Here is a 72089-nt window from a genome sequence, read left to right as displayed (position 1 = left end):
GGTGTTGAATTTTGTCCAAAGCTTTTTCTGCATCTATTGAGATGATTATATGTTTTTATCCTTCAGTTTGTTAATATGGTGTATCACATTGATTGTTTGCATATATTGAAGAATCCTTGCATTCCTGGGATAAACCCCACTTGATTATGGTGTATGATCCTTTTAATGTGCTGTTGGATTCGTTTGCTAGTATTTTGTTGAGGATTTTTGCATCTATGTTCATGAGTGATAATGGCCTGTAGTTTTCTTTCCTTTTGACACCTTTGTCTGGTTTTGGTATCAGGGTGATGGTGGCCTCGTAGAATGAGTGTGGGAGTGTTCCTGCCTCTTCTATATTTTGGAAGAATTTGAGCAGGATAGGTGTTAGCTCTTCTCTGAATGTTTGATAGAATTCGCCTGTGAAGCCATCTGGTCCTGGGCTTTTGTTTGTTGGAAGATTTTTAATAACAGTTTCAATTTCAATGCTTGTGGTTGGTCTGTTTATATTTTCTATTTCTTCCTGGTTCAGCCACGGAAGTTTGTGCTTTTCTAAGAGTTTGTCCATTTCTTCCAGGTTGTCCATTTTATTTGCATATAGTTGCTTGTGGTAGTCTCTCATGATCCTTTGTATTTCTGCAGTGTTAGTTGTTACTTCTCCTTTTTTATTTCTACTTCTATTGATTTGAGTCTTCTCCCTTTTTTTCTTGGTGAGTCTGGCTAATGGTTTATCAATTTTATTTATCTTCCCAAAGAACAAGCTTTTAGTTTTATTGATCTTTGCTATTGTTTCCTTCATTTCTTTTTCGTTTATTTCTGATCTGATCTTTATGATTTCTTTCCTTCTGCTAACTTTGGGGTTTTTTTGTTCTCCTTTCTCTAACTGCTTTAGGTGTAAGGTTAGGTTGTTTATTTGAGATGTTTCTTGCATCTTTAGGTAGGATTGTATTGCTATATACTTTCCTCTTAGAATTGCTTTTGCTGCATCTCATAGGTTTTGGGTTGTCATGTTTTCATTGTCATTCGTTTCTAGGTAGTTTTAATTTCCTCTTTAATTTCTTCAGTGATCTCTTGGTTATTTAGTAGAGTATTATTTAGACTCCATGCGTTTGTATTTTTTACAGATTTTTTTCCCTGTAATTGATATCTAGTCTCATAGTATTGTGCTTGGAAAAGATACTTGATACGATTTCAAGTTTCTTAAATTTAACAAGGCTTGATTTGTGACCCAAGGTATGGTCTATCCTGGAGAATATTCCATGAGCCCTTGAGAAGAAAGTGTATTCTGTTGTTTTTGGATAGAATGTCCTATAAATATCAATTAAGTCCATCTTGTTAATGTATCATTTAAAGCTTGTGTTTCCTTATTTATTTTCATTTTGGATGATCTGTCCATTGGTGAATGTGGGGTGTTTATGTCCCCTACTATGATTGTGTTACTGTCAATTTCCACTTTTGTGGCTGTTAGTATTTGCCTTATTTGTTGAGGTGCTCCTATATTGGGTGTATAAATATTTTCAGTTGATTTATCTTCTTCCTGGATTTATCCCTTGATCATTATGTAGTGTCCTTCTTTGTCTCTTGTAATAGTCTTTATTTTAAAGTCTGTTTTGTCTGATATGAGAATTGCTACTCCAGCTTTCTTTTGATTTCCATTTGCATGGAATATCTTTTTCCATCCCCTCACTTTCAGTCCTTATGTGTCCCTAGGTCTGAAGTGGGTGTCTTGTAGACAGAATATATATGGGTCTTGTTTTTGTACCCATTCAGCTAGTCTCTGTCTTTTGATTGGAGCATTTAATCCATTTACATTTAAGGTAGTTATCAATATGTATGTTCCTATTACCATTTTCTTAATTGTTTTGGGTTTATTATTTTAGGCCTTTTCCTTCTCTTGAGTTTCCTGCCTAGAGAAGTTCCTTTAGCATTTGTTGTTAAGCTGGTTTGGTGGTGCTGAATTCTCTTAACTTTTGCTTGTCTGTAAAGGTTTTAATTTCTCCATCGAATCTGAATGAGATTTTAGCTGAGTAGAGTAATCTTGGTTGTAGGTTTTTCCCTTTCATCACTTTAAATATGTCCTGCCACTCCCTTCTGGCTTGCAGAGTTTCTGCTGAAAGATCAGCTGTTAACCTTAGGGGTATTCTCTTGTATGTTATTTGTTGTTTTTCCTTGCTGCTTTTAATACTTTTTCTTTGTATTTAATTTTTGATAGTTTGATTAATATTTGTCTTGTTGTGTTTCTCCTTGGATTTGTCCTGTATGGGACTCTCTGCGCTTCCTGGACTTCATTGACTATTTCCTTTCCCATGTTAGGGAAGTTTTCAACTTAATCTCTTCAAATTTTTCTCAGTCCCTTTCTTTTTCTCTTCTTCTTCTGGGACCCCTATAATTAGCATGTTGGTGCATTTAGTGTTGTCCCAGAGGTCTCTGAGACTGTCCCCAATTCTTTTCATTCTTTTTTCTTTACTCTGCTCTGCAATAGTTATTTCCACTATTTTATCTTCCAGGTCACTTATCCTTTCTTCTGCCTCAGTTATTCTGCTATTGATTCCTTCTAGAGAATTTTCAATTTCATTTATTGTGTTGTTCATCATTGGTTGTTTTCTCTTTAGTTCTTCTAGGTCCTTGTGAATCATTTCTTGTATTTTCTCCATTCTATTTCCAAGGTTTTGGATCATATTTACTATCATTATTCTGACTTCTTTTTCAGGTAGACTGCCTATTTCCTCCTCACTTGTTTGGTCTAGTGGGTTTTTGTCTTGCTCCTTCATCTGCTGTGTGATTTTCTGTCTTCTCATTTTGCTTAACTTACTGTGTTTGGGTTCTCCTTTCCGCAGGCTGCAGGTTCATAGTTCCCATTGTGTTTGGTGTCTGCCCCCAGTGGCTAAGCTTGGTTCAGTGGGTTGTGTAGGCTTCCTGGTGGAGGGGACTGGTGCCTGTGTTCTGGTGGATGAGGCTGGATCTTGTCTTTCTGGTGGGCAGGACTGCATCCTGTGGTGTGTTTTGGGGTGTCTGTGACCTTATTATGATTTTAGGCAGCCTCTCTGCTAATGGGTGTGATTGTTTTCCTGTCATGCTAGTTGTTTGTCATAGGGTATCTAGCACTGTAGGTTGCTGGTCATTGAGTGGAGCTGGGTCCTAGCGTTGAGATGGAGATCTTTGAGAGAGCTTTCACCATTTGATATTACGTGGAGCCAGGACGTCTCTGGTGGACCAATGTCCTGAACTTGGCTTTCCCACCTCAGAGGCACCTGCCTGACACCTGGCCGGAGCACCAAGACTCAGTCAGCCACACAGCTCAGAAGAAAAAGGAGAAAAAAAGAAAGGAAGAAAAAAATAAAATAAAGTTATTAAATTTAAAAAATTACTAAAAATAAAAAAATTAAAGAGTAATAAAGAAAAAAGAAAGAAAGAAAGAAGAGAGCAACCAAACCAAAAAACAAATCCACTAATGATAACAAGTGCTAAAAACTATGTTAAAAAAAAGAAAACAAAAAACGGACAGGCAGGACCCTAGGACAAATTGTAAAAGCAAAGCTATACAGACAAAGTCACACAATGAAGCACACACATACACACTCACAAAAAGAGAGAAAGGAAAAAAAAATATATATATATATATATGTAAATAAAATAAAAGGAAGAGAGCAACCAAATCAATAAACAAATCTACCAATGCTAATAAACTCTAAATATTAAGATAAACATAAAACCAGAAACAAATTATTTGCAGAAAGCAAACCCCAAATCTACAGGTGCCCCCAAAGTCCACTGCCTCAATTTTGGGATGATTCGTTGTCTATTCAGGTATTCCAGAGATGCAGGGTACATCAAGTTGATTGTGGAGCTTTAATCCGCTGTTTCTGAGGCTGCTGGGAGAGATTTCCCTTTCTCTTCTTTGTTCTCACAGCTCCCAGGGGCTCAGCTTTGGATTTGGCCCCGCCTCTGCCTGTATGTCTCCTGAGGGCTTCTGTTCTTCGCTCAGACAGGACAGGGTTAAAGGAGCCGCTGATTCGGGGGCTCTGGCTCACTCAGGCCGGGGGGAGGGAGGGGTACGGAGTGCGGGGCGGGCCTGCGGCGGCAGAAGCCGGCGTGACGTTGCACCAATCCTGAGGCGCGCCGTGCGTTCTCCCGGGGAAGTTGTCCCTGGATCACGGGACCCTGGCAGTGGCGGGCTGCACAGTCTCCCGGGAGGGGAGATGTGGAGAGTGACCTGTGCTCGCACACAGGCTTCTTGGTGGCTGCAGCAGCAGCCTTAGCATCTAATGCCCATCTCTGGTGTCCGCGCTGAGAGCCGCGGCTCACGCCAGTCTTTGGAGCTCGTTTAGGCGGTGCTCTGAATCCCCTCTCCTCGCGCACTACGAAACAATAGTCTCTTGCCTCTTAGGCAGGTCCAGGCTTTTTCCCAGACGCCCTCCCGGCTAGCTGTGGTGCACTAGCCCCCTTCAGGCTGTGTTCATGCAGCCAACCCCTGTCCTCTCCCTGGGATCTGACCTCTGAAGCCCGAGCCTCAGCTCCTAGCCCACGCCCGCCGCAGTGCGTGAGCAGAGAAGCTTCTCAGGCTGGTCAGTGCTGGTCAGCACCGATCTTCTGTACAGGAATCTCTCCGCTTTGCTCTCTGCACCCCTGTTGCTGTGCTCTCCTCCATGGCTCAGAAGCTTCCTCCCGCCCACCCCCTATCTCCAGTGAAGGGGCTTCCTAGTGTGGAAACATTTCCTCCTTCACAGCTCCCTCTGGAGGTGCAGATCCTGTTCTTATTCTTTTGCCTCTGTTTTTTCATTTTTCTTTTGCCCTACCCCAGTACATGGGGAGTTTCTTGCCTTTTGGGGAGTCTGAGGTCTTCTGCCAGCGTTCGGTAGGTGTTCTGTAGGAGTTGTTCCACATGTAGATGTATTGCTGATGTATTCGTGGGGAGGAAGGTGATCTCCACGCCTTACTCCTCTGCCATCTTCAAGGTGTCTGTTCTTTTTAACTCATCTTCCACCCACCCATACGTCATTCAGTATTGGATTATTGTTGAGCTTTTGTCTTTTTCAGCTTTATGTCCTAATTGCAAAATTTAATCCACTGAGTAGAGCAGAAGGGCAATGGGCTGAACCCACATTGTTTTTCAGCTGAGATGATGCAGCTCTTCCTGTACAAAGAAAGGGGACATAGAGGTGCTGGTGGTACTGGTTCCCCCAGATCTCCCTGTGCTCTGTGTGGTCCCACTTGGAGCTCCACCCCCGAGAGACGCTATTCCAAAGCCTTTGTGGGTGTGTGCTCGGGAAATGGTCTGTTAAGCACTGCTACCATTGCTCGGTGCCTCCTTGGTTGCAGAAATTAAACAAAGAATGTTCTGTTTCCCAGGTTCAGGACAGTGCTGACAGGTAAATTCAGCACTTGAGTTTCTTATGGGAAAGCAAGTACCCCCAGGATGCCAGACCATCACCCGGACGACACATGCATGCCTCCCCGTGCTCTCTGATATGAAAGGGAAATTTAATTATTCTGTTAAAGTAATCACATTAGGCCCAAATGGAGTCAGCCAACCAAAACTTGGTACCTAAGTTTCTAGGCTCGGTTTTCCCAGGAAAGGAAGGCCTGTGTCCATCAGTCAGCACATCCCTGCCTGGCACACATTACCTGAACTGCTCCAAGCCTGCCCTTTGCTCCATAGAAGGAAAGAATACCACTTAACCAATCAGCAAAGGTCCAGGGTAACCTCCTTGTTCTCGCTCGTCTTGGTCTATAAAAATCTCCCACCTTGTACAGCGCTTCGTGGCCCCTTTCTATCTGCTGGATTGGATGCTCCCTGATTCATGAATCACTGAATGAAATCCTGCTAGATCAATAAATTCTCTGTGGAACATCTTCTTTTGAGAGTTTAGATCCCAGTTCAAATCTCTTTTATTCACAGAATGTTAATTTCCTATTCGTGAGGGGCAGTAATAATCCTCACTCACCAGGCAGTTGTGCAAATCCATGAACAAAGGGCAATTGTAGAGTCTTCGGCAGAGTCCAGCTTGAAATCAGTGCCCAGGAGAGAGATTTTCCTCCTTGAATATAAGCTTCCCTCTGCCTCCAGGAGTAGAGACGTTTATGCTGTGTGCAGGCGGATTTTCCATGGGATAATTTTTCTTCCCGCCTGGGTTATGAACTCCTTAAGGAAAGGGTGCACTTCCTGTGACTTGATGGGTTTCATACACTTAGAACCTTGCCTTTAGGCAAATATTTACTGATAGGCAGATGATAGCATAATTTCTGGCATCAAATGCGTCTTTATTGAGTAAGAAGGCTGGCGACAGTCTCAGCACCAGCGGGAGATGATTTATTTAGCTAATATTTAATTTGCATTGATTGCACAACGTCATGGGATTTATGGGAGGAGAGAGAGGGAGAAAGATAGCTTCATCCTTGTGGGTGGAAAGAAACGTTCTTCCTGAAAAAAGTCATTAATTCTGGTTTCTCAAGAATGAAATGTGATGAGATCTCACAGCATCCTTTTGTGGGATGGAGAACTTGCAGAAGGTCTGGGCCAGCAGTGAGTTTGGAGCCTGTTCCTGGACCGTGGTTTGGACGAGTGCTCTCTGTGGGATTTGCAGTGACTGTGCCATGGGTCACCTTGGCTCTGAGTTGCAGTTGATGAAAGGGCTGTTAGAATTACCTTGTGTTTTGTTTATCACATAGAGGAGAGGGGGGACGTTGGATCAGGGGTCAGCACGACTGTGTTCCAACCCAGATCTACCATTTAGATGTCAGACCCTAGCCAGTCATTTCTTCATTCTGGAAGTTGACATCCTAACCCCCTCCATCCCTTTCTCGGAGAAAAATGGGTATGGTAGGTGTGCGGGTTCAACATAAATGTTTACCTGCAGTTTTACCTTTGGACAAATAACAGAACTTCTTTCCATTTCTATGTGCCAAGTGAGAATGGTATTATTTACTCATTCCTAAACACCTATTTTTAAGAATATAAGTAATATTTTTAGGAGAAAAGGAAAGGGAACCAACTTGAGGCCAGTTAGTACGGAGAGGAGTCAGGTTTCTAACCTAGGTGTAGCCACCGCTAAAGTCCAATCTCTCCAGACAGAAGCACTGACATGGCCATTATCTGTCTTTTGCTGCCAAAATAACTGAGCCTGGAAAGTAGACCAAGATCACTGATCACTTAAAAAGAAAGACAATATTTAGTAGGTAGGAGTCCCAAATGATACTGTTCCTGACTTGAAATCCTGTGACATCATGGGAAAATTTAAGATTTGTTCCAGTTCAGAGCTTATTTTTCAAGATTCTGCAGTTGATAACTACATAATGCTGCGTCTTCTCCAAAAGGATACTCTGTGTGCTTTTTTTGTTTGTTAGTTAATTAAGTCTGGCTAGTCAATACATCTGAGAGAAAGGGGTTCAAGCTGTTCACATCAAATAAATGTAAACCAAAGCTATAAGCGTTTTCAGTGATCCGACTGGTAAAGGTTGCAAAGGTTAGTAAATCTACAGCTGACCTGGGTGAGGGGAAATGTGCACCTCCCATGGGGTTGATGGGAATAAAAATGACTATAACTTCTCTGGGGGCAAAGTGTGAAATGAGATCTCAGCCTCTTCCAAGTCCAGGGACGTCTCCTCAAGAGAGCATCAAATGAGTGCAGAGGTGCCTGCAGGGCTGTTCATCTGAGTAGGAAACAACATAAGTGTTGGCCGATTGAGAGACAGGTATTTAAACAAATTGTTTCACAGATAGGTCGTGGGTTACTGTGACACCCACGATGACGGGCACCTGTGTTTGGTGATGAGGAAAGATTTTGAGTTGAAAAATCAATGTGAAACATGGTAAAGGCCACATTTAATACACACCTTTTAGGTATGTGGACACATATGGGCACACACAGGTGAGTACACCTGGAGTACATCTGGAGAGATGTCTGTTCACCAGATTGTATGAAGGTTGTCTCTGGACCATGGGATCTCAAGTGACTTTCACTTTTCCCCTTCATGAGGTTATTTTTTGATAATTTATATAATCCATGAGAAGGAATTAAGGAATTAAGCTTCTTTCACTTAAAAAATATAAATATAGTTGGTATTTTGTAGCATAAGTTGACTGAAGGACAGTTTTTTCAGAAAGAAAGATTGTTTCACTGTCAGTGTGTATTAATGAGGGTGTGGACTTATCAGACATTCTCTAAAGATCTTTGAAAACATGCAGCTGCTGTGGACTGAACGTTTGTGTCTCCCCAAATCCGTATGTCAAAACGCTAATCCTCAGTGTGGTAGTATTTGGAGGTGAGGCATTTGGGGGGCAATTAGGTTCCAATAGTGCCATGAGGGTGGAACCCCCATGATGAGATTAGTGCCCTTATAAGAAGAGCAAGAAACCAGAGCTTGCTCCCCCTGTGCTGTGTGAGGACCCAGCAAGAAGGCAGCCTTCTGCAAACCCACAAGGGAGCCCTCACCAAGAACTCAACCATGTTGTCACCCTCATCTTGAGAAACTGATGCCTGTTGTTTAGGCCACCCAGTCCAGGGTATTTTGTTACAGAAGCTCAAACTGACTACAACAGTGGCCCAGACTTCCTGGCCCTCGCCCGAGCTCCTGGGTGATGGAGTCTGGTCTGGACCAGATGTGGCAGCAAGTCCTGTGCCTTCTTCACCTAGGATCTTGCAGGCACAACATTTCCTCTTAGCAGGAGGTCAGGGTTCAGAAACATTCTAACAGAAAAGACTTGTACCTTCCTCCAGCCTGGCCCTGACTCATATGCTGCACTGCTCCAGACTCTTCTCATCCTTGCTGAGAAAACCTGAGTAAGAATAAAATAAAATCGCTGGGTATCTTGTTCCAGATCGGAATATGTCACCAGGACCCAGCCAGGCTGCACTGCTCCAGTTTTATGACAAAGCTTAAGTGTTTCCTAAACCTAAGCAAAAGTACAAGACACCAGAAACGCTCATTTCATTTTCAAACTCAGTGCCTTAGAGAAATGCAGGCTGGAATTGGAAAAATGTCTTCTCTGAAAAACCAATTCCTTTAGTCATACATATGCATATGAATGCAGGACCCTCAAAGAATCTTTCTGGGCTGCTTTTTTAGTATGGTCTAAATGTAAACACACTATTAGATTTCTATCCTCTGCTTAAAACAACAAAAATATCCCTCCCTTCCCGGGGATTCCACGTGGGCATTCCAGCTGAGAGACACACAAACAAGAAGTTGTGACCTGCCTCCTCTCTTTGATTTCATTCAAAAATGAAAACTGAAGAAACAGTATATGCTGTAAAGGACAAGAGCTCTTCCTTGATGTGCTGTATCTCTTTTTATAAACTTTACATAGAAAATTTTCTTATAAGTCTAGTCTACACCACTGTGCTACACTACATGGATCCTCAAAGAATACTATTGCTGTGGAAACCCTCTCTGGGGCAGAGTTCCTAATTGAGGGAAATCTGTGACCTTGGGTGAAGAGCAAAACCTACGTCTTATTTCACTTGCCTTAGAAGCGTCACAGGTGCTTCCATTATGAACGTAGACAGCAAACCACAGCTGTGTTAGCAAAACCTGTGCTTTCTGTCACCCTAAAAAATCACAGGAATTTTGATATCATATTAAAGTTGTCACAGGTATCTGGACTCATCCTTTATACTCATCAATACTTTGAAATCATGGTCAGTATGAGATCCATGGCTAGATCTCTATTTCCCCAGTTTGTTAAAGAACATATTTATTACATAACATATATATGTGTGTATATATATTTTTCTATATATATATATATATATATATATATATGTTTTTTTTGATTGGCACATTCACTTATAATCCTGTGTATTCTGCAAACTGGAAAACATCTTTCTGAGATGAGGGCTCATGGCTTACCTACACTGCCAGAAGGTCCTTGTCAAAAAGAAGACACAGGGGTCGAGCTGGAGGCCACCGTGGGCTCCTGAATATCACGGGTGCTGGGCAAGTCCCTCCTGAGAGAGACATTCTGTTTATGGAGAGAGATGTGAGTGCAGAGTGGACCTTACTTTGTATCTGCTGCTGAATGACAGGTCCACATCCAGTGTTCTCCTTAACCTCCCTCCTTAATCAAGTACCCCCAGACTCCAATTTGCCCAGTTTTCCAAAGGAGAGACACTGTCTGTCTGACAGGTTTTCATGAAGAGTGGAGTGGTTAAGAGCAAGTGATTTGTCCTCAGACAGACGTAGTGTTGAATCTGGACGCTGCCACCTACCAGCTGCAGAGCTGGGGCTAATCAGCCTATCTGTTAGTGCCCTCATGTCCCTTCTCTAAGGGCAATGCTGGAACCTCTCACGGTGGGAGCAGGAGTGTTTGAAGAAGCAACATGCATGTAACACTCCTAGCCCAGCATCTGGCACATGGTGGCAGGTACCAACACACGGTGCACACGTGTGGGGTCCTCGTGTAGGAGGAGCCTCAGGGCTGGGGAGAGCTCGGGTCCACCTGGATAGCTTTTATTCCTGGGGCCACTCTCTGAAGACCACTCATCTCATGAAGCCATTGTCTTCATCTCCTCTCGACTAATCTCCGTCTTCGCCTCTGGTCCCGCTACCCAGTGGGTTAAGTCAAGGGGATCTTTAGGTCTGGAGTGTATAGTAGACATCATTTTGGAGTGCTTTTCCAGCCCCCATTCTCTTGTCTCCTACCAGCTATGTGGCTATTTCCCTCTGCCAAGCTCAGAATCAATTACTGATCACCTTGGAATTGGGTGGGTTTAGCCAATGATTGGTTTAGGGATGGGTATGTGACCTTGTCTGGACCAGTGAGAGTGATTCCATTACTCTTCTGGAGGTCCTAGAAGAAATATTTTTTTCCCCGTGTGGTTAGGGTGGGGTGAAGAGATTAGGGCTGGGGTAGCTGCAGTCATTTTACTACAATGAGGCAACAGCCTTACTCAAACCATGGAGAACAGAGCCAAGAGACAAAGAAAACCAGTCTCCTGGTGACAAGGTAAAAGCTGCTAGACAAAGCTTCTTCTAGAGCTCTGTACGCTGGGCTTCCAGTGAGTGGCATCTAACCACTAGCCAGCCAACTCTTCCCTCTATTGTTCAAGTCACTAATAAAATAATTTATTATAAAATGGGACACAGACACAATACATAGCTTAATGAGCACTGTAAGGCAAACACAGATGTGATCACCCAGGCCAGGAAATGGGACTTTGCCAGTCACCTCAGAAGCCCGCAGAATCTAATCACACATTCTCTCCCCTAAATGTAACCCCTCTCCCTAGCATGATAGTGATCATCTCTTGTATTTCTTCATAGTTTTAAAACAAAATGTCCACCTCTGGATACTATAGTTTATTATCATCCATGCTTTTAAATTTGCTTTGTTATTGTAGTCTCTTTTGGTGTGTCGATTGCCCTTCATTCCTTCCTTTGCCTTACAATTGTCATGAAACAAGCGAAGCCTTGCCATTTGGTCTGCAGCGTGCGTTGTGCTGGTGGCACTGTCCTGCACAGCTCAAGCTGCCCCTTGGTCCTGGGTATTTCCCGTAAATTGGACTGAAGTCAGGTTCCGTGCCTCTGGCAGGACTGTCGGTGATGTGGTTATCGCCCATCAGGAGGTCTCTTTTTGTGATGTTAGTGACCAACTCTGAGAGGCTGGGGCAGGGAGTACATCATCTACAGGGAATATGAAAATGATAGTATCAGTGACTAAAATCTGTCTGCTCTTAATCATCACTGTGTACAACAATCCTACACATGGTCAGTGATAGCCCATCCCACTGGGGGACCCTCTCCGCCAGTGCCCCTGTTGGGAACTCTGGGGTTCCACTATCAGATATCTTGTTGCTTCCTTTTCTGTACCCCGCCCACCATCCCATGCTGATAGCATCCAGGAGTTGTGCCTCTTGGCTGTGTGTCTTCATCTGCTTATGTGTGGGGCATAGGGGTCTTCCCTGCCTGTTTACCCAGAAACCCCTTTGTTCAAGGCAGTTGAGTTGGTCCCTGAGGCCTGGAGCTGAAAGATGCCTAACGTGAAGTAACAGTGTCCGGTCTGATCACTGCACTATGCAGATGAGAAATGATGCCAAGGACACTGGGGCTGAACAGGGCCCCACAGGGTGCTCTTCCCCAGCTGGGATGTCTGAATCCTGATTGCTGTTTCTCCTACCACGATCGCTGGAAGTCAGAGGCAATGATCTAGTGAGCTCTGGGGAGGAAGCTGCCCAACCCCCAGGCACAAGCTATGTCTCCAGGCTTAGATAAGCCATCTCTCACCCTTTAAATTTCACAATTTGCTGACATCTTCCTAGAGCTGCTGACACATATTTTATTGTTTCCATATGGTCTGAAATATGAGTTTTCTCTTGTGTGTGTGCATCTTCTAGAACAATTCCTCTTAATGTGTCGAGTATCAAAAATTAAAAATGGTCTAGAGGTTGTAGCACAGCTGAGAATCCTGGTTCCCAATAGTTCTACAGTCAAAAGAAGTGGTAAAGAGTTTGATTTAAGCAAAATGAGGGTATGAAATGCATGTTGCCTTCGGGGGTTAAGGAGAACAGGAGCATTCCCTTTTCAGAAGCATTTTCATCCCTGATTCTCTGGTGGAAAACTTGTCACACTGGGTTCCCCAGAACATCGAGAACCCAGCAAGACGTCAGAGGCTTCCCTGAGTAGAAGAGGAAGGGGATCTGGTACCTGTGAGGTGTCAGGCTGGGGTTAATTTTATATGAAGACAAGATGAATAGTCCCACTGTTCAAAGACAGAGCACGGAAAAAAGAACCACTGCCTAACGTAAATGAAAAGATTTATAAATTCTCAGGAAAGCATATATTAAGTAATGGATCTCCCTTTCTGGTTATCTTATTTTAGGGATTTAAATATGTCTTTAATGTAACATCTATTGGTATTTAATCATAAGCAGAAATTTATGAGAGAATTGAAGAACCCTGGAAATTCTCAAAATTTCTGGAAAGTGTTTTTATGAACAAAATAAGTTTTTATCATTTGAAATAATTTTAGACTTATGGAAAAGTTGCAAGGATAATATGAGGACTTCCTGTGTATCTTTCACCCAGATTCCCCCAAAGTTCACATTTTCCCACGTTTGCATTATCATTCTATGTATTTTAGTGTTTATTCTGGTCATTTGGCAGTAAGTAAGTAAGTATGTAAGTAAGATATGACATCTAACTCTTTTTATTGTTAGTTACTTCAGAGCATACAAGTACATTCTCTTACTTAACCCAGGACTAGTATTAAAATCAGGAAATTACAGTGGTGTAATATTGTTACTAATCTAAAGACCTAATTTAGATTTTGTCGGTTGACCCAATAATGTCCTCTATAGCAAAAGGAAGAGTGGCTCACAATCTTATCAATGAATTTCAGTGTTTTCAAGTCAGAAGCAGTTCCTCAGTTGTTGTGTTTACTTTTTTCTTTTCCTTTTGGAGTACAGGCCAGGTATCTTGCAGAACACCCTCGAATTTGGGGTTGTCTGATGTTACATTGTGGGCAAGGCTCCAAATGAAAGTTGTGTCCTCTAAGGTGCTTCGTACCATCCAGGCACACAATGTCGATCTGTCTCATGACTGGTGACGTCAACGCTGATCCCCTGGTGAATATGGCGTCTGCCAGGCTTTCCCTATTTTTGCAATTAATAAATCTCTTGTGAGAAGATACCTGAAGATTTTGTAAACATCCTGTCTCTCATCAAGTTTCACCACTGATTTTAGAATCCACTGATGATCCTCCTCTGAATCAGTGACTCCTAGGAAATATTCTGTTTTTTTCCCTATTGGCTCTATCTTCAAAATGTGCATGTAACCCATCCACCCTCACCCTCTTGTTGTTACCAGGTGGTCACATTCACCACCGTGTCCCTTGTGCAAGGCCTTCTACGGAATCCCCCTGCTTCTACCCCCAGCTCCTCCAGACATCCCACTAGGGGCAAAGTGGTCCTGTTAAAATGGAAGTCAGCTCGCATCACTATCTTGTTCAAACCATCAAGGGGTCACCAGTCTTTACATTGGCAACTCACAGTGACCCCCCTCCTCACGGTGACCTCCCCCTTCTCACGGTGACCCCTCTACGGTGGTTCCCCCCTTCTCACAGTGGCTCTTCCCTCCTCATGGTGCCCCCTCTCCTAAGAGTGGCTCCCCCTTTCTCACAGTGACACCCCTCCCAACAGTGACACCCCCTCTTCACGGTGATCCCCCTTTCCCCACGGTGGCTCCCCCTCCTCCCAGTGCCCCCACCAGGGCTCCCCTCTGTCGTCCGGTGTCTCTCCATGACTTCTGTCTCCTGTTACATCTCTGACATCATCTCTCCTCCTCTGTCCAGCTCACTCTCCACCTTGACCTTCTTGCAGGCCCTTGGCCACGCCAGGCTTGCTCCTCTCTTAGAGTCCCTGTCTTCCCTCTGCCTGGAGCAGTTTTCCATCCTGATATCAAGACCGGCCACCTGGTTTCCCTGGAGACTCCTTCTCCAAGGCCCGCCCCACACGCACTTTTTCCTTTGTATTGTCATCACCTTCTAAGCTACTATAACACTGACTCATTAGGGCTCGTTTTTACTTTCCGCCTCCCCTGCTAGAACGCAGCCCCATGAGGCAAGATGCTGGTGCCTTTCTTGACCACTGGTGGACCACATGCATCTAGAACAATGCCTGTCACATAGCAGTTGGTCAACAATATTTGTGGAATAAATCAAAAAGGGGAAAACGTTTGTATTATGAAAATGGTAACATATTCAGGTGTTCTTATAGATCTATTAGGTCTTTATTCTCCCTAAATGATTTCTCAAGTGTCTGCTTTTCTCACTCCACACCCTCTCCTTAGACAACCTCTTCCTCCCTCACATTTTTAAACACAAACTTCAAACCGATGCCTCCTGTACTGGGTCTCTAGTTCAGAACACCCTCTTGGTTACAAACTCCTATGTCCCATGTCTCATGCACATCGCTCTCTGCTCCATGTGACCCTCTGATTCTGCGCGTCTGATCCAAATCTTCATCATCTACTTGTTAAACCCACTCTTCCTCTGAACTTTTCCCCTGGGTGACGGGCACAGACATTCTCTGAAGGCCAAGCACAGACCAGGAAGCCATCTGAATTCTCTTCTCTTCCCATAAGATGCTAGGTCCTTGGAATAATACTCCACACATGCCTGTGCTCCACCATCTCCTCACTGTCCCCTTGCCTCACTTATGGACCTCAGCATCCCTCATCAGGAACACAGCAAGTCTAGGGTGAGCCTAACCCTAGCAGAAAACAGAGACCACAACCAAAGTGGATAATCTGAAGACATTTTAATAAAGGGAGCATTTGCAGAATTATGGGTAATGGGTAAGAAAGCCACAAGAAATGTGCCCCTAATCTAGAAACAGAGGAAGCTGTCATCACCCCCAGGCCTGAAAGAGGCGAGGGGAGGGGTAGTCACGGAATCTGGAGACACAGCCAGCGGTGAGGGTCTTACTCTTTGTCCAAGGATCCCACCAGGTCGAAGCAAAGCCATAGAGGGGTCCAGAGAACAGAAGCATCCCAATCTCTCTCTCCTCCTGCCCTCTCACCTCCTGGAACGTTTACCATTGTTTGAACCCAGTTGGAGCCAGGGGTCAGAACTGTGATGGTCAGCTTCCCAGGGCACAGAGCAGGGGACAGGGGTGGCGTGGATGCAGAGGGGGAGGTAGAAGGTACTTCGGTGAAATACAATGCCCTTCCTTGCCCACTTCTCCATCCCACCATGTGGCCTCCAGGATGAAAATACATGGTCTTGCCACTGCTTGCCCTTGTAAAGGACGCTTCTCTTCCCGGGACGCCCTTGGCTCTTGGTCCTCCTGGAAAATCCCTACATTTCTGGTCTCAGTTTAGCAGCTGCTCTCTGAAGAAGCTTCCTTGATATCCTTTACTAATTAATCTCATCTCTTTGAAGCAGACAATTTACGCCGTTTTATATTTAAAACACATTTGTGGCAGGAGACCCTAACATGTCCCCAATTATCTCCACCTCCTGGTGTTCAGACTTTTTAGGAATCTCCTCCTTTTGAGGCTGGGTGAGACCTGTGACTTGCTTCCAACCAATAAAATGTGACAACAGTGACGGAGGTCCCTTCTGTGAGTAGATCACTCGTAACTGTGGCTCATCTCTTGCTGGCAAACCCTCCTCATGGTCCCTTTGATGAAGCAGCTGCCATGCTGGGGAGACAACACGGCAAGGGATGAGGGTGGCCTCCAGCCAACAGCCAACGAGGAGCTGAGGCCCTTGCTCCAGCCCTCCAGGAACAACCCCACAAGACCTTTCCCCAGTTGAGTCTTTAGGTGGAACCCCAGCCCCAGCTGACACCTTGATTGAAGCCTGTGAGAGGTCCTGAAGTACAGGACACAGTTAAGCTGTGCCTGGACTTCTGACCCACAAACACTGAAAGATAATAAGCGCGTCTTGCTTTAAGCTTATAAATTTATGGTAATTTGTCCTGTGACAATTGATTATTAATCCAGTTCTTTTTCTGTACTAACAACAGCTGACATTTACTGTGCACTGAGTGACTGGCATTATGCTAAATTCCTTTAGTCTTCATGCCCCCATAACTTGTGGGTAGTGTTATTACCACATCAGAAATGAGCACAGCTGAAGATTAGGAGCTCCGTAATTGTCTCAGGACAAACAGGCAGTGAGGGTCAGAATCAGGGTTTGAGCTGAGACAGTCCGGCTCCAAGGGTCCACATTCACGACCATTCCTCTCTGTGACCTTCCTCTGCTGATCCATCTCCTCTCCTTGCCTTGCTCTTGCCTCCTAAGGTGTGGGATCCTTGGGGACAAGGCTTGTGGGCTTTTATCACTTATCTACTGTGCCAGGCACAGTATCTGGCCCACTTTAGGTCCTTGAAAAATAGTTCCTGAATAGATGTAGTCATGTTCTGTAAAAACATTTTTCTCCATGAGAATGTACTAAAGGTAGTCAGCTGAGTTCATCTCAAGGACATCTCAAATATACATTATATATATATATATATATATTTATTTATTTATTTTAAAAGCAGTCGGCAGAAAATAAACACTTTTGTTATAGGAAGACCCCTTCTCTGGTTGTTGCTTCTTCAGCATGCTTAGTTTATGCTGATTACATCATAGAGAATGCTAATATTCTGAGACTCTTATTTTATGTTAACAGCATTTGTATACAGAGCCACACCTTAAAGTCAGGGGAAAATGGACATTTCTATGTGAATAGTACTCTATTCTCTTGGAAATGCTTTCGGTTTACAGAAAAGGTCACATACTGGAAGATTTAACTGTCAAAATCATGATTTCCTTTTTTCCTAGGCCTTCTCAGAGCATATGTCTGGAGAATTGCTAAGGAAGGCTGGAATCTTGCTATTTTTTCCCACGAGTAGAAGGAAGTACAGAGGGAGTGTAGCAGATGTGGTTGGTACCCATGCATGTCCTCCCATCGTCATCCTCCTACATTGTGCAGACCGGATGCTAAGAATGCCAACTGCAGGTACTTGAGAGCCTTGGTCAGTGGGCCACTTCTAGTTGTCTAAGCCTGCTCTCCTCCCATGGAGGGGCCAGAAATGCTGGGGAGTTAGTATCCCTCAGGAGAAGCCCTCAGTTAGTGACTGAGAGAATTTGGTGGACAAACACCCCACCTTCCTTGTTTCCTGGATAGGACAACTCTGGGATGTGTCCTACCTGCTCTCTCAGATGGCCCTGGGGACTGAGTTCCAGCTGCTCTCTGAAGTGAACTGCTCAATAAGACACCTTTTGTTGACTTCCTCCCCTCCCCTGGTTCAATTTCCTACTCCCCCACTGGTGTTTCCTGGAGTCACCCCTTAACTTCTGGAGGAACCACTTAAAGACAGTGAACAAACACCCTACTTAGTGCTACGGCCCCAGCCAGTGTTTTATTAGGCAGAGAGATAAGCAGGTAGAGAGAGGCACACTCCATTCCTAATTCTTATCACAACTGTGTGAGGAGCTGCAGGAGGGAGAGAGCTGTGAAGCATTTACTGAGCAGAAGACAAAGCTAGTCACTCTCAGGCAGTCTGACTAGGACATGCCTGGCTTTTTCTTGGTGAGCTAATAAACTGGATCTCTTACAAAGTTCTATATAAGACTGAAGAGAGAGATAAAACCTCTGAAAGAGCTGTCTTCCAGAAATAAGAATGTAAAGGCTAAAACAGACCCACTGTAACATTGTAACACTGAAATAGATTTCTGTTGACATCCTCTGAGATATTACTAAAAGCAACAAGTTTTCTGAGAAACAGAAATCATTGGGAATTTTAAAGTACTCAGGAGTATTGAGAACACTATGTTTGCTGAAAAGTCTGTCCAGCTCAACAAAAGCTTATTCAAGGTCTAAGAGAAATATCTCCATCAATTATGTATCTGAACCAGACAACTCCTACACACTGGCCTCGATAAAAATAAGTGTTCTTGAGAATCTCGATTATTTTGTCCTTTGGGACGTCAGAATCTTGACTGTTGTAGTGAAGCAGGGTTCCCTCCAGGTTAGAAATCTTTGTGCTGCAATATTTGGAAAGAGTTTCTTCAGCTTAAAATTTTATGTAGGCCTCAACTATACCTGATAAGAGTAATGGTACAACTTATGAAATGTAGATTTTACATTTTCAAGAAATAATTATCTCAGATTGACATTAGCAGGATGGCAGATCAGAAAGCTCCAGGTCCTTGTAGGTTTGTGACAACCCTCCATTGTCAGATGATGGTTATAATTTTTTAGCAATAAAGTATTTTTAAATTAAGGCATGTATATTGTTTTTTAGACATAATGTTATTGCACACTTAACAGATTACAGTGTAGTGTAAACAAAACTTTTATATGCACTGGGAAACCCAAAAATTCCTGTGACTCCCTTTATATTGATATTCACTTTATTGCAGTGGTCTGGAATTGAACCTGCAATTTCTCCAAGTCTGCCTAAAGAGAAGTTGAGCAACACTCTAAGTCAATTGGACCTAACAGACATAAAGAACAGTCCCCCCCAACAACATCAAAATACACATTTTCCTCAAGTGCACATGGAACATTCTACAATATAGACCACATCTTAGGCCACAAAACAAGTCTCAATAAACTTAAAAAGACTGAAATCATATACCATATCCTTTCTGATCACAGTAGAATGGACCTAGAAAACAGAAAAATTCACAAATATGTGAAAATTAAACACCACAATCTTAAAAGGCCAAGGGTTCAAAAGGCAATTCACTAGAGAAATTAAAAATATATTGAGACAAATGCAAATGGAAACACAACATACCAAAGCTTATAGAATACAGTGAAAGCAGTCCTAAGAGGAAATGTTATAACTGCAAATGCTTACATTAAAAAAGAAGAAATGTCTCAAATAAACAACCAAACTTTATACCTTAAGAAACTAGAAAAGGAAGAGCAAAACTAAACCCAAAGATAGCAAAAGGAACTATTAGAGCAGAGATAAGCAAAACAGAGACTGGAAAATCAATTCAGAAAATCAATGAAACCAGGAATTGATTCTCTGAAAATATCAAAAAAGTTGACACATCTTTAGCTAGCCTGAGGGAAAAAAAAGAGAAAAGAATCAGAAATGAAAGAGGAGACATTACAACAGATTTTACAGAAACAAAAAGAAGTATAAGAGAACACTATGAACAATAGTCTGCTACAAAATTGGATAACCCAGTTGAAATGGATACATTTCCAGAATCACACACCTTTCACAACTGAGTCAGGATCCAGCTAAAGTCAAGGAAGGGAAAATAATGAAATAGTAGGAAATCAGAGTGAACAGAAAATGTAAAAGAAAGCAGAGGTATAAAACCCCCCCTGATGATGGTAGAAATTAACTTGGATGGATTTTAACTCACCCTGTTAAAATATATAGTCCTCAGATTGGATTTAAAGAACTAAATTCTCATGCTTCACTATTTATAAGATAAATGTTTTGCTATTTATAATAGAAAATAAAATGGTAGTAATAAAAATGACCCATAGATAAACATCCGTTGGGCTCTTACTACATGTCAGGCACTTTCAAACCCTTTAACATATGCTGTATCTCAACAAGGAGACAGACAGATAGTTAGATAAGTAACTGGCCGGGGTAGAGCCAGGGAATCGAATGAGGGGATTTTGCAGGCCACACTCATAAATGCTATACTATTTTTAAAAGAAAAAGATTGGAAATTTAATAAAGAAAATAAAATGATGGAACAAGAATGTACTATACTACAAAAAGAAAACAACAACATCAATACTGAAACCTCATGAGGCATCACTTAAAGTCAAAGGTAAAATCTACCAAGAAAATGGAATGTTCATGAATGTTTATGTATATGTATGTGCAAGAGTGTCAGTGAACATCTGTGACAATGACTGTTAGAAATATAAGGAGAATCTCATAAAAACACAATCAAGGCACGGTGTTTAACAAACTCCTTTCAGATGGACTCAGGCTGGAATTTTGTTACCTGCTTTCCTGGTCTGAAGGTCATGGGACTTCCCAGTCTCTTGTGAGCCAATTCCTTATACTGTATCATATCTAAATCATATTATATCTCCTATTGTTTACTGGAGAATAACCAGAGAAGCAGAATAACAGAGAAACAAAAGCAATAAATAGAAACCAGAAAAACAGAACCTTAACACAAGTGGAAACTAAAATAACACTTCCCCCATCCCCTTCTGCTACTACCAATCTAATCATCTGAAATTAAAAATAATAATTATTAATTCAAAAGTAGTCCTTAGATCAAACTGGAAAAAAAACAACAACTAAAATTATGGACTTTTTAGAAGTCCAGGACAAGGAGGACACTGTATATTGGTCCAAAATTATAGCAGAAGAAAACCCATGGTCATAAATGTTTTAATTAACAAGTAAAAATATTTGGAAATATATTCACTAGAAGTTACTCAAGGATTAAAGAATGTACAACCAAAGGAAATTAGAGAAAAGCATTTACAAACACCAAAGTAGTCACTAACAAATTTTAAATCAAACAAAGATGCTCAGATAAGCAATCTATAGAACTGATCAATAAAACCAAGTGTTGCTTCCAGGAAAAGACCAATAAGTAAATCAATCTCTTCAAGAAAAACACAAAGACCACAACCTGCAGCGCTGTGAAAGAGTCTTCAAGAGCATATTCTGCATAAATTTCATCTAAAACACTAAAAAATATAGATGCATTTGATGATTTTTCCATAAATTACCAGCATTTGCCAAGAAGAGGTGAAACAGTAGACCAGCCACCATAATAGAAACTAGAAAGTCTGTCAAATCCATCTTTTCAAAAGGCTTCATGCCCTGATGGTTTTATAGAAAAGTTTTACCTAAATTTAAGGCATAGATACTTTTTTGATATAATAAACTGCCTCAGAACAATACATATTAAGAGAATACAAATGAACAGGTAGTGAAACCTGAACAAGCTAACCCAAAAAAAAAAAAAAAAAAAGAAGGTAGAAGGCAATTTCACAGATCATAGAAAAGCAAAGATAATAAATCAAATTCTAGTACGTCTAACACTGTAATAAAAGAAAAATACTCTTATCAAATAGCATTTCTTTCAGGAAAGAGAGGGAGAATCAACATTTTTGAATCCATTCCTGTCTCAGAAGCCAGAGAGGAACACCCTCAGCCTGATCGTGGATATTGACCAGAGGTCACAGTCACACCAAAATCACCAGCAACGTTATGGGATGTTCCCAGCACCGCCAGGGCAGCGGCCACGGTCTCCACAAGCCCACACTTGTTCAACGCGGTATGTCTCACTTGAGCTATACGTAGTCTGTATTACAAATATACATAAATACAAGAAACACACCTTTTCAGGAAGTAACTCCGGAGGAAAATGAAATTCGTACTTGTATGTTTTAGAGGTTTGAGCTATTATTTTGTAAGTAGTAATTTTTAGTTTGTGATTATGTAAGCTTTTCCTATTACGTTATTAAATTCCATCAGTGGCCTCCACCACGGGGTGACCACCTTAGCACACCTAAACATCCCACCTCACGTGAAGACTCATGGGTGTGGCTAGTTTTGGAGTATCTGTGGGTCTCAGACTAGGAGAGTGTGTTCCCTGTTAATGACTGGAAGACCATTTTTGAACGAACAGAACATTTGAAAGTTTCGTGACTGCAGGGACCACAGCTTCTTAGTGTCTCTGATTTCATCAGAGTTTAGACAAAGTAGACATTTCTTAGTTTATAAGCAGGCGCATTCCTTTGTGGTCTAGTTTTTCAGCTTGATTTTGATATAAATGTAAAGCAAAACTGTCATCACTTTGGGCCCCTGAGGATTCTTTCTATCCTCTGCTGATATGGTTCTACTTCTCCTGGAGGCTCCTTGACGCTGTCTCCTGAGCTGACATCACTCAGATAGAGGGCAGAGAGCAGGAGGATGGGGTGTGTGTGTGAGACTAGCTGCGTGAGGCGCCGGAAGTTTGGGACTGAACAGTAACCGCCGAGGATCAAAGTGTTCTGGGAATTAATTTTCCTAAGTAAACAAGGATTCCAGAAACACATCTTGTCCCCAATTCCCTGGTGACTCTCTGTCCTTTCCACAACCATCCTGTGCATATAGGCACTCAAAAAATATTTATTGACTAGGTCTTAGAGTATTTGACTAGGTCAATGTGAATTTCTTGGTTTTGATTACTTGCACTATGGTTATGTAAGATTGCTGGCGAGAGGGAAGGCTGGGGAAATTGTTCAGGGACACTCCATACTATTTTTGCATCTTTCCTGTAAATCGAATTTTATTTAAAGCAACAAATTAAAAAAGAAAACTGGATAGAGGAGGTATTATTTAAGTGGATCTTTAAAGAACAGGGTTTTAAACAGAGCAGTGAGGGAAGAAGAGACCAGGAAGAGGAATGAAAGAGCAGGTTTTCAAAAAGGACAGAATAGCTCGCTGCTCAGCTGGGATGGGAGAAAGATCTTTAATGCAAAGTGCCCCTGAGTCCATAAGACTTGTAGGTGAGAGCGAGGCCAAAAGTTCATGGGGAGCGAGTAGTCTGAAGAGGGGCAAAAGTGGACTCGGGAAGACCACGCAGTTGGCTGCTCAGGTATTTAGGGGAGAAAAATTAATGTCCCTCACCCAGGATGGTGTTGGAGGCGAGGCAAGTCTGAGAGCCCCTTCTTAAGGGTGTGGTGGATGGGCCCAGGGGCCTTTCTTGACCCAACAACGCCCGTCCTACTCAAGGACAGTGTCTTCTCATTATCAGGGCTTTATTGCTGATAAGAAGGGGAAAGAGCCTTGCCAATGGGAGATGTGGAGTCAGGTGAGGAGTCTAGCGTTCACTTTCCTGTTTTCCCTTCTTGGGTAGTCAACCTGGAGCAAGGGAGGACGTCCTCAGGCCACTGAAAGGGGCCTCTTGACTATTAATTTGCTCCTTGCCAAGCTTTGTATTAGTTAAGCGTGAATGAATCAGATTCATATGGGGACGCTTTCTTTCAGTTTGACATGTGGATTTAATGCGAAATGGACTTTACACAATACGTTTGGGGTTTTGCTTAACTGAACACATTTTGGAAACAGTTGGAAATTAAGGAAGTGCCCTGAGGCTCTTCAGTCCTGTTTTGCTATCTCAACATTTGGAACATGACCATCTCCTTAAGGTCTAGAGTTTTCCAGACTTCAGGGTGGAATGCGGCACTGCATTCCCAGAGGGCATTGGTGAACTATCCAAAGGTCTAGCAAGGGAGGGCTCCTGGAGACCACCCCTGACGGTCTGCTCCCATGGTGCTGAAACTAGGGTCTGGGTCATATTTCTTGGTCTGATACACTCCTCCTGCAGTTGCCTTCTGATCCGCAGGAAAGGCAGACAAAGATGAGAGCAAGGCATCTTCAAAACTCTGGAAGTTAAGTTATCAAACCAACACGAAAGTTCAAAGGCACCTTAAAGGCGAATTTCTAAGCTACAGAATTAGGCAGAACTAGTGAGCCCTGTCTCTGGTCAAGGATATGCTGCCATTTTTGGAGACTTTCAAAGTTGAGAATCGCACTCAGCTTTGAGCACAGGCCGGTAGGCCATGTGAAGACAGACCAGCCTGTGGGCCTTTGGGGCTGCTAGCAGCTGGCTATTCTCTGATGACAGCCTCCACCTTCCATCCAGACCAAAACATCAAGAGGAAGGAGCAGTTTCAGCACAGGGAGGAAGGTGGCCATGGGAGGTGGCTTTGATTGAGATTCGTATAAACTTGACTACTACCTGGGGAAAAAGAAAAAAATAATAATAAATAAAACACTAACCACTAACCACTAGAAGTCCTACCCTTCTTTGCTGGGAGAAAGAGACAAATGCAAAGGAAAGAGAGTTAGCAGACAAGAAGGGGGCAGTGAGGAGTGTCGCGTCGCTCTTATGTTGGGTCAAGGTGGATGGGGGTTTGAGCCCCTCCTCCATGTGTCCCATGTCCAGGTAGGTGAACTCGCCGACCTCGGATACCCAACCCATAACATGGGGGTCATGGAAGGTGTGCCTCACAGGGTCACACAGCAAAGAAATGTGTGTAAAGGACTTGGCATGTGGCCAAACACAGATTTTTTTTTTTTTAATGGGGGCAGAAATAGCAGCTTTTGAGGAAAATTTACCACCTCAGAAGCTAAGGAGAGGTAAGAGCAAGATGGACAGACCCATAGAGGATGAGGAATTCTGCCCCGTTCTCTCCCAGGGGTAACAAAATGTGCCTGCATTTTGGAAACAGAGACTTTGGGGGCAAAATTCCCCCTCTGTCCTCATGTGCAGACTTAAGGGAATCATATCCCCTTCTCTGAACCCCACTGCTGGCGGCTTTCATGCTGGGGCTGCAGTCAGCTCAAGGCTCTGCTGAGAGTCCCTTGGGCTCTCTGTCAAAGATCTGGGTGCTGGAACCACACGCATAAACCTTGCAGCTTCCTGGAGACTTCTGCTACCAGTTCTTTGTTGAATCATCCTCATCTTCCTGATTCCACACTTTTCAACGGCATCATCTCTTCTCAGATAGTTTTCTCTACTGAATTTCCATCTGAACAGGGCACAAGAGCCCACCCAGACCAAATGAAGCAGAACCACTCGGGTGGGGCCCAGTGATTTGTGTTTGAACAAACTCACCTGGGCTGAGGGTAATTCAGGCTTCAGAACCATGACCCTACCTCCTTAATTAATTGAGAAATTTTATCCACTTGATCAGTCATGATATCATAAGGATGAGTTGGTCTTATACTACTTCTGGGTTTTGTTGATTTATTTTAGAAGTTTCTAGATTTATGCTTTATGTTGTTTTCCTATGTTATTTACTGCATAAAATACAGTTGCATTGTCACTGTAGGTGAGACCATGTATTAATATTTGGTATCCTTTGCGTGTTAGTTTATCATTTTTGCTTTAACTTATCTTTGTCTGATATTATTACCGTGACTCCTAGCTTTCTCTTTGTTAACATTTGCGTGGTCACTCTTTGTCTAATCTGATTTCATTAGTTTCTTTTTTATTTACATTTTATTTACATTTATTCTACATTTATTAGTGTCATGTCATCCAAATGTACTAATCAAACACGCCATTTTACGTTTTACATGTTACTAGCTTTACTTTTGAGATTATTATTTGTTTTCAATATACTCTTTATTTCCATCATTTGCTCTAAAAATCGCCTTTCCTTTCTTTTCTTTGTTTTCCCCTTTCTTTTCCTTTCTCTCTCTCTTTCTCTTTCTTTCTCTCTTTTCTTTTCTTTTTGATATTTGAGGTATACGTGTGTTTGCCTTCCAGTAATTTGGAGGAATTATAGTACATTTTCAGTTGACATTATTATTCATATGTCACACCTATGAATAATAAGTCCACTTATGTCTTAATTTAAGAAGTATAGATAGCATCTATAGACTCCATCTTCCTATTTTTGCCACCTATAATATTGTTTTATTGTGTGTGTGTTTATGTTTGTTTGTATGTGTGTGTGGTTCTTTTTACTATAGCAGTATACTTAAAAACTGTTTTTCTTTTAAATAAGGAATGCTTTATGAATTTGTGTGTCATCCTTGTGCAGGGACCATGCTATTCTCTGTATTGTTCCAGTTTTATTCTATATGCTGCCAAAGCACACTTACAACTTTGTTAAATTTAGAGAGTGCAAGGAAAGATCCTTTCTTATCTTCTTTGGTGATGCAAGGAGAGCATTCCCTGGTCCACAGCGATGATCGGTCTTCACCTCCCCTAACACTGACGTCTGACTGGCCCCAGCTTGGTCTCGGTTGTGAAGTATCAACACACAGCTTCCCTCCAGAGAGAGAACAACTTGATAAAATGGTAAAATACCTCCATCTGCCAAGTAAATTGCACTTGTTAATCTTATACTTTTTTTTATCAGCTTAATCTATTCTTTGGCATCCATGGTAAGTAAATGGTTTTTATTGCCATAAGATAAATGGGGGGGGGGGAATTAGAGTCTCTTGCATTGAAACTAATGAAGTCCTTAGAGAAACGGGTGATTCATGATTTTGCGCCGACTGAGAAAATGCTATTATGGCCAGACGCATTTCACTGGTTTCGGCTAAGAAATGCCACTGTGCTGTTTTCAAGGTTTATTACGAGGTCCTGGATAGAGAATGTATCTTAAAACAACCCAGCAGTGAATACTTCCTTATATAGTCGTCTAACATTTATAGACTTTTTTTCCCTCTTAAAAGTTTAAATGTAATTCAGTGTAACTTCTCACAGTCAAAATCACCACTTCCCCCAATTTTCTCATTACTCCATCCCCAGCCCGCAGCTCACAGTTAATTGGTAGAATTCCCCCCTCTTTTGGCTGCTGTATCCATATCTCTTGGTCCTCTGTGGCTGAAAATGGAGGCCCCCACTTGGGTGCTTGGAGAGACCAAGGAGCTGCTACTCCCTAATGGAGGCAGCTAACAAATCAGACCCAAAAGTAACAGGGGAATCTCTGTTCAGCTGGTGCCCTGAGGTTAGGGGCCCTGCTGCCACCACCTTCATAAAGACCCCTGCATCCCTGAATTCCTGAATGGAAAAGAGAGGGAAATATTTGCAAATGAAGCAACTAACAAAAGATTAATATCCAAAATTTACAAGCAGCTCATGCAGCTCAATATTAAACAAAAAACAACCCAATCCAAAAATGGACAGAAGACCTAAACAGACATTTCTCCAGAGAAGATATACAGATTGCCAACAAACACATGAAAGGATGCTCAACATCATTAATCATTAGAGAAATGCAAATCCAAACTACAATGAGGTATCACCTCACACGGGTCAGGATGGCCATTATCAAAAAATCTACAAACAAAAAATGCTGGAGAGAGTGTGGAGAAAATGGAACCCTCTTGCACTGTCAGTGAGAATGTAAATTGATACAGCCACTATGGAGAACAGTATGGAGATTCCTCAAAAAACTAAAAATAGAACTACTGTATGACCCAGCAATCCCACTACTGGGCATATACCCTGAGAAAACCGTAATTCAAAAAGAGTCATGAACCACAATGTACATTGCAGCTCTATTTACAATAGCCAGGACGTGGAAGCAACCTAAGTGTCCATCATCGGATGAATGGATAAAGAAGATGTGGCACATATATACAATGGAATATTACTCAGCTGTATAAAGAAACGAAATTGAGTTATTTGTAGTGACTTGGATGGACCCAGAGTCTGTCATACAGAGTGAAATAAGTCAGAAAGAGAAAAATAAATACCGTATGCTAACACATACATACGGAATCTAAAAAAAAAAAAAAAGGTTCGGATGAACCTAGGGGCAGGACAGGAATAAAGATGCAGACGTAGAGAATGGACTTGAGGACACGGGGAGGGGAGGGGGAAGGGTAAGCTGGGACGAAATGAAAGAGTTGCAGGGACTTATAAATACTACCAAATGTCAAATAGATAACTAGTGGGAAGCAGCCGCAGAGCACAGGGAGATCAGCTCGGTGCTTTGTGACCACCTAGAGGGGTGGGATAGGGAGGGTGGGAGGGAGACGCAGAGGGAGGAGATATGGAGATGTATGTATGCATATGACTGATTCACTTTGTTATAAAGCAGAAACTAACACACCATTGTAAAGGAATTATACTCCAATAAAGACGTTAAAAAAAGCTTTGCTTCTCTCAGGAGTTCTGGGCTCCATGTCTATGTTGCACTCGTCGTCAAGGCAACAACTTCGGGGAATGCAGGAGCTGCTCTGAGGGGGGGGGAAGCTCTCTCAAGGTGCTGAGATGAAGAGCTGGTGCAGATGGATCCTTACTGACAGATTCCATTTCATTCCAACCTGCCCCAGTTTCTATGAGCAGCCACGCCTCAGACCCCCGGTGTGACCTGGAGGCTGGGCGGCTGGCGGTGGCATGGAGCACCCCCTTAGGAAGAGAAGAGATGGAGGGCAGTCTTCTTATCTAGATTCTCTGGCTGTGCCAGAGGGTGGCCTTGACTATGAGTGGGACCATTCCAAAAAAACATCCGTCCATAGAGTTGTGTTAGTAACAGCTGATGAAAAAAATCTGCTCTCTCCACTAATTTTTGTAGATTCTAGAATATTTACTATCTTTCTTTGAAAGAAATACAGTAAAATCAACTTTTTTGTTCTGTTTCTTCTTACCAGTGGTCAAGCTCTTTATTTTAACAAGCGCACCTGAGTGCACGTCCTTCCCCTACCTCTCCTGCAGCAGGCGTTGCTGGTGTCTTGCTCGTATCCTCTCAGTACTCATTTCTACACCCAAAGACTCTCTGCACTTGTTCTGACTGTGGCATATGCTCACTTTGCCTATCTGAGAGGCCAGAAGTGCCGGAGAATCAACACGCCACCTAACAACAGCCTTTACCCATGATGCATGGGTTTTGGTGGATACCTCAACTTCCTAGGCTCTCAGGTGGACTGACTCTGAGGCATGTCCTCTGGGGGTTCCAAACAGGATGAAACTCCACTTGCCTTCAGCACTAACTTATTGATGAAGAATTCTTCATGGGCAACTCACATTTCTAAGATATCCCAGCTGGGAAGCAGTGACTTATCCAAGGCAGAAAGACCTTTCAGGAGGCTAGGAGTAGACATAGGTAGACTTATCAACTCGATCTGAGGAAGAAGTTGGCTGCCACAGATAAATGAGGATGCAATGAATCGACCATGGGTGTAGTGAGTTATCTGACTGCAGCAGCATTTAAATAAAGAATGAAAAGTTATGAGGCTGGAGTTTTGAAAAGGAGACTCAAACAGCAGCTGGGTAGCTGTAGCTTTAAGAACTTTTCCAAGAGTGAAATTCTCTAGGTAGTGTGCTTGGTGATGCATAAGGTAATCACCAACTCCACCTCTTTGTTTTCTCTGTTCTGTATTTACAAGTGTGAATGATGACCTTGAGTAGATACAATCATGTCCCTGTGAAGCACTGGGACACACCTAGGGTCAACAGATGTTTCTCTACTCCTCCAAATTCAAACACTTTGGGCTCAGATCACTTGCAAGATTGTCATTAAAGTCTCTGTTTCTCTTTGACGAACATTGTCTTCACACCTAGAATATAAACAGGGACCGTGCCATGTCTTCACTGATGTCATTGTCATCACCTTGCACTGTGACTGGCCCATTGCAGGTGTTGGTAGCTGTTTATGGGATGAAGGACAGTGAGCCCTGTGTTTGGCTCTGAGGATACAAAGATGAACAGGCGACATCTCTTTTTCCTTCAAGGGCTCACATCAACAGATGATTCCTACACAACATCAAAGAAGGTAGAGAGCAGGGAGGTGGGTACACAAGGGTGAAAGGCATTCAGGGAAGACTTTCTAGTGAAGCTGATGATGGAGATGGCTTAATGTAGTGAGTCTCCATCCTCAGTATGCCTGAGAATCCCCTGGGGATGCTGTGAAAATGCTGATTCTGAGTCAATGGTCTGGAGTAGAGCTTGAGATTCTGTATTTCTAACAAGCTCCCAGGTGACATGACGCATCTGGTCAGCAGACCACTCTCCAAGTAACAGGGTCTTAGAAGGTAATTAGGTTTTCCCCAAACGAGGGGGATTCCAGAAAGAGCAAAGAGCATAGAGACATGGAGATACAGACAGGAAGTGTTAGAAGATTGTTGAACAGTTTGGTAAGGATGGAACTTAAGTTGTATTGAGAAAATAGCGAAAGAGAAAGTATATGAAGAGGACCATGGGCCATAGGTCATAGCTGTGGAATTTCATTGTTAACCTTATTCTTATAGGCAATAGTGAGACACCATATGTTTCTAAGAACAAAGTGGCTTGATTGGCTTGCGATTTAGATGGACCACCAGGTGTCTGTGCAGTGAAGCATGAGTTGGGTGGAAAAACTCAAGATCTTTGAATTATGATCCAATATAGCAATACAAATGAAAGGCATGAGGGATTTACCACGGCAAGTGTTGTGGTGATGGAGAAGTAGGGATAGATTCACACAATGTTTGGGAAATAGAATCAACAGTATTGATACAGAATCTGGGAGAAAGTATGGGTAGACTACAGTCGGCCCTCCACATCTTCAGGTTCCACATCGGCAGAGTCAACCAGTGGTGGATCAAAAATATTTGAAAAAATTCCAGGGAGTTTCAAAAAGCAAAACTTGAATTCACCACTCACTGGCAACTATTTATGTAGCATTATGTAGTATTAGGTATTATAAGTAATCTAGAGATGATTTAAAGTATATGGAAGAATATGCATAGGTTGTATGCAAATTCTGTGCTATTTTATGTAAGAGAGGAACATCTGCAGAATTTGGTATCCTAATCTGCCTGGACCCCCTCGCCTGTTGACACTGAGGGACGACTGTAGTAAACAAAAATATCATTCAGATTTCTTGCCTGGGAGCTTGAGTGGATGAACTGCAGCATTGACCAAAATAGAGAATCCTGGAGAGGAGCAGCGGGCTTGCAGGAAGACAGGGAATTCAGTTATTGATTTTGAGGATCATGAGGAACACCCAGACTTGTGTACACATGTGCACACACACACACACACACACACACACACACACACGTATAATCATGTTGGCCAAGGGGGCGCCAGATACTGCCTTAACCAAATGATCAAGGTCGACAGCAATGGTGATGAGTCATGCTGACATCGTGTAACCGCTAATAGGATGTGATGAGGACACTACACCTCTGTAATATTCTTCCTCAGAACCCATACTCCCAGTCTAACGATGAGCAAAACATTAGAAAACCCACAAGTTAGAGTCTGTAAAGTAACTACCCGATACTACTCAAAATCATCAAGGTCATAAAAAAACAAGGAAAAACTGAGAAACAGTCAACACTCAGGAGACTAAATCCAATGGGAGATCTTAGCTTGAATCCTGGTGTTTAAAGAGAACATTAGTGGAAAAACTGGTGAATTCACACAAAAAATTTAGTCAATAGTAATATACAAATGTTAATTTCTTAGTTCTGAAAACTGTACTATGGAAATTTAAGATGTAACTGTTAGGGAAAGCAGGGTGGAGGTATACCAGAAGTCTCTGTACTGTCTTTGCAATTTTTTTCTGTAAATCTAAAATTATTCCAAAATTTAAAAATTTGTTAATTACTGTGTGGAATCTCAGAATCAGATAGCTTGTAATGTTTTCCATATTCCTTTGATTCTTAAAGCAATTATTATAGAATCAGCCTAAAATGTAGCTTATTTTTTTTTGAATTGTTATTTACTGTATGTTTCTTAGTGGTTAAGTGATTATTAAAATTTTTATTCTAAAGAATACCGTACACTTTTTTGCACAAGTATATACTTAATAACAGAAAAGTTAGAAGAACTTACCAAAAACAGTTAACTGGTTTCATACTGAAATTTGTTTCTTATAACTTCCAAAGATTTCTTATTTAAAATTATGGCTTTTGTTGTTAATAAATGGATAGCACTTTAGTATCCTCCCTCAAAAAAGTGTTTGCAAAACTGTCATAACACAGATTGCAATGTATTGTAAAATTTTAAATAAATCTCTCTTTCCCCTGCCAGTGAATGAGTTCCTTAAGGACAGAGAGAGATTGTATTCATATTTATCCCCTACTCGGTTCCCAGACTGAGACAATGTTGGGCACCGACAGTAATTTTGAATAAATAAATCCTGCCAAGCATATTATTCTTTATTCGTGCCCTCAAGAGGGCAGTTACTTAGACAATAGAAAGACATTTGCATCACGCAGAGCTGAGCTCACCCTAAGGTCAGACAGATAATGGCTGCAAAAGTGAATTAAAGACCGTTTTTGGAAATTAACTTTTCAAACCGTGAGCTGTAAAGTCACAATCCAGGTCAGGCAAATGTCAGGAATCAGTGTGACCTTACCAGGAAGTCAGTGGGAGGAGACCTAGAAAAGGGTGAAGGTCAACTAACTCATATTTCTCTGTGGCGGGAGCTGTTTTTGCAACTAGTCCCTGCTGACTTAATAAATGGGAAAGAAACTGCCTGACACTGGTCGTTCTGCAGACACATCCCACTTTGGCTCGGCCTTCCTCACCCCACCCTGGTATTACCTGCGTGGGTCATGGTGTTTCCATGGTGATTTTAATTAAATTAGTGGTGACCATTGTAACATGTTACCACAGCAATTGTTGGTGGTGCCAATGTTTACAGGAAATGAGCCATTGCGTTTAGCTCTAATAGATTCAAGCAGGAAAGAGAGTAAAACATGTATTTAGGGAATTGTTCTTGGGAGTTTGTGAGACAATGAGGGCTGTTTGGAGCCGTGACAGGAAAGTCAGTGAGAGAATGACAGGTACAAGCATGCTGGTTAGTGAGCCGTGGGCACCTCTGCAGACTTCATCACTCAAGTTAATCGTCCTTCTGGGCAGAAGTCAGAGGTCTAGCATGTGAGGACAAACTGAAACAGGAAGCAAAGCAGAGGACCACAAAAGTGAGGTCAAGAGGCCAGAAAGGCAATGAATATTTTGGTTCTGCCCAGAAGACCTACAGACAGGAGACTCCTTGGGTCCAGGAGGCACCCCCGCCCCTTCAAGCATGGGCCCCTCTCCTCCCTGGTTTCCCCTGATACCCTGGCTCCCCATTCTCAGTCTCTGCAGAGATTTCTCTTCCCCCTCTTCCTTAAGTCACCCGAACTCAGCACGGTGTCTGGCACCAATGACAACTTTGAATAAATAACTACTGCTAAGTGTATTACTCTGTATTCTTGTACCCTAGACAGGTGTGTCATCACAAGGGTCACTGCTGGGGAAAGATGGGCCAGTTCCCACTGGAGGCTCAGAAAGGAGCATAGAGCACCTCTCCAAGTGGTGAGCTGAGGTGCTTTCCGCATCTCCTCGAAGCACTGCTCACTGGTTCCTGGTGCTACCCACCTGCCCTGCACGCGGGTGTAGCTCCTTCTCACCCAGAGCCGCCCAGGGCAAAGTCGCTGGGGCGCAGGGTAGGAAACTGCCCGCACGGGGGCGGGGACGGGGGCACAAGAGTGGGTCCACTGCCGCAGTATTAACACCGCATATTCGGGTCGCCTCTTAGCTGTCCACCTCTAGGACTTAGGACAGCCTCCCTTTACAGGAGAAGCGTGCGTAGGGATGCGTGGGGGAGGCCAGTCTGGAAGCAGAATGCAGGGCAGGTCGAAGCAGATGGAGATGTTGCTCGGGAGAGAGAACTGGGTGGAAAATACACCAAAGTGAAAATACCGGAACCAGTGAGGGTCTGAAAGGCAGTGAGAGCAGGAACTGGGGAACTGGATGGGACAGAATTCATAAAAGACACAGTGACAGGATGTGGACGATTGTATTTAGGGGAGGGAAGGTAGGGAAAAGTCAAAGATGAGTCTCAGATGTTGAGGTTGGATAGATGGACTCACGTGGGAAACAGCAGAGCTTTGTGGTCCCTCCTAATCTGCCTGTGCTCTTGGGTGATCCCAGTGCCTGAGGACCTCTGCTTTCTCATTGTTTTCATGAAGACATCGCAATGTATTCTATTTAATCTCTGTGCACACTTACCTTGCCACGATCCTAGGTTTCTAAGAGCGGTTGGAAATTCATTTTACTAACTAGAGTGCTGGACCCTTCTCATTGCAAAACTTGCTCCTGGCACTGGTTCAGGCCAGCCACTTGGGGCATGGATCCCATCACACACCTGCGCTTCCCAATCAGATGGGAAATGTGTCAAAAGCAATTACAACCAATACAAAAATTGCCAAAGCTTGGGAATTATTTCCTTCATTAAAAATAGAGCTAATTTTAGTTATCGTTATAACAACATTACTCTCTGCTATCATGTTGACAAGTGCCAAGGATAAGTCCTAGAGATGACGTCAGTACTTGACGTCACTTGGATAGAAAGGAGTTGGGCTGTGGTGACGTCCAGCAAAAACAGTCTCCAGAGACAGATGGGAGTACAACTTTCATGTCCGCCCCCAGCCCCAAAGGCCCTCACCAACAGACACACAGCTGCGGACGTGGGAGGTTTCTGAAACTCACACGGGCACTGCCACTCCCCAGCCCGAGCCTGAAGCAGTCCAGGAAGCTGTCCTGCCTGGACCCATGATGGGGGTGGGTAGGTGCTGCCCGTCAGCGGCAGAGTTAGATGAGACCCACATGATAGGGAGAGCGCAGCACCCAGGTCTCAACGGACAGCCAAAGAACACATGGCGTGAGCCCAGGACATCCCTGATCTCAGAGTGGTGGGCCTGGCAGCAGGGCCACCTCCTGTTGTTCCAGGGGGTCATGGTGACAGATGCTCAGACATGTCACAGAGTCTGCCTGACGGCTCATACCCGGGCCTTGCTAGAATGGGTGGGAAAGGGGGTAATGCCGGAATTTTCTTTCCTGCAGAGGTGCTTCTTGACATGTTCTTGCAGTTTTACCAGGAATGAAATAGTGATTGCAAGCAATTATAGTGCTTCATCCATTCACAACATCTGAGAGATTTTATCCCGAATCTGGGCACGCTCATGGGAGGGTGTCATCCTTGGATCATAGTTCCTCCTACCTGTGTCTCCAGGAAAAGATTAAGACCCACTATGTCCACCATGATTTTCAAAACTAGGTGGTTGTCTCCATTATAAATGAAGATGGCATTCAAGAATGGAAAGGTACACCTTACCGCTGGGCCAAGAAGTTATATTCCCTGAGAGCAGAGAGAAAAAAGATGCCGCATCCGTCGACTTCCCTCTTGCATCATCATCTCTCTCCTCCCTGAATTGTATCCAGATCCCAGCCAAAGATTTGTTGCTCTGAAGATATCACCAGCCAGCTGACTAGGCAGACACTGTTGAAGCCCCACCTTTATCTACTAGGCCAATGGTTCTCCAAAACTGGTTTCTAAACCAGAAGCATCAGCATCACCTGAGCTTGTTAGAAGGGCCAACCCTTGACCCCTCCCCAGACCTACTGGATCAGACCCTCTGGGGCGGAGGCCCTGCATTCTGTGTGGTGATGCACCTTCCAGATGGTTCCAGGACCCATGCAGGTACTCGCCTTCCCCTGCACACTCACTGCTTCCTGCTGCAGGCACCTGAGAGCTCGTTCAGGTGTGTGCAGACCACAGATGTGCAAAGACCACAGGCCACACATGTGGGTCAGTTCGGAAGTGCTGGGGACCTGGTGTCCTGGGATCAGCTCCCAACCAGCGACAGACAGGACTTGGAGAATAAAAATACGGCTTCTTCAAATGCCAGATGGGCATCTCTGAGTCATGTGTTACCTGGTTTCTCAGAGGTCCCCATCAGGACCGAGCCCCGGTTGCCACAGCTGCACCTGTTTATCTACGCACCTGTGCTGACTCCCTTCCTGTATCCTGTCTCACTCCCTGAACCCCATGCTTCCTGGACCACCTCCTAACAGGCCACTTGCTCCTCGTCCCTGTCTCGGGGTGTACTACTGGGGAAGTCTATTTAAGACTCGTTACTATGGATGAGAAATAATACTGCATTCTAAGTGCTTAGGTGCTATCACACTTCACCCTCACAATGACTCTGGAAGGCAGACTGGACAGGGCAGCAGGGTGACATGCCCCAGCCCCAGAGTTCTCAGTGGTGGAGCCCAGATATCCAGCATCTTGGGCGCTGATGGGAAACACCTACAAGACACTTTCACTTTGGAACTTGGGCTGAGGAGATGAAGAGCAGATAGACGAGGGCTCCAATCACGGAAGGAGAAATCAGGATGGCCTGACCTAGGAGCCCTCACTGCTTTGGACAGTTCGGGGATCCGGTGGGTCTGATAATAACGTCAGGATCAAAGAAACCACCACTGGCTGTGACAGACACTCGAAGAAATTAGACTTCCGAGGTATGGGTTACTAAAAAGACTCCCTTTGCTCCTAATTCCTTTCTCTTAGAGTAAATGATGACGCTATAATGCTTGTGGCAAATATTCATCAGACCCTTCACTGATAATTATTATGAAAAACTAAAGGGAAAAATGTTGTGACTCTTATAAAGCATAACTAATTAAAGACAATCTATAAATAATGCATAATCTTTCAGCAGACCAAAATTGGAACAATATGTCTATGGTTTTTCAAGGATCTGTCAACTAGAAGCAACTCATCCAGAGCCCAAGTCATTGTTCAAATAACCAAACATTTCTGAATAATGTTTGCATAATGTTTGCAACCTGTTTGCATAATGGTTGTTCTTAATTATGAACCTTTCTTGATCACCAAGGAAGAATCAGCTTTTCTTCAGATGAGTTTTTATTATGAAGGGTGTTGAATATAGTTTCATCTGCAGTGTGTAATTAATCAGAAAGCCCATTGATTAGAACTCTGTACCCCCCGCTATTAACGATGCAAAAAAGGTGAATATTTACAGCTCGTGGAAGGCAAGGAGAAGGAAGTCAATTCCACGATCCTTCCTCGGATTAGAATGTCCTGTCATTCCCATGAAAACCATTGTTAGCTAAACATAAATATTTCCAGTTACAAACAGGCAAGTATTCTTTGATTTTTGCAGCGGTTGTGAAATCAATAATGTTTGTAGCTTACGCTTGTTAAGGGCAAAAAACCCAGCTTGTTAAGGGGAATTTTATTTCCTTTCAATTATCGTAAAGACAAGTGAAAGATGAAGTCAGCCCAACATCAAAAAGATCAGAGAGGAGGATCTTCTGTTGCTTTAATTAAGGTAATTTCAAATTGTCCTGCTAACATTATGATCTGAGTCTTTGGTACTGACCACCCCTGTTCAAAATTTGGAATTTTGCTTTAGAGTGGAGAAATTCAGCCTTGTATGGACTCCTGGATTTTCTTTTTCCTCACATTTCTTTTAGCTATCTTCTTCAATCTGTATAAGACAATCTATCTTCTTCACTTCTTCATGGGGTAGGGGGCAATCTTTGCAACCCATACATTGTACTAAAAGTCAGGAAGAGAAAAGAAAAATGTCCAAAAAAGGTTTTTACACTTTCCATGCTGGTAAAGAGTTTTCCAAATGTCACTTTAAACATTTTTGAATAGGTTAACACAGGGAAGAGAAAATGAATGACCCAGTCCCCAACCTTCAAGGAGTTTACAGGATTGCTGAGGAGAAATACATGAACTCCTCCAGCACAAAGAGGTTCGTGAGCAATGAACTTGTGCAGGATGGGATACCGGAGCTCTGAGGAGCAAGCCCTCAAGGCTGGAGAGGATGTTCTAGAAAGCTGCCTCGCAAGGGGGAATCTCTATGCAGCTGGGTCTCAGAGGATAAGTAGGAGGAGACAAGGTACGGGTGTCACCAACGAGGGATCTCCATCTGCCCCACAGCAACATCTCCCATGGCTCAGGCTCTTGTCCAAGGTGACCTTGACACTCATCCTGTCAAGAAGTGGAGCTATATCCCGCCCCCTAGCTTTGGGAGGGCTTTGGTGACTACTTTGGCCGTTAAGGTGTGCAGAGGGGATGTGAAGGGACTTTTGAGGACAGCTCATGAGAGGGAACTCAGCCTCCTCCATGCTGCTGGAGCCCTGAGGCTGCCGTGCTGGAAGGCGCCCCAGTCATCCCGTGTAAAGAGGCCACGTGCAGCATCCCTGCAACTATGTGAGCAGAGATGGGGGCGGAGATGTCTAGCCAGCCCCCAGCTGCTCCAGTGCCCAGCATCTCCCAGGTTTTTCCAGCTCCAGTCAGCGACTGACTACGGCCAGTAGAGATCCTGAGCCAGAGCCACCCATAGACACTATGAGAGAATAAAATGATTGCCGCTGTTTTAAGTCATCAAGATTACAGGTGATGAGTCAGCAGCAATCGGACCTAGGTGGGAACCTAGGGAAAGATGTGGAGTTACTGAAGCCACTCCTTCCGTCAGTGAGTCCCTGAGACCAGCCCATCCACCTTCGTCGGACAAGTGGTCTGCACCCAACTGAGCTGTCTTGGAAGACATGAACTGGTGGGGGATGGGCTGACTATAGGTATAAAGCCTGGTGTTGATGCATCTTGACTAATTTTCTAGTAATTTCAACCCTGTTCAAATGTAGAAAGAGATTTGAGCCAAATGCAGCGTAAATCTCTGTATGTCTTGGCAGAAGGACCTAGCATGGACTTCCACATGTAGGAACCAGAGTGATGGGCGTGGGTCAGGGAGATTCATCAGTGGAGTGATGGGGACAATGCACCTTGGGAAGGATGCTGTGTCAGGTGTTGCACGGGACCTTCCTAGGACAGTTGGAGGTTGTTTCATTTTTAAAGATCAAACCTTCCTCTTGTGTGAGTTTGGCTCCTAACCCACTCTGGAATTTCTGTAAAGATTTTTGCTGCAAAGGATATTTGAAATATCATGCTGATTTTTGTTAAATCAGAAAACAATTCTTGTTAGCTTTTGGAAATTCCTGAAAATATACAAAAGATGAATAATAAACAAAACATTATTAAGAATCCCATGACCCATTGTTACCATTTGGTTGCATTTTCTTCTGGCATCCTTCCATGTTTATACATACATTGATACATGTCTATTTAGAGCAATGAATGCTCACTAAATATTTATAAAGAAAAAAACGCTGCTATAACATCAAACCTAATGCCTGGAACGCAGTGCTTCATGAATGTACAGACACATAAATATGATTGCTTATCTTCAGTGTAAGAAGTTTCACAAAATGAGTGTCATCCAAGTTGCTTTTTTTTCACTTCACATTATATCGGGAGCGTTTATATGGAATGAGTTCATGGAGGCACAGAGAATGGAAACTCAGAGCCTCTCATCTCTGACTTGAGTTCTGCTGCAGGTCCCCATCCCCTTTGCTCATTACATGAATCGTGGACAGGACGTGTTTCTAACAGGCCCCATCACCCAGGGTGTCCCTGCCAGTTACCTCTGTTGCGTAGGAAATTCCTTGATGCAAGGGCTGTCTCCACGTAACTTCTGGGCCGCTCTCTGTGAGGTCATGAAAAACAGAGTGAGACGCAAGAGGAAAGAGTTGGGCTCAGTCCTGTGCTTTAGGTAGGGTGCCAGTCGGCCGGAAGAACCCCGCTCCCTGAATCCTCTGTAGGCAACATCCCTTTCCTGCTGATGGAGTGGTGATGAGGGCCAGAGTCAGAGGCTCAGAGGATGGGAGGTCTCTGGACCCGACACTCAGTGATTCCATCTGAGAGATGTTGGGGCCAGTGTGCCTGACTGGCAGCTGTGGCTCACAATGACCTGCCACCACCATGGCTGTTATCCATGTGTTTTGGCCAAGGGACACATGGGGCCGGAACGGAGGTCGTCAGATCTCGTGCACATGGATGTCTCCCAGGCCTCCCATTCCTTCCCATCCGTTTTCAGCAGCAGCACACGCTCTGCTCAATTCATCCAACTCAATTCAAGTGACTCATGGATCACCTGCTTCCACACTGACCTTTATACGTCTTCCTTATTTGCTTGTTTCTCTTATTCTAGGGCAGAATGGAAGATTCCCGAATAACACAGCAGGACAATGGCCGACTTGGGGAGCCCATTCATGGAGAAGTCTGAGCTGAGGGAACAAGGGTGGGGTGGTCCCTTTCACCTGCTCAGAGGACCGCCCTGCAGGAGAGTGAGGGATGCAGGGATGGCCCCTCCTGGGCTGCCAACCTCTGTGAACTTGAGAGGCAAAGGCAAGAAAAGGGGAAGTCATTTGGAGGATTATTGGTAATGGTGATGTTTCTTATTTTTAAAGTGTGGTTGATATTTAATTACAAAAAGAAGCTCATTGAACCCCTATCTTAAAGAATGAGGGGGCCAACTTGTCCAGCAAACGCCCATCCTGGGGCTGCTCCCAGGACCCAGTACATCCAAACTGAGCTTGTCCAACCTTTGAGTTGACCTGGTCCATTGTGTCTCTAGGGATGAAATGGTGCCGACAGAAGAAGACCTGAATCTAAGCATCCTCCTGTACTTGAACCTCACCTTTCCTCAGATGAATTGGATAAGCAAAGGAAATATCCAGCAACTCTTCCTCTCCTGTGACTTTTCATCTTCAGCTTCCCTGGAGGGCCCTAGTTTCAGTTACAACAAAAACTAAAAGGTCAAGTCATCATAAGTTACCCACCGGGATATGTTCAGGTTAAGGTTTAACTCCAGACTCAAAGGGCCAGGATAATAGAGTGCTATAATGCAGTCATTTCCCATCAAGGGCCATCCAGAAAAACCAAACTGCTTAAGAGAGGGGCTGGCGTCGAGGTTTATAGGATTATAGAAGGTGGAATCTATGTAGAGCCCCCACTTGGAGTAGGTTCAGGAAGGAGGGTGTTGAAGGGAGGACCTGCGACGATATGCGATATGTGTGCAGACCTGGGGGCCGTGGAGACGGGCAGCTCTGCAAGTGGGATTTCTGCAGACCCCACAAGGCGTCCAGGGCAGCCTCTGTCCCTGGTGGCATCAGGAACACTGCGGCATGTTGACTCCACAGCCAGGCGGGCAACCCGGCCCCGGTGTGCATCCCTAAAGCATTGGTGACCTTGGTTTCATTTTCATGGAACAGTAAGTACAATCCTAACATAAATTATCGAACTTGACGCAAATTCAATATTGCCGTGGTGGCTCTGGTTCAAACACTAGCAGAAAAAGCATCTATAAGTCAGACACAATTACATTTTTGATATTTGAAAATACAGCTGGATTGGATTTATCTTCGTGAGGCTTGTTGATTAATTCAAGGGGACAGCATAGGTGACATCGGAGGTCAACCATCTCTCAGGTGTACTGATTTCAGACAATCAGTCACTCACAGGGGCTTCTTACCAGCAGGCTGCCCATGAGGGATGGGGACCTGGTAAGTGTGTATTACCTGACAGCAGCCAACAGCATCCTCTGAAATAAATTCCTTAATCAAAACTTTCCACCACAGTGAACCAAATGCAATGATTCAAAATAGAGCCTTCTCCTATGTGTAATATAAAAAACTAACAAACAAACAAAACCCAAAATAGATGAACAAGTCAAACTGAACAAAAACAAACAGGTGGATGGCAGAGAACAGAGTAGTGGTTCCCAGAGGGGAAGGGCGCTGGGAGGGTGAAATGGGTAAAGGGGGTCCACTGTATGGTCATGACAGAAACTACAGGTTGGGTGGGGAGTACAGTATAATGTCCACAGAAGTGGAAATATAATGTTGTGCACATGACACCTCATTGGTTATAAACCAATGTTATCTCAATCAATAAGTCAATAAATCAATACAATTTTTTAAAATTTAGAGGCTTCCTTACTCTGAAATGTAATTGTAGATATTAGAATCCAGGAACCTGCCTCTTTGGAACAGCCTGGCGTTCAGTGGCATCGTTCCTTTTACCCTTATACCCACCTAAGAATCTGGGCCTCCATTTAGGAGATGCGTGTCTTAGACTGAGTCCCCCCAGAAGCAGAGCCTGAGACAAGGAGGTGGGTGGGTGCATGTGGTTTATTTGGGGGGGGAGGGGATCACAGGAAGAAGGGCAAGCAGCGTCATGAAGAGTCACGCTGTGGACCCCTGGCTCTGTCCCGTGAAGGAAGAAGGTATAGGATGTGGGTGGTTCCACTCAGAGGCTGGGAGGCTGGGTGCTCACCCATCCGCTCCTACCTCGTGGCCTGGGGCTGCCTCCTTGCCATCTGCCTCAGGTTATGGTAATCTGCCTCCATCTGGTGCAGGATTTTCTTAAGTGGAACAAAATCGGGGAGGATACAAATGGCTTCTGTGATTCTTCTGCCTCTGTTTCCACAACTGTATCGTAACACCTGGACTGTGGGGCTGCTTTGGGGCAGCACTAATGCTCTTAGTGTTTCAAGATGCCCTTTTCCCAAAAGCTTCCTCCGTGGTGGGAAGGACAGAAGATAAAATCCAAGACCGATTCGAAGCTTGTAACGATTTCCCTGCAGCAGAAAAAATAAGTTCAAGGCAAAAAGGTGGCATCCAGCCGGGATGAGAGCTGTGTTCTTCAAGCCTGAAATTGAGAGATGCTCGGAGAATGGGAGCACCACCGGCTGCTCTGCAGCTGCTGGGGTGGCAGCAGGTGATTCGACCAGGAAGGGAATCTCTCTTGCTCAGGCGGTGCTGAGAGCTGGGGAGCGGGAGGCGGCTGCACCTTTAGGGAGACACGTTGACAGAATAAGAAGCAGCTCACATAAACAAGGACCATAGAAACAGAAAACTTTTTTCTCAGAAAATATTCGTGGGCAGGGGAATTCCCCGGTGGTCCAGTGGTTAAGGCTCCGCGCTTCCGTTACAGGGGGCGTGGGTTCGATCCCTGGTCGGGCAACTAAGACCTTGCATGCCTCAAGGCCAAAAAATAATAATAACAATACATAAAATCAAAAAAAGGGGAAATATTCATGGGCATTACGAAAAAATTCAGTTATGGAAGGGCTGTCATGTACAGATGGGTGTGGATGGGCTCTGAGCGGCTTCAGAAGGTAAAATGGGGACAAACTGGTAACAAGCGGGAAGGCAAGTGTGGATTTAGTGTCAAAGGGCATGCTGACCCTCGGGCCTGCCTGACAAGGACTGAACGGTTTCTGGAGTTTCTGAAACACCCTGCTGCAAACCAGGGTAGAAGCTTTAAAGATGGGCGCCCAGAAAAGTCCATTCTTTGCCATGTTTTTGGTTGTTGTAGTTTTGTTTTGAGGAGGAAGGTGGGGAAGCCAGTGACAGTCTCTGGAGATTGAAACCGCAGTTTCCTCGAGGTGCATCCCCTCTACTCAGCACTAAGATTGCACTCGTATCATCAGTCTTTCGGAGAAGTGCGTCGCTGCTCGGTCACGTGGTCCATCATGAGCGTGGGAGACCCCGACATGCAATGACTGTCTCTCAGATGCTTCGCTGAACCGGGATGGACCGTTGCTACTTCGAGCCCCGCGATCTCCATCCTAACTCTCAGTGTGGCAATCTTTGTAAAGTACTGTCGCCTCTCTCCCCTCCTGGTCCCAAGGAGCTCTGGCACGGGGCCCTGCACGGAAGCAACTGGGAGATCATGTCGTAGTTTCTTGTCTGGCAAAATGACAGATGGTAACCCCGCCAGTTCTCTTCCCACAGCCTTGGGATCCAACCGCCCTCCCTGGGAGTCATGCCGGGTGACCCTGCAAGTGAGGCTCAGAGACCGGGGGACACACGCCGGGGCGGGCGAGTTTACATAAACGACGGTGGTCGGCACCTCGGATTTCACAGGCTCGGGCCAAATGATGTTTTATTTCTCAGGGAGACGGGGGCTGAGGACAGGGTAAAAATTAAAGGGAAACCAAAGCTCCATGGTGTTGGGCTGTGGGGATGATCCGGCGTGTTCTAAGGCTGGAGATGGGAGCAGAATGTTTTAGGCCTCCCCTGGGAGGGTCTGCTTTGTGAGGGACTCAAAGATGAGAGGAAACATAAAGGAAAAGAAAATGAGCCCGCTGAGGCACAGATGGGGGAGCAAGGCAACCAGAGATGCGGCAGCAGAAGGGGGTCAGCCGGGCCTCCAAGGGCCCCAATCACCCTTCAGGGGTCAAGGCAGCGTGGACACAGACATGGAGACGCGGGACATTCTCGCATGCTTGGCCCCGAATGAGAATTTTAACGGAAGAGTCAAGGATTTTTTGTGTGTTTTTCCTTTCTAAAGCGAGTGATTTACATCTGCCTCTGCAGGCTCTCTCTGTGCGTGCATGTGTGTGCGTGTGTGTGTGTGAGTTGAGGGTAGGCTGGGACTGGAGAGACCCTTGGCATAGAAATAAACAAACTGGGGAGTCAGGAGAGAGCTCAGCCATGTCAGCCCATCACGTCTTTTTATCCCTGGTTAATCTTTTTGTCTCCACGGAAGAAAGTCTCTGTGCAACCTCAAAGAGCCTCTACGTGAGGATGAGAGGCCCCATCAACCCCGCACCCCCATTCTCCTGAGGACTATTGGAGACAGAGAAGCAGCCCCATGGGTGATCACCAACTTCCGGGCCAGGCAGGCAGGCTGCCCCCCTCCTCGCCGGGTCTGGGGGTACCCCGGAGCTCATGGAGGTGCCCCTGCAGAGGCGACAGCCCTGGAGGAAATGGAGGCTGACTTCACTGTCCTGTCTGCCGAGGGAAGGGTCCCCAGTCTTCCGAGCAGGGAGCCTTTAAGAGAAAATTCCCCGGTGGTGGGTCTGCATGGATGTGAGAGGGAACCTGGCTTTCTGGATCCTAGTCAGGTGCCCACAGTCCTGCACACTCCACAGGTGACCTGACAAGAGTCACCTGTCCTCTGAGCCCAGGTGGAGTGGGCTTGGAGACAATAGGTGACGTCAACCATCAGCACAAGAATTCACCGGGGCTTCAATAGTCAAGTTCCAGTGAGAGTAAGTCTGGGGGGAAGAGGGTCGCTGAGCCCTGCTTGGAGCCGGTTTCCACTGCAAGGGGAAGACAGCTCTCACCGGGGCTGGGACGCTCTGCATCCCACATTGATTAGCCTGGACTGGATCTTTGTAAATGAGCTTTTAAACTGTGGAATGTCTGATGCATACAACTACAATATGTACATACGTGTTGTAAAGCATAAAAATAAAATAAAAATCACATGCCCACCCCCCAGTTTAAGAAACACATCATTAGCCTGCAGATGCTTCCCCTGGACCCGGTGCCCCACCTCCGCCCACCAAGGGAACTGCTGCCCTGAGGTCAGCTGTTCCTTCTCCTGTGGACGGACATGCAGGTTGTCTCCAGGGTTTTGCTGTCAGAGACATGCTGCTGGGAACATTCTTGAACACGTGTCCTGGGGCATGTGGACAAGAATTTCACTAGTGTAGGTGACCAAGGCTTGACTTTACCAGGTAATGTCAAGCTCCCATAATTTCTACTCTAACAGCCATTTACAACAATTCCCTGCTGCTCCACAGCCCTGCCCAACATTGGGTGTGATCAGGTATCTTAACTGCGCCAACTAGCATGAATGCAATAAAATGCATTCTTGTATTTCTCTGCTAACTAGTGAGGCTGAGCTGTCCTTAATGTTTCTTGGCCATTTGCGTTTCCTCATCTGTGAAATGCCAATCTGTGTCTTTGCCATTTTCCCCTTGGGGCTATTTTCTCATTTTAGTATTGATCTGAGTCTCTCTCTCCCCTCTCCCCTCTCTCCCCTAATTCATTGCTCTCTGTGTGGCACTTTTCCCATTTTCTCTATGAGGTCTTTGGACGAAGAGAAGCTCTCGGTTTAAGAAGCTGGATGCTTCATTATTACCCCTGTGGTTTGTGTTTTTGACTTTTGTTGAGGGAATTCTTCCTGGCTCTGATGTTCCAAGTGTCTGCTCTTATATGAACTTCTAAAAGTGTGACATTTTGCTCTTATGGTTAAGTCTTTATCCCACTGAGGTGCTGACATGAGGCAGTTTATGTACTGTTCTCCACGTGGATGTTCAACTGTGCCTGACTGTCTATTGACTGTACAGGTGGGTCTGCATCTTGGGTCTCCATTCTGCCCCACTGGGTGATGTCTCTCTCTCTGCTGAAACCTCACTCTAATGACCATGGCTTTATAATACCTCGGTGTCTGGAAAGGTGACTCTCCCCACTTTATTCTCCGTCTTTAAGGAGAGGTCCTCACACTTGCAGCTGCCAAAACAGAAGGTCTAAGATTCCTGAGAAGAATAAGCTTCCCAAATAGCTGATGGTGTTGACACTTGTTCATCTCTTGGAACTCCTGATCTCACTTCATTTCTGGCATGAGCGTATTTCCCTACTTACTTTCTTGCAAGAGCTACCTTTCCTATCAAAGTGTGTTTTAAAATATTTTCCCAGCAGTCTCGCACATTTTACTGAGGACGGTTTTAGTCTACCATTGGCAGAAGGCTCAATTGATTCTGAAGTCCCCACGACCTGCAGATAACAGATGTCTTGGGAGAAAATTCCTCTGGGAGCAACACAACGGACTCATCTGCTCTTGTACTGGGCCTGGGGACAGATGGTGCCATATGTGGGTAATGAGTTCTGGGCGACTCTAATGGTGCAGTGAATGTTTAGTGCTTGGAGCTAATCCTGGAGATTTCAGCCAAGAACCCCTGGCATTTCTTTTTCATCACCTCCCCCAACTCAGGGGCAGCCCAAGCTTGGGGGAAGGTAGAGGCTCTCCCAGTACAAAGCAAGAGTCTCTTGTGGCACAGACTTAGGGAGAGGAAGGGGCTGGGGTCCCCATTGTGCTTGCTCGTACCTTCCTCAGAAGCACACCCGCTGGAGTCCCGAATTGCCTAGACCCCGTCTTGGGATGTAGTCTCAGCAACCTGCTTACGGATCTGTCCAAAGGCAGGGTGACCCACATTGTTCTTGTTGAGACTTGACCTCCAATGACTGAATGCAGATCAGCGAGCACGACCGCCACCAGGGACCCACTGCAGCGCACTTGGCACCAGGATTGCGGTCGGTCTGTAACTCAAGAGGCCCCTCAAACCCATGCTTTTTAGGACTGGTCAGCGATACCCAGAACGTCTAGGGTTTGGCTATGACATCAAGCCTCATGTTCAGATGAGTCCTGGCTGATACTTGCTTTGACTTCATTATTTCTTTCTTGCCCCGTGGAGCTGGTTTCCACAGAGGTAACGATGGTCTTGGCAGGGCAACCACGTGCCCAGACAGGCCTACCCTGGACAGTCTGCCAAGGCCCCAAACATCTGCTCACAGGCCTTGCCCCAGACTACCTGAGGCCCTGGGAACCTGCCGTCTGTGGGCTTTCTCCACCTTGTTGGAAACTTTTGTAAGAAAATCTGCTTTAAATAATGTGTGATTTACCAACCTATAAATATTGCTCTGAAAAACTCCTATAAAATTCCCTGAGACATTTTAAAATTCCTGATTAATGGATTGAAGCTAGTGGATGGCAATAGGCATCGCTGGTCCTGTGGTCTTTCTCTCCTTTATTGTTTGTTCTCAGCTCCCGAATGAAACCCCACTGTAAGGTGTTGTGAGGTTGGTAACCTAAGAATACTCTTCTGAAAATCAGTAGAAAACCCTAAGGCATTTTGAATTTCCTGCAATTGGTGGCCTGAGGCCATTGTTGTTAGTGGATATAATTTCAGGGCCAGTTCTCTCTGGGCTGGGACCCTGCGAGTCCACTATTATTAACAGGGGTTCAGGAGAACTGATACATGCCCAAGGACAACTTTAAACTATTTTCCCTGGGGAACCAGACATCCAAAGGACTTTGCTTCTATTCTTCGGGTGCCACTGAAGAATAATTATCTTATCTAAATAAACAAATGCTGCTATATATTTCACATCCTCATTAACCTTTTCCTTTGCCTCAAGGCCTCTTTGAAAATTGCTAAAACCCAACAGGGAAATGAAGGCAATTTGTGTTTTGTTCCCATCGGCCAAGGGCACCCTACAAGTGCTCTGCTTCCTGAGTCCTTAGCAACAGTCCAAGCTAGTGGCCCTTAGCAACAGTCCAAGGTCTCCTGAATTCAAGCTGAACTCCACGGATCTGCTTTAGACCATTTAGTGGGTTTACTCGGGGTAGGACGTCTGTCCTGGTCAGATTCCTTCTGGACCACACAAATGGAGGGTGGGATATTATTAAGTGCTGTAGGACTCAGGTATTATGCTTGATTTCAGATGATGAGCTCCGCTTAGACTTTTCTATGAAGGTCAGTGTCATTTTCCTCTGCCCTGCATTGCTCAGTCTGTAGGCAACTTACATCCCAATCCTGGAATGTCCTTTTCCCTTTCTCCTTCCACCGTTCATTAATGAGGAGTCATCAAAATAAAAACTCTCCAACTCTGTTTGTGGGGGAAGGCTCCGTACATACTATCCCAGGACAGAAATGACAGTGTGCCTTTGTTCAGTTTCTATCGTTATATAGCACCTGTACATGGAACGCAAATAGAGAGTATCTAGGTATTCATGTCTGTATCCTGCTCACCATACTGGGCTAGCTCTTTAGAAAGGTCCTTAGAGACAAGCACATGCCTTCCAAAGGTACCATTCCAGCTCCCCACTTTTCATTTCAGGGTTTTGGGGAGGCACAATTTTACCACTATTCCCTTTGAGATTTTTGGCCAGGCCTGAGAATTAAACTGACTTAAGGCAGAGTAATTGGAGAAAAACACACAAATTTATATTTTTTACATTACACAGGAATCTTCATAAAGAATAAAGACCCAAAGAAATGGCAAACCCTGAATGCTGAGCAAAGAGAAGCGACTGTGAAAGTAAATAAACTCTGCGTGGACGCCAAAGGAAGATAAGAATTATTTTAACAAGGTCTGTTTTATATAATTCTCTCAGTCTCAACTTCTCATTCTTGATGATAAAAATGTTAGTTTCCTTCTGGTACCGGGAGGACATCTTTCACTTTAAGGGGAGGTTTAATCTCGTGTTTCCAAGAAGAAAAGGGAAGATTAGAACGGGTCTGCTTGCATCTGCTACTTTTAAAGTACCTTTAGCTCAAAGTAACTCATGCCGAAGTGGCATAACTGGGGTGGCGTGTTCTGTTACCCTTCAAGGGCCTCACTTTGGGGTCAACACCTGAGTTTACTTCGTATAAAATTCCATCCAGCTCCAAATTAAACATGCGTCCAAGGTTTTCCTCTGGTCTTGGTGAACTCTTCCATTGTTTCTGAGTTCCAACCATAGCTGGTGGCTTCCCCTACCCATGTGGGACGTCCCCTCTGTGTCCCCACGCACCACTCCCTTCCAGTCCTGGCAAGGTGACCAATTTCAAGCAGCTTCAGTCGAGACACCCTTTGGGGATTTTGTTTTTGTTCATTTTGTTCATGATTTTGTTTCATGAAAATTCTTGGATTGAATAATAAAAAATGAAAAGAGAAACAAAGTCACTCTCCTTCAAGGGTACGTACATATATGAGGACATTCGTTAAACATATTAGCATGTACACCTATTGAGGAGGAGGAATAACAGTGGCAATAGGGATAAAGTGCAGAACAATGACTGAATTAATCAATCTAGCAATCAGTGAATGCAGGACACGGGCACTGCATGGCCCGTGATGGCGCGGGAGCCACTGTGCTGAACTGAGCCCTCCGACCAACCCGGGAGTGGGGATTGTGAGGGGGAAAGGACGCTTAGAGACCTTCACACTGCCCCTTCCTCATTTCAGTGGGGACCGTTCCTTCCTTTGTACCATTTTGAACTCGGAGACGTTAAGTAACAACATTGACGTTGGCCCTGAGTCCTCTGGCTGTGTGCATGGTAACCCTGCAATCACCAAGTTCTGTGCCTATTATTAGACACCCCGTTGGTCCCCCTGCTGATAGCCACAGACACTCAGGGTGGGCTTAGGAGTGGGTGGAGTAATGGGGAGAAGAGAGGAGTGTTGATTCCAGAAAGGCCTCCACCAAAGAAAGTGTCCCCATTGAACCCAGTGTAAAGCAGTGAGAAGTAGGTCAGCATTTAAAATTCAGCAGGCAGACTCAGAAGAGCATGTCAGCTCATACAATAAGTAACATCTTCTGTGGACTCATACCTATAAAGCAGAGAGGTCTTTGCATAAATGATGTTCATTTATTCTCTGGTACATTTATTTGATGGGAACTGGCCTGAAAAATGAGAGTTGGTTTCTTTTTTTTCTCTACTTCAATTGGACCCTGAATTGAAGGGTGTTTTGTGGTTGTTTTGTTATTACAGTGTATAAAACAAGAAGTGATTATAACAAAGAAGGGATTGCATAATAATTGGGTCCTATTTCAAATTTCAGAAAATAAATGGTTAATAGGCTAAAACCCTATTCTCAAATAAAGCTAATGGAAAAGATTGGGTGATTAAAAAGAGACACCAAATATACTTTATTTTTTAAAATAGTTTTAGTTTTGGTATTTAGTTTGCTGTTGGGAAAGTTGGACAGCTACATGCAAAAGAATCAAACTGGACTACTTTCTTACATTGTATACAAAAATAAACTCAAAACGGGTTAAAGGTTTGAATGTAAGATTTGAAACCATAAAACTCCTGGAAGAAAATAGGCAGTATGCTCTTTGACAACAGTCTTAAAAATATATATTTTTTGATATGTCTTCTCAGGCAATGGAAACAAAACCAAAAATATACAAATGGGACTATATCAAACTAAAAAGCTTTTGCACAGCAAAGGAAACTATCAACAAAAGGAAAAGACCACCTACTGAATGGGAGAAGATATTTGCAAATGATACATCTGATAATGGGTTAATATCCAAAATATACAAAGAACTCATGCAACTCAATATCCAAAAAAAAACAAACACAAAACAAAACCCAGTGGAAAAATGGGCAGAGCATCTGAAGAGACATTTTTCCAAAGAAGACATACTGATGGCCAACAGGCACATGAAAAGATGCTCAACATCACTAATCATCAGGGAAATGCAAATCAAAATCGTAAGATACCACCTCACACCTGTCAGAATGGCTATCATCAAAAAGACAACAAAGAACAAGTGTTGTTGAGGATGTAGAGAAAAGGGAACCCTCGTGTACTGTTGGTGGGAATATGAATTGGTGCAGCCACTATGGAAAGCAGTATGGAGGTTCTTCGGAAAATTACATATAGAGCTCTCATACGACCCAGCAATTCCATTTATGAGTATTTTTCCAAAGAAAATAAAATGCCAATTCTAAAAGATATATGCACCCTCATATCTATTGCAGCATTATTCACAATAGCCAAGATAATGGAAATCTAAATGCCCAACCAGAGGGTTGTTTGTTTCTTTGATATTGAGTTGATAAGTTCTTTGGGGAGTCAGTTCTATTTTTAAAAACTATGTTTTATCTTCATTTAATTTGTTTTAAGCACCAGAACCAACATGGACACACAGTTTTCTGGTACAGGGTTTGTATTATTTTGACATCAGCCATCATACCTTGAAATGTAAAACTTCAGGCCCGAGAAGCTGGATGCAACCCAGCCTGGCCCGGGGAAGCAAGTCAGCTCAGGTCCTGCGCTGTAGGACTCTTTTCCTTTCTGCTCGGTCTTCCAGAGCTGCCTGACACCTGCCTCGCAGCCTCTTGGGTCACTGGAGTGTGGCTGTCATCTGCTTCCACACCTCAAACCTCTTAAGCCTTGGGGGTGGATTTGGGCCTCTGTGGCTGCCCCATTCACTCCCCCCCGTCGTCAGTCTCTGTGTCCATTTCTGAGTTCAAATTCATCCCTGTCATGACCAAGTGCAGGAATGGGTCTTCCTCTCTTGCTGTCTTTTGACTTGGATTTGTGGAGTCGTCTCACACATGCATTTCCCTGGCAGAGCCCTGAGGCTCTCATCCACTCCAGAGACACTGGATCCTGAAGGCCCTTCCTCTCTGCTTGAGCCTCTTGCATGCTATTCTCCCATTCAGGCTGCTATAGTCCATAGGGGCTGCTATAACATAATACCACTGCCTGCGGGGCTTAGAACAGAGGTTTATCTCTTACAGCTCTGGAGGCTGGAAGTCCAAGATCAAGGTTCCAGTATGGGCGTGTCCTGGTGATTCATAGACAGCCATCTTCTTACTGTGTCCTCACATGGCGGAAGGGGCGAGGGAGCTTTGTGGAGTCTCTTACAAGAGCCCTGATTCCACTCATGAAGGCTCCACCCTCATGACCTCAGCATCTCCCAAAAGCCCCACCTCTTAACACCGTCATGTCTGGCATTAGGATTTCTACGTGTGAGCTTTGGGGGTACACGAGCATTCAGACCGCCGACAGGGCACCAGTTAGTGTTGGGACAGCCATGTATTTTCCTTTGTTTTTCTAATAAACGACCATGAGATCAGAGCCTTTATACCTGAAAAAAAAAAACACCTTTCTATGTCACAGGTTATCCTGCTTATCCCTGGGATGCCCTACCCAGTGGTTGACACAAGACAGTCACTTGAAAAGCAGATATTATTGAATGACTATTCCTTTTGGAGGGAAAAGTTTCAGGAACAATATTTCCAGAGGAGCTAGACAACTGGGGTCCAAGGGGTGGGGTGGGAGGGGCAGTGGGCAGCCAATGAGGAGAGAGTGGATGGCGTGGCACAGGACACAGCTGGACACCCACAGTCCTGCCCACGGTGGTCCAGCCAGCTTGTGCCTCTTCCCTTCAGAAGACATCAGAACACTCCATCCACGGCAAATATTGTAGCAAAAGTTGAAGGGCCCCCAGGTTTGAGAACTGGCTTCCAGCCTAAGCAAACTGTCTAAAAGAGCCAATTCTAGAAATATCCGAGGGTGGCTGGCATTTTTAAGGGCGTTAGGCAGGAGCAAACCATGGGAGGGGTTAATTGAAAAAAAGTGTATTTTCTTACAGTGAATTTTGAGCACAGTTATAGTCAAGGAAAAAGGACTTTTTTGTGCAAATAATATAGCAAGGACCTTAAAACAGCAAAGGGACAGCCCAGAGGAGGTCAGGTTGGGCCAAGAAATACAGACAAGTAGAGAAGAACCGAAAATTAGGGAGAGACCATCTGATGGGGACAGGAAACATTCCCGGCCAAGGAAGAGCTGCATGCTGGTGACAGAACCCATCAGAGGCCCCTTTCATGGTTCTTGAATGTATTTATGCTTTAATTCATAGTATAGTGAAAAGCACACGCCACATTCCCTTAATTCAGACGCTCAGATGGAAGATAAAGAATCAATTTAACAGCAGGGTTTTTTTGTTTTCTGTTTTCTGTTTTCAAGAGAAAGGAGCATGACAAGAAATGTAAACTTTGTAAACTTTTCAGGAACATAAAGCATATGGGGGGAAAGGGTATGCGTTGGAATCAGAGAAAACACAATAGTTATTTTTTGCATAGTTCAGGCTCAAGTATGCTCTATTAAAAGTTTTATGATTTCAAAATATTCCAAGTTAAAAAATACGTGACTTGTTTTTCCCTTTCCTGAGCATTATAACAAGGACTCTCACGTCCAGACTGGACAAAAACAGGTAAGCTGAAGTCCTTGCAGAATCTCATTTTTTCAAGGCCTAGTCACGTCCGGGATTTTGCCTAATTAGAAGGGACAATAGTGATTTTCGTGTTGGGACTCTTCATGCAGGCGCCAGGAAGCTGAGTTGTGGAAGGAGCTTGAGGCCGTGGAGCCTGATTCCCGCCTGGTGTGTGTGTCTCCCGGTCTTGGATTTCCAGGAAAAGGCATCGTGGGCCCTGGGTGTCTGCACCTCCAGCAAGAACCCTTATTATCACAGCGTTTGAAGGCTTAGCACAGGCTCAGGGCCTTCAGCACTGGATGTGTTTCCTGGTATTTGAATACTAACAGCCATAGACGGGGTGTTTCCACATAGGAGGTTATGTGTTCCTATAACAGAGTTGAAAACCAAAGTATAATTGGCTGAAAGAAGTGGACGAAGTCAACCTGAGCTGCTGCCTTAGGTGCAGGACGCTGCGTAGTGTTCTGTGCCTTGGTGTTGGTCTCCGAGCATCAGCGGTTTGGCTGGGGTCCCACAGCTGCCCACGACTACAGATGTAACTGATGGGCTTAGCCCTCGTGAAGGAAGAGGGACGGCATCAGAGAGCTTGGCATTGTGGGAAAATGGTGTCCAGGACTTTGTGAAGAAAACTGTCGTACCCAGAGATAATCCCTGCTTTTGAAGTATGCTTTAAATACAGAGGCTATCCTCAGAGATGACAGGAAGGACGAATGGTTTGACCAAATACCATTGTTAATATGCTGCTTGTTAATGATCACAGGCTATTGGTGAACAAATGAATGAAAAATCAGAGCCCCTTTAATTCTTACTTATCTGTGAATCCACGTTCCTTCAACTGAGCACTTAACTGCTCATCGAGACCCGTCCGAAGATGTTCTCTGACCATGTTTCTGCTGAGATCTTTCTATGGTAAGTTAACCTCAGGTGTGAGGGAAAATTGAGGAAATTTTCTGAAATCTACCCATTAAGAGCATCAGAACAACCAGAGTGTATCTGTCTTAAAATATAATTTTTATACCTATTTTGTAAGGCCTGGAATCCTCCTTGCAGGTAGAAGGTAACCCAGCCGATGCCCACCTTCATGGACCCAGAGAGGGAGGACCCCCTCTCTTCCTTGCTTTGTAGGAAAAGGTGTGTGAGCACAGGGAGTGGGGCCAGTTTCCCTCCTCTTCAAAGAGGATATTGATCACATCCTCTTCCTTTGGGTCATAATGGGGACGGGCTGTTTCAGGAAACGCGGCTCCTCCTTGCAGGAGCTCAGGACACAATTCCACGGCCAGGCACACACGCCGTGGCCCCTTCCGGTGCATCTTGCCAGAAGCCCTCTGGTCCTGCGAACGAGCAGACCTTGCCTGGCCTTTTGTTTGTTGAAAGGGTTAAGTCAGAATTGAGGTTTTTTTGGTCCGAAGAAGATAAACATTCTGCCCCCAGTGTGTATGTAGTGAAATCCACTCCCCACACCACTGCGAGAGAAGTTGTCCCAAGCACCTGTTGGCCGTCTGTGTGTCTTTTTTGGAGAAATGCCTGTTTATTTCTTCTGCCTGTTTTTTAATGGAATTGTTTGTTTGCTATAGAATTGTATGAGTTCTTTATATGTTTTGGGTATTCACCCCTTACTGGATATTTGATGTGCAAATATTATCTCACATTCCATAAGTTGTCTTTTCATTTTGTTGATTGTTTCTTTTGCTGGGCAGAAGCTTTTTAGTTTAAGTTAGTCCCACTTATTTTTGCTTTCGTTGCTTGTGCTTTAGGTGTCATTTCCAAAAAAACTGTTGTTTCCCAACACCATATATTGAGAAGACTAAAAATAGATGCAGAGACCAATGGAAAAGAGTTGAAAGAGCAGAAATAAACCCTTGCGTATATGGCCAATTAATATTTGACAGGGGAGCCAAGAAGACTCATGAGGGAAAATATAGCGTTTTCAAGAAATAGTGTTGGGAAAACGGAACAACCACAGGCAGAGGAATAAAACCGGACTCCTATTCTTACACCACTCACAAAAATTAACCCACAATGGATTAAAGACTTAAGCATAAATGAAACTGTAAAACTCCTGGAAGAAAACATAAGGGAAAACTCTTTGACATTGGTCTTGGCAACAGGTTTTTGGATATGACATCTAATTTATAGGCAAATAAAACAGAAAAACAGATGGAGACGTTCGGTTGTTCTCTACTTGTAAAAGCCCTTACTTAAGGATTCTCATTCTGTGCCACTTCTTCACATTACAGCGCTCTCCAGCAGAGAAACACATGGGTTTTCCAACTAACTGTACCTTGTTTCGATTACTTTGGAATTACTAAGACATGATGAATAGCTTCCATGCTAGGATAGGTAATGAAAAAGCCATGGAGGTGACGTCACCGTTACTCGTTTTGAGACCTCGGTAGAATATTTAGCATTTGTCAGAATACCAGACGACGCAGTTTCTTACCACGGGGACTTCCGGGCTTGTACTGTGGCTAATGTACCCATGATGCAGGGCGAAACAAACCAGATACCTAGCAGGAAGGCAGCATTCCTCACTCTGGGTTTCCCACTCCTCTGAATCCTATTAGTGGTTCAGTACAGACCCTTCATTCCAAATCCATGGGTAATCCTATAGACGTCCCTCAGGGTATTTGCCCAGCTTGTCACTGGTGCATTCATCTCCCACTAACATCCAGGAGAGGGTCTCCTCAGCCTTGCATTTTATTCGTGATAACCTCTCACTCCAGTCACGGGTTACTGCATTCCACGTGGACCCTCCCTCAGCTCTACCAACCAGGGGTCCCACTCAATCTGGGTGATCGTGCATGGAGGAATGGGGGTCACAGCCTCATACCCACCAAGGTCTCTAAGATCACAGAGAATGAGTGAGATGTGCAGAGGGAAGTGGTCCTGCCAGCCCTGCCTCTGGTTTGGATCCTTTATTAATGTGGCCTTGGGCTGTGAGACGCACATTTGCCCTTTTGACCTAAGGTACCTCAAGGCAGCTGCTCCTTGAAAACTAAAGGTCCTAACTCGGTCATTCCTAATAGGATGTTGTGATAGAGAAAGACATTATATTTTGTTTTTTCTCCAATTCCTGGCGCAAGGGCTTTAAAAACTCTCAGAATTTTCTAAATGATGGGGGTGTCAGGGATGTCTTCTGTTATTCATAATAAGCCCCTTTCAACCCTACTGGGTTATGCTAACAAGGTGACTCCTGGTGGGTCCCTAGAGCGCTTCAGGATGGGGGCTGGTTGTCAGAAGAACCGGCCGGTGATTAGAGGACTGGAACTTTCAGCCCCATCCCCGACCTTCTGGGAGGAGAGGTAGGCAGGGGATTGAGTCAGTCGCCAGTGGCCGGTGATTTTACCAATTATGCCTCTGTAATGAGCCTCAAGGGGGCTCAGAGAGCTTCTGGGTTGGTGAAAGCACCAATGTGCCGGGAGGGTGGTGCGCCCCAAACTCCTCAGCTCCTGTGCTTGGGACCCTTCTGAACCTCACTTGATGTACCTCTTCACCTGGATGTTTATTTGTATGGTTTACAATATTCTTTCAGGTAAACTGGTAACAGTAAGTAGAGTGCTTCCCTGGTTTCTCTAAGCTGTCCTAACAAATTATCAAAACTGAAGAGGGGGTTGTGGGAACCCCTGATTTGTAGCCAGTTGGACAGAAGTGTTGGTAAGCTGGGCACCCACTACTTGTAATTGTCACCTGGACTCGGGGAGCAGTCCTATGGGGCTGAGTCCTTAACCTGTGGGGTCTGTGCTAACTTCAGGTTGTTAGTGTCACAATTGGGTTAAATTGTAGGACACCCAGTTGGTGTCTGCAGAGAACTGGGAAATTGATGTGGAAAACCCAACCAACCATGGTTTTCCTTTACCCATCGACTCCAAAACTGTACTTTCTATGGGAGAATGAGAGTTTGCTGGCTCTGGTCCCATGACCCAGCAGTACCTCCAGGGGGACCTCAGCCATAGCGCTGCCCACCATAAACCCCTCAGAACAGCTGCCCAGTCGCCACCCACCAGTCCTATCCTCCTGCTAACAAATGCCAAGAGCAGGCCAGGGAGGCAGTAATCTATCCACATAGCCCAGTAGTTTGGTCAGGTTGCCATAGGTATAGTAGCTGACAAGAGCCTGAACCCTCAGGGCCACGTATGGTTTGGCTTCTGCAGTGTTCAGAGAAGACCAGGAGCTGCAGCCCTACTGGCAGGTAGCCCTGCGCCCACTGGGGATTTGCAGGTTCTCTGTTCCATGACTTATAGCTCATGGTCCACACAGGGTGACCTTCATCCCTTCCAGTCCTTAGCCAGCTTGGTTAGCATATTGGTCATGGAGGTTGACAGTGACAGACAGAGACAGAGACAGAAAATGGGCAGGACCTAGGACTCCACACTCCTCAATTCCTTCTTTATTTATTCATTCAACACATATTTTATTGTGTTCCCACTCTGAGCTTGGTACCTTCCTGGGCCCTGGGGACGCAGCAGAGGACAGGACAGGACAGGCTCTTGTTTCCATGGAGATTTCCCTGCAGTGGAGACAAATATGAATACAGCTGCTACTTACGTGTGATGGAAAGGAAATTGCTCTAAACTAGAGTGGAGGGTGTGCTTGGAGGAGTGGAAGGAGTCGGTGAGGAAGTGAAGCTTAGGACAGAGCCCCTAAGACGTGCAGGATTAAGCTGGGTCAAGGTGCTTGTACAGGGCTTGTATAGGGTGGGTGAGGGGTGAGCATTCCAGGTAGAGGCACCCGTGTCGGAGGGTGGCACCGACACATTCAGTCTCCTACCCAGGGCCACCAAGAGCGGGTTTGGGGACTTAGGAACCAGCTTCAACATGACCCTCCACTTTTCAACCCTGAACTAGGCCAAAGAGAGCCACACGCTTTGGGAAGGTCCAGGGTAGAACCCATACTCTCAGCAGGTTGGATTCTGAACCTGAAAATGTTCTTTCATTTTTCTCAAAACTCAGGATGTGGTTCTGAAAATGAACGGGTGGGTATCGTACGAGAACCAGCACAGCAGGAGCCTCCACGATGCCCACCACTGGGCCAGCTTGTAGGTCCTGAAGGTGCGATCCTGGGTCACCACATTCTTCCCACGATGTGCCCTGGACACTGCTCTCCTGTGCGCTGGCCCTGGCTCACTGCCCTGACAGACTCAGCCGTTTCCAACCCCAGGGCCTTTGCACATATCCCTCCCCTGCCTGGAATGTGGCTTCTCCTCGCTGCCTTGCTGACCCCTCCCATCGCCTGGCCTCAGCCTCCTCGGGCCTTGCAGGATAGGTCTTCTCTGACCGTCTGATTGAAAGTAGCCTTCACACCACCCCACCCCACCCAACCCCCAGCCCTGCCCCACCCTATCATGTACCTTCCTCTCTGTCCTCTGCTTTTATTTTCAGTGTGCTAATCACGATTTCCAATGATCTTCCTCACTGGTTTGTTTACTTTTGTGTTTGTTGTATTTTTAATTTATTTTTTTTTAGCTCCTGCACATGGACGCCAGCTCCAAAGGGTGTGAATCTCATCTGCCTTATTCCTCTGTACTCAGCGCCCAGCATGCAGCACCTAGTGCGGGTGACAGGGCATCGTGCTTGTTGAACGAGTGAGTAAACCCACTCACTCGCTCACATCCATCAGTGAATCCATCGTTGATGGATGATGGTGAGAGAGGAAGCCAGGCAATGAACAGGAAGGGAGGAGCAAAGCCGGTTCTGCCCACGTATGTGTTGTGATTCTGACCTCAAGGAGCTTAGCAGCTAGTGGGGGGAGATGCTGACAAACAGCATATTTTTCTGTGCTGATAGGATTCGGCCAGAGGGGCTGTGCGCACCAAGGAGGAGCCCGAAATATTTGTGTCCAGATCTGAGGCGATGCCAAATGTCAGGGGACCTCATCTTCCTCTTGGAAAGATATTTTAAAAGGACATTTTACAACTACTTAATTTTTGTGGATGTGGATAAACTAGTCAAAATGTACACTGATAGATTATATTCCTTAATTGCATTACAGATACATGTTTAAAGCAATATATTATTTAAAACATGAATGTCTACTGTTCATGAAATCATTTTTAAAACCTTTTATTTTGGGCACAGCTTCAAATGGTGGAGGAGTAAGACGTGGAGATCACCTTCCTCCCCACAGATACATCAAAAATTCATCTACACGCGGAACAACTCCTACTGAACGCTGGCAGAAGACCTCAGACTTCCCAAAAGGCAGGAAACTCCCCCACATACCTGGGTAAGGCAAAAGAAAAAACAGAGACAAGAGAATAGGGATGGGACCTGCACCAGTGGGAGGGAGCCGTGAAGGAGGAAAGGTTTCCACACACTAGGAAGCCCCTTCACTGGCAGAGATGGCGGGTGGGAGTGGGGGAAGCTGTGGAGCCATGGAGAAGAGTGCAGCAATAGGGGTGCAGAGGGCAAAGCGGAGAGATTCCCGCACAGAGGATCGGTGCCGACCAGCACTCACCAGCCTGAGAGGCTTGTCTGCTCACCCGCTGGAGCAGTTGGGGGCTGGGAGCTGAGGCTTGGGCTTCGGAGCTCAGACCCCAGGGAGATGACTGGGGTTGGCTGTGTGAACACAGCCTGAAGGGGGCTAGTGTGCCACAGCTAGCTGGGAGGGAGTCTGGGAAAAAGTCTGGACCTGCCTAAGAGGCAAGAGACCATTGTTTCAGGGTGCACGAAGAGAGGGGATTCAGAACACCGCCTAAACGAACTCCAGAGATAGGCGCGAGCCACGGACACCAGAGACGGGCATGAGACGCTAAGGCTGTGCTGCAGCCACCAAGAAGCCTGTGTGCAAGCACAGGTCACTCTACACACTTCCCCTCCCAGGAGCCTGTGCAGCCGACCACTGCCAGGGTCCCGAGATCCAGGGACAACTTCCCCAGGAGAACACACGTCGTGCCTTGGGCTGTTGCAACGTCACACTGGCCTCTACCATTGCAGGCTCACCCTGCATTCCGTCCCCCTCCCTCCCCTGGCCTGAGTGAGCCAGAGCCCCGTAATCAGCTGCTACTTTAGCCCCATCCTGTCTGGGTGGGGAGCAGACGCCCTCAGGTGACCTACATGCAGAGGTGGGGCCAAATCCAAAACTGAACCCCGGGAGCTGTGCGAACAAAGAAGCGAAAGGGAAATCTCTCCATAAAGCCTCAGGAGCAGTGAATTAAATCTCCACAATCAACTTGATGTACCCTGCATCTGTGGAATACCTGAACAGGCAACGAATCATCCCAAAATTGAGGTGGTGGACGTTGGGAGCCACTGTAGACTTGGGGTTTGCTTTCTGCATCTAATTTGTTTCTGGTTTTATGTTTATCTAAGTTTAGTATTTAGAACTTATTATCATTGGTAGATTTGTTTATTGATTTGCTTGCTCTCTTCCTTTTTTTATGTATATATATATTTTTTTTCCCCTTTTTCTCCTTTTGTGAGTGTGTATGTGTATGCTTCTTTGTGTGATTTTGTCTGTATAGCTTTGCTTTTACCATTTGTCCTAGAGTTCTGTCTGTCCATTTTTTTTTTTTTTTAGTATAGTTTTTAGTGCTTGTTATCATTGGTGGATTTGTTTTTTGGTTTGGTTTCTCTCTCTTTCTTTCTTTTTTTTATTACTTTTTTTAAATAATATTTAAAAAATTTTTTAATTTAATAACTTTATGTTATATTTAATTTTTTTCTTTCTTTCTTTTTCTCCCTTTTCTTCTGAGTCGTGTGGCTGACAGAGTCTTAGTGTTCCAGCCAGGTGTCAGACTTGAGTCTCTGTGGTAGGAGAGCCGAGTTCAGGACATTGGTCCACCAGAGGCCTCCCAGCCCCGTGTAATATCAAATGGTGAAAGGTCTCTCAGAGATCTCCATCTCAATGCTAAGACACAGCTCCACTCAACAACCAGCAAGCTACAGTGCTGGACACCCTATGCCAAACAACTAGCAAGACAGGAACACAACCCTACCCATTAGCAGAGAGGCTGCCTAAAATCATAATAAGGTCACAGACACCCCAAAACACACCACCAGATGTGTTCCTGCCCACCAGAAAGACAAGATCCAGCCTCATCCACCAGAACACAGGCACAAGTCCCCTCCACTAGGAAGCCTACACAACCCACTGAACCAACCTTAGCCATGGGGGACAGACACCAAAAACAACGGGAACTACGAACCTGCAGCTTGTGGAAAGGAAAACCCAAACACAGTAAGTTAAGCAAAATGAGAAGACAGAGAAATACACAGCAGATGAAGGAGCAAGGTAAAAACCCACCAGACCAAACAAATGAAGAGGAAATAGGCAGTCTACCTGAAAAAGAATTCAGAGTAATGATAGTAAAGTTGATGCAAAATCTTGGAAGTAGAATGGAGAAAATACAAGAAATGATTCACAAGGACCTAGAAGAACTAAAGAGCAAACAGACAATGATGAACAACACAATAAATGAAATTAAAAATTCTCTAGAAGGAATCAATAGCAGAATAACTGAGGCAGAAGAATGGATAAGTGACCTGGAAGATAAAATAGTGGAAATAACTACTGCAGAGCAGAATAAAGAAAAAAGAATGAAAAAAATTGAGGACAGTCTCAGAGACCTCTGGAACAACATTAAACTCACAAACATTTGAGTTATAGGGGTCCCAGAAGAAGAAGAGAAAAAGAAAGGGACTGAGAAAATATTTGAAGAGATTATAGTTGAAAACTTCCCTAATATGGGAAAGGAAATAATCAAGTCCAAGAAGCACAGAGGGTCCCATACAGGATAAACCCAAGGAAAAACACACCAAGACACATATTAATCAAACTACCAAAACTTCAATACAAAGAAAAAATATTAAAAGCAGCAAGGGAAAAGCAACAAATAACATACAAGGGAATCCCATAAGGTTAACAGCTGATCTTTCAGCAGAAACTCTGAAAGACAGAAGGGAGTGGCAGGACATATTTAAAGTGATGAAAGAGAAAAACCCACAACAAAGATTACTCTACCAAGATTGGTTCAAGATGGCAGAGTAGAAGAATGTGTGCTCACTCCCTCTTACAAGAGCACCAGAATCACAAATAACTGCTGAACAATCATTGACAGGAAGACACTGGAACTGAGCAAAAATTATAGCCCACATCCAACAACAAAGGAGGAGCCATAATGAGACGGTAGGAGGGGTGCAATTTCAATAAAATCAATTCCCATAACTGCTGGGTGAGTGACTCACAAACTGGAAAACATTTATACCACAGAAGTCCACCCACTGGAGTGAAGGTTCTGAGCACCACGTCAGGCTTCCCAACCTGGAGGTCCGGCAACCGGAGGAGGTATTCCTACAGAATCAGACTTTGAAGGCTAGCTGGATTTGATTGCAGGGCTTCGACAGGACTGGGGGAACAGAGACTCCACTCTTAGAGTGCACACACAAAGTAGTGTTGCATTGGGACCCAAGGGAAGGAGCAGTGACCCCATAGGAGAATGAACCAGACCTACCTGGTACTGTTGGAGGGTCTCCTGCAGAGGCAGGGGGTGGCTGTGTCTCACCATGAGGACAAGGACACTGGCAGCAGAAGTTTTGGGAAGTACTCCTTGGCATGAGCCCTCCCAGAGTCCACCATTAACCCCACCAAAGACTGGGTAGGCTCTAGTGTTGGGTCACCTCAGGCCAAACAATGAACAGGGAGGGAACCAAGCCTCATCCATCAGCAGACAAGCAGATTAAAGTTTTACTGAGCTCTACCCACCAGAGCAACAGCCAGCTCTACCCACCACCAGTCCCTCCCATCAGAAAACATGCCTCTTAGGTAGCCTCATCCACCAGAGGGCAGACAGCAGAAGCAAGAAGAACTACAATCCTGCAGCCTGTGGAACGAAACCCACATTCACAGAAAGATATACAAGATGAAAAGGTAGAGAGCTATGTACCAGATGAAGGAACAAGATAAAACTACAGGAAAACAACTAAATGAAGTGGAGATAGGCAACCTTCCAGAAAAAGAATTCAGAATAATGGTAGTGAAGATGATCCAGGACCTTGGGAAAAGAATGGAGGCAAAGATCGAGAAGAGCAAGAAATGTTTAACAAAGACCTAGAAGAATTAAAGAACAAACAAACATAGATGAACAAGACAATAACTGAAATGAAAAATAGACTAGAAGGAATCAATAGCAGAATAACTGAGACAGAAGAACGGAAAAGTGACCTGAAAGACAGAATGGTGGAATTCACTACTGCAGAGCAGAATAAAGAAAAAAGAATGAAAAGAAATGAAGACAGCCTAAGGGACCACTGGGACAACACTAAATGCAACAGCATTCTCATTATAGGGGTCCCAGAAGAAGAAGAGAGAGAAAGAGGATCCAAGAAAATGTTTGAAGAGATTATAGTTGAAAACTTCCCTAACATGGGAAAGGAAACAGCCACCCATGTCCAGGAAGCACAGAGAGCCCCATGCAGGGTAAACCAAGGGAGAAACATGCCGAGACACAGAGTAATCAAATTGACAAAAATTAAAGACAAAGAAAAATTATTGAAAGCAACAAGGGAAAAACAACAAATAACATACAAGGGAACTGCCATAATGTTAACAGCTGATTTCTCAGCAGACACTCTACAAGCCAGAAGGCAGTGGCATGATATATTGAAAGTGATAAAATGGAAGAACGGAATACAAATTGCAAAAGTAGAAGTAAAACTGTCACTTTCTGCAGATGACATGATACTTTACAGAGAGAATCCTAAAGATGCCACCAGAAAACTACTAGATCTAATCACTGAATTTGGTAAAGTTGCAGGATACAAAATTAATGCACAGAAATCTCTTGCATTCCTATACACTAATGAAGAAAAATCTGAAATAGAAATTAAGGAAACACTCCCATTTACCATTGCAACAAAAAGAATAAAATACCTAGGAATAAATCTACCTAGGGAGACAAAAGACCTAAATGCAGAAAACTATAAGACATTCATGAAAGAAATTAAAGGTGATACAAACAGATGGAGAGATATATCGTGTTCTTGGATTGGAAGAATCAACATTGTGAAAATGAATATACTAACCAAAGCAATCAACAGATTTAATGCAATCCCTATCAAATTACCAATGGCATTTGTTACAAAACTAGAACAAAAAAATCTTAAAATTTGTATGGAAAACGAAAGACCCCAAATAGCTAAAGCAGTCTTGAGGGGAAAAAATGGAGCTGGAGGAATCAGACTCCCTGACTTCAGACTATACTACAAAGCTACAGTAATCAAGACAATACGCTACTGGCACAAAAACAGAAATATAGATCAATGGAACAGGATAGAAAGCCCAGAGATAAACAAACGCTCCTATGGTCAACTAATCTATGACAAAGGAGGCAAGGAGGTACAATGCAGAAAAGACAGTCTCTTGAATAAGTGGTGCTGGGAAAACTGGACAGCTACATGTAATGAATGAAATTAGAACACTCCCTAACACCATACACAATAATAAACTAAAAATGGAGTAAAGACCTAAATGTAAGGCCAGACACTATAAAACTCTTAGAGGAAATCATAGGAAGAACACTCTTTGACATAAATTACAGCAAAGATCTTTTTTGATCCACCTCCAAGAGTAATGGAAATAAAAACAAAAATAAGCAAATGGGACCTAATGAAACTTAAAAGCTTTTGCAAAGCAAAGGAAACTATAAACAAGGCAAAAAGACAACCCTCAGAATGGGAGAACATATTTGCCAATGAATCAACAGACAAAGGATTAATCCCCAAAATATATAAACAGCTCATGCAGCTCAATATTAAAAAAACAAACAACACAAAGAAAATTGGGCAAAAGACCTAAATAGACATTTCTCCACAGAAGAGATACAGATGGCCAAGAAGCACATGAAAAGCTGCTCAACATCACTAATTATAAGAGAAATGCAAATCAAAACTAAGATAAGGTATCACCTCACACCAGTTAGAATGGGCATCATCAGAAATTCTACAAACAACAAATGCTGGAGAGGGTGTGGAGTAAAGGGACCACTCTTGCACTGTTGGTGGGAATGTAAATTGATACAACCACTATGGAGAGCAGTATGGAAGTTCCTTTAAAAACTAACAAAAGAAATACCAGACACAGCAATCCCACTACTGGGCACATACCCAGAGAAAACCATATTTCAAAAAGACACATGCACCTCAATGCTCATTGCAGCACTATTTACAATAGCCAGGTCATGGAAGCAACCTAAATGCCCATCAACAGATGAATGGATAAAGACGATGTTGTACATATATACAATGGAATATTACTCAGCTATAAAAAGGAACAAAATTGGGTCATTTGTAGAGATGTGGATGGATCTAGACACTGTCATATAGAGTGAAATAAGTCAGAAAGAGAAAAACAAATATCGTATATATTTTTTTTCCTGAAATTCAGATGATTTTTTTGTGTGTGTGTGGTACGCAGGCCTCTCACTGTTGTGAACTCTCCCGTTGTGTAACACAGGCTCTGGACATGCAGGCTCAGCAGCCTTGGCTCACAGGCCCAGCCATTCCGTGGCACATGCTATTTAGCCTTGTTAGGATTATTAAACAAACTCTGAAGCCATCATCCCCGCAAAATCTATGGGCCACAAAGCTCTGGTCCAGCAACAGGCTGATCTTCACCCTCGGAGTGGTATCCTTTCTGTCACTAATTTCAGAAAATTCTCAACCATGAGTAAGTCAAATATTTCTTCCAGTCTGTTCTCTCTTTTTTCTTCTGGTATTCCAATGACACACATGTTACATCTCAGTGTGGGAATTTCTAGTGACATATCTTCATGTTCACTGATTCTATCCTCAGTCACGTTTAGTCTACAGAAGAGCCCATCAAAAGCAGTCTTCATTCTGTTACAACGTTTGTGATTTCCAGCATGTTCATTGGATTCTTTCTGAGTTTTCACCTCTCTGTTTACTTCACCCATCTGTCCTTGTAAGTTGTTCAGTCTTCCCATTAGAACCCTTAACATATTAATCATGGTTATTTTAAATTCCCTGGTTTGATCATTTTAAATTCTATGCCATATCTGAGTTTGGTTCTGATGCTTGCTTTGTCTCTTCAGACTGATTTTTCTTGCCTTTTAACATGGTTTGTAATTTTCTATTGAATGACAGATGTAATGTATTGGGTAGTAAAAACTGAGTTAAAATAGGCCCTTAGTATGAGATTTTATGTACATCTAGCTAGGACTTGGGCTGTGTTTAATGTTTTATGTAGCTGTGGGTGTCTTTGGCCTCAAATTATTCTAACGTCCCTGTTTTTGTCTCCCTGTTGTATTTGGGTTTCTCTAAGAACTCCTTCTTAAATAGAGGCTGCATCATGCAGCTTTTCAAGTCGTCCTGCTGGGGAGGTGTAAAGTCTGGGGGAGGGCTTCTTAACTTTTTTTTTCTGCCTTAAGTGAGACAAGAAGGCTAGCAGGGGCTGGAGGTGGGTGATTTCCCTTCCCCCAGGTTAGAGAACCTGCTAAAGCATTTTCCTGTTGAGTTGGCCTTTTTTATGGAGAAGGCTCTGGTCTGTTTTAGGTTGGTCATCCTTTTCCTGCTCCCTGCCAGGAACTAGAGGGTTTTTTTCCTTTGGCTCTTCTCTTTGAGAATCTGGTGGGGTTCTTGGAGGTATAAACCACAAAACTATGGGGTCCTCACTAAGAGTGAGGTCCACAGAGGTTTCCCACTCTCACACTGGTCCACACTCAGCCTTCAGCAGTTCACCAAAATTACCATTTAAATGTTCTTACTGGTTTACAGCTCCAGCAGCTTCTGCTCTAGGTGAGCAGACCCCTCTGTGACCCTCCAGGTGAGACACCACTCTGCATGTGCCTGTCTCTCCTGATTTGAGGTGGTGGGCTTGCCCTGCGACCTTGGTTCTCCGATGGGCCCAAGAAACATCAATGCTTTTCCGTTAGCTCAGGGTTTTTTCTTGTTGTAAGGATTGGAGTCACAACTCCCAAGCTCTACGTGATGGAGCTGAAACCACAAGTCTTTCACTTGTGTTTTGCTTGGAAGGAATTATCTCACTCCCGTGGTCACTACACCTAAGGCCTGGTCTCTGCATGAGACTGGGTTTCTATATTTATGAAACTAGTTGAATTATTAAGGGCACTGTTTGAAGTGACATGATCACCCAGGCTCCTGACATCCTCTTAGGGCCCCTCTGGCATCTGGTTCTGTTTGGTCTCTAGGTCTCAGCTCGGAGTCACCACAGAACCCACCTGAAGCTCCTGGGAGTGGTCCTGGGGCTGACGTCATCTCCCCGACCTGCATGTATGTGCCAGGAGAGGAGGTCCCTGGTCCCTACACGTCCTCTGTGCCCTCCTAGGAGTTAGGTTGGTGTTTCTCCTTCTTCTAGATACTTGTGAAGGGGTGAGAAAAGGAGGAGAGGGGTGGTGAGAAAGGGCAGGAGGAAATGCTGGGGAAAGGAAGCATCTTCTGACTGCCTGTGTGTCTCTGACAACAGGTGATGCTGTTGTCAGCGGGCTCCTCAGGGAGTTATGTTTCTAATACAAGAGTGTGGTTATTTAAGGGCTACTGCAAATAAACTGGCAGGTGCAGTGTCCTTAGCTCTACCAAGAACCATCTGCGGTGGACATTCCCCTCCACTTCATGTGCAAACGCCCAAGTGGACTGGAAAGAATTTCAGTGGAAGGTGGTATCATAAAACAGACCATATCTCGTATTAAAAAGGCAGTGTTTTCCATTTCCATGTAATCATATCAAGAAATGGCTCTTTGTCCAAAATTCCTTCTGTGGGTCCACTGGTGATTTAGTAAATAGAGAACGCGCTGGGGTTTACTTTAGAAAAGCCACTTTCCTTCATTTCATGAAGGTTTGCAAAAGTGAATGATCCTGTTGCCATGAAAATAAGACATATTATCCTTCTGGGTAATGGGCCATTTTGAAGGCTCCGGGCATTCTTCATTAAAAAGAGAGCACTGGCCCTTCTGGGCAGGGCTTCTGACATTTCTAAATTGCTTATTTGATGTTTAAAGTTTATTTCTATCAGGAGACTTGGTACTTCAGTTGAGCATTCTCGAAGAGATGAATCTCCCCGTTTACAGTGTGCTCCCTGCTCACCAGTTAGCATGTGTGTGGCTTCTTGAAGGCAAGCCCCGCAGAGACCCAGAGAGGAACTCCCAGTTGCTGGACAAGGAGGAAAGGAAAAGCATCCCCCAGTTTGCATTCTGAGGGTGGGTAACGTGCTGAGTTTAAGCAAAATCCTGCTGCTTCTCAGAGCGCAGCCCCCAGGGCAGGGTCAAGTCAAAATAAACGCCAGTTTTATCAACATCAGGAACATCTGCATGGGACCTTAAGCATCCCACCCATAAAGACACAAATCACTCAGTCAAGTAAAAATTTGAGCGGCTTCCATCTTGATCTTTGTATCATAAAAGAATGGTAAAAAAAAAAAAAAAAAAAAAAGAATGGTTATTATTGGCTCGTGCCTTAAACTCTATAGGGTCTGCAGTGATGGAGAAATACATTTTTTTTTTTTTTTAGGGAAGTCAAGTTACAGGTCCATCTTTGTTTATTTCTTTCCAAACTGGAAATATCTTTTTGGAATTTAGTGCTGAAGAATAAAGTCTTAGGTGTATGTGCTTTACAGCTAGGAACAGCGGGCTGACGATGAGGTGACAGGGCACGTCGGAAAGATAGTTGAGCTCTTCTATGAAGCTGAACCATGACTGCTGTGGGCATTTTACCACCAAACCCAGCTCTACGCTGCCGTCAGCCCGAGAAGCGTTGCTGGTTTCGCTGTGTGAATAAATACCGGCAACCATGAACCCAAGGCTACTATAAACATAATTTGCAAAGTATTAATTGGCGTTTTTGCCTCTCCCTTTCAAGTAGGTGGCATGATGACACTGGCCTATCTGTGTTGATTCGACGAGATACATATTTCCAAAATCTGAGGCTTGGAAAAGACAGATGGTAGCTCAGAGGTGTGACTCTCAGCTTTCTTTCCACCGTGGGATTGTTTCAAAATTCCCATAGCTGCTAAGAGAACACAGCACAGCTAATCCTTCGAAGATATACACTTGTAGTCATAGAATGGTGAGAAAATGTCTTTGTCAGAGTTTCCTTTGTCATAGGTTTCAGGAGAAACTTTTTAAAGGTCAAGTCATAGGTTTTCTTTGAATTCTTGGATACAGGCAAAAAAAAGAAAAAAGAAAATGTACTTACCGGAAGGAAAAGTGGCACTAACCTCAACAAGAAAGACACTGAGTGATCAAATGGAGCATGTGGTTTTAAGATATGAACTGTAAAGTTACATTTTGATCCTTTAAAATTGTGGGCTTTACGTCTTTACAGCAAGCCTGATGCACTTACCCTGCCTTCTGCTAACTCTGTCTCCCTCTGTCCTTTTTATTTTTTTTTAAGCTTCCTAATACTCTGTAAAACTTCCTTCTTGTTTTCTGTCTCTTTTCTTCTAACACTAATTCGTACTTTTGTCTTTAAGTAGTAAAAAACAATCATTTTCTTTAGCTTTTCTTTATCTTCTTTCTATTTTGTCGAATGCTGACATGATAGTGAGTCAGTGTCTTCAACAGCTGTTGAAAAACTGTAAAATAAATGAAACACAAGCAGGTCCATTCACAGCCAAGCCCAGCTGGGACTCCAGCAGACACTGGTCTAAACGTGTCTGTCCCTCTGAGACAAGCTTGATTTTATGAAGGTCATGACCCATTTTAACTTCTTTTATTAGGGTAACATGAAGAAGGACCCTACTGGATACTCGACAGAGGGTGTCAAGTTCATTATCTCATTTCTCACAATGCGATGACAGGCATTAGTTCCCGGTTTTATATATTTAGCGATGAGCTCAGAGATCACAGCCCAGAGTGGCCGTTATTTGTTCTATAGCATTAAATTTAAAAATGGATACAATTCACATGTTGTTAATGTGCTTCTGTTACATTGTGGTGCACTTTCTCCCCAGAGGTTATTGTAAGATGGAATTCGTTAATAAGGATCTAGCAGCTGTGAGCACTTATCTCACACGTGGGAGACAGGGATCCCCACAGGCAGGGCTGGGTTTTGTTTGGTTCTTTTTAAAAGTCATAAGGAGAAAAGAGGGACTCTTTAAGATTAACACATGCAGGGGTCATCAGTGTGAAGGGGTCACTCAGGCTAGAAATGAGATGTGATTCCGGGAAAGAGAAGAGGAAAAAGTGCTGGATTCTTCACTTATCTAGTCATGCACCGTCACAATCGTGCAAGTTTCCTAATTTAACACACACCTGTATTCCCTGAAATCCTCTTCCTAATAAATATTTCCCAAGATACTGGCAGCAGGCATCCATAAAATGCTAGAGTCCACCTCCAAAATTATTCTATTAACAAAGGCTAAAAGAGAAGGAAGAGTCTTAGTTACCAGCTCACATCTCTCAGAGAGATCATAGGTCCCTCGGGTCCTCTTCCAATGCCAGCACAGCCCACCATCCAAACAGCCTCTGTCTAAACCTAATTCCCATGTCTCTCCTGCCTCCGTGAAAGGAGCAGCTGGTCAGCATCTGTCAAATAAGACCTTCCTGTTGGAAGATGTCGTTCATTTCTCAAGGCTAAACCACCCTGGCGCCTTTGACCTCCTGCCTAGGTCTAACTTTAAACCATCTAAGGATCTACAATCAACTTGCAGATCAAGGAGGTCCTGATGTCACAGCGAATGGGAGTCAGGAGTTGACCCTCGACCCTCATTCTGCCTGCGTGGACCGGGCTGGCAGCATGACCAGCAAAAATGGTTAAAACCGTGAGACCCCGTCCTTCCCGTCCATCCCAGGCAGAGCCATCATTCGGGCAGCCACCAGCATTTATGGAGGGCTCTGGGGGTCAACAAAGCACCAGATTTCCCATCAGTACTTTCTGAACACTTTCCCCTGTGAAGCCCCCGAGTGTGAGCGGCTTACGTAGGTACTTTTGCAAAAAAAAAAAAAAAAACCCAGCTCTTCAAAGTCTGTCCCTTATTCTTTTTTTTTTTTTTTCCTTATTCTTTTTTATTTAGGCACATTATAAACGTTTTGAACCATGATATTCAGGAAGTAATTCAGCTGTGTCTTGGTGATAGAGTGCCATATCTTACTTCACTTTATTATGCATTAGAAAGTGGTCACTTGTGCTCAGCAGACCGCAGGGGCATTTTGTAAAGAGCTGAGGTAGAAAGAATGCCCACCTGCCTTCCGTACTTTACACCTTAGGAAATAATGTGCTACAAACAGGTGTCAAGGTGAAGGGTGCTTTGGGAATGGTAGCTTTGAGCCACTGAGCAACAGTTCACAAATGGACGGAAGCGGGTGGGATGGGGTGGAGCCCCCCTGGCGTTCTGCACAGGCCGAGTCTGGTGACCATTTCTGGGCCAGGCAAAGGGACTAGAGGTGCTGGGCAGCCTGTGCTTTGGGCGGCCCCCAGAGGCAGGTCCTGGTTTATTTGGGAGTTGATCCAGGAAGCGCCAGTGCGGGAGTGGGAGGTGAGGCAGGGGATACAGTAGAGGGTTGGGGTCCAGCGAGTTTCTGCTGTGGGCGACAGGAGCTTAATCCCACTGGGGGTCTGGGGGGGTGGTTTCAAAACATGCCACAGGGTTGTCCTACTCCTGGGTATTTAGCCATGATTCCCACCCAGAATTGATTGAGGACTGTCCCCACGGTCATTAACTCCTGGCCCTCTGGCCTGCCTCTCACACAGGGGACTCGGCCCCCTGCAGCCAGAGGATAGAGTCAGGCAGATAGAGTCAGGTTTCTGCCGTCGGGAGCTGTCCACGTGTGCAGAAACAATGTCGGCCATGGGCACATGGGCAGAAACCAGCTCCTTCTGCTGGAAGCAGAGTCAGCACCTGCCGTCGCCCGCTAAACCCCAGCCCACGTGGGTGGACACTGCCCTGCCGGAACCTCACTGGACCTTGCTGTGTTGAGGACTAGTTTGCTGGTCCCCGAGCAGGTCCAGGGAAAGGAAAGCTTTCAGCACGAGAGACAAAAGTCAGTGACTCTAGTACGACAGTATGGAAATGTGCTATTGATGAGGGGTGTGCAAAGAACCA

General features: G+C 44.4%; 1 pseudogene; it reads right to left on the bottom strand.

Annotated features, from left to right (window-relative positions):
- Positions 1-25913: 25913 nt before the first annotated feature.
- On the bottom strand, positions 25914-26013 carry LOC113626643 (uncharacterized; annotated as a pseudogene).
- Between the last annotated feature and the right edge of the window lie 46076 nt (positions 26014-72089).

This window comes from Aethalodelphis obliquidens, unplaced genomic scaffold (assembly GCF_003676395.1).
Source record: "Aethalodelphis obliquidens isolate GAN/ISIS:26980383/991018 unplaced genomic scaffold, ASM367639v1 scaffold18, whole genome shotgun sequence".
NCBI lineage: Eukaryota > Metazoa > Chordata > Mammalia > Artiodactyla > Delphinidae > Aethalodelphis > Aethalodelphis obliquidens.
This window is presented reverse-complemented; position numbering and strand designations above follow the sequence as displayed.